This window comes from Amblyomma americanum, chromosome 8 (assembly GCF_052857255.1).
Source record: "Amblyomma americanum isolate KBUSLIRL-KWMA chromosome 8, ASM5285725v1, whole genome shotgun sequence".
Taxonomy (NCBI): Eukaryota; Metazoa; Arthropoda; class Arachnida; order Ixodida; family Ixodidae; genus Amblyomma; species Amblyomma americanum.
Genome location: NC_135504.1, coordinates 23,484,681 through 23,556,769, shown reverse-complemented (window position 1 = coordinate 23,556,769; position 72,089 = coordinate 23,484,681). Strand labels below are relative to the sequence as shown.

At 45.6% G+C, this 72,089-nt stretch overlaps 1 protein-coding gene across 4 annotated transcripts; it reads right to left on the bottom strand.

The window, feature by feature from the left end:
• Positions 1–22,688: 22,688 nt before the first annotated feature.
• On the bottom strand, positions 22,689–71,308 carry LOC144101114 (transmembrane channel-like protein 7). 4 transcript variants are annotated; one of them, XM_077634147.1, is made up of 20 exons: positions 71,117–71,308; positions 65,901–66,112; positions 64,604–64,741; positions 63,927–64,033; positions 52,692–52,761; positions 50,018–50,099; positions 48,181–48,343; positions 45,158–45,230; positions 41,934–42,080; positions 40,967–41,118; positions 38,455–38,602; positions 37,903–38,064; positions 36,013–36,179; positions 34,176–34,299; positions 31,781–31,878; positions 30,187–30,294; positions 29,985–30,060; positions 28,534–28,664; positions 25,209–25,379; positions 22,689–24,658 (listed from the first exon to the last, which is right to left on the bottom strand). In XM_077634147.1, the coding sequence occupies exons 2-20, from the start codon at positions 65,907–65,909 to the stop codon at positions 24,505–24,507; spliced, it is 2,280 nt and encodes a 759-aa protein (XP_077490273.1). In that variant the 5' UTR covers positions 65,910–66,112; positions 71,117–71,308; the 3' UTR covers positions 22,689–24,504. The 4 variants fall into 4 exon arrangements, with proteins under 4 accessions (XP_077490273.1, XP_077490272.1, XP_077490274.1 ...); XM_077634146.1 differs by lacking the exon at positions 71,117–71,308 and adding an exon at positions 68,888–69,217; XM_077634148.1 differs by lacking the exon at positions 71,117–71,308 and adding an exon at positions 67,269–67,501.
• Positions 71,309–72,089: the final 781 nt, after the last annotated feature.

Below are 72,089 nucleotides of genomic sequence, written 5' to 3'. Positions count from 1 at the left end.
GCCGCAGACACTGCTTAACGGCAATCCCTTTGCGCTCGCACCGAACGAAAGAATAACTGGAAAAGACAGTGGGAGTCCTAACCTCAAAAGAGGGACCTCCAAATACTGTTTTCTATGAACTGCGAGCCGCCGGCAAGAGAGGAGAAAATGATCTATTGTTTGAACTTGCCCACATGATACACAAAGGTTTGTCGCAGCGAACCCACATCTGCATAAGTACAAATTTAAGTGAGGGATTCTGCATCGCAGAAGCGTCATTGACACCTCACAAAGCCTTGATTTACACCACCGGATATTCTATGGGAACCTTCAGTGGCTAAAATCCACGGTATTGAGCAGTGGAAATCAAGGCACTCGCTTTACTTCTTCATCGTAAACAGGAGCTTTGCGAGGTCTTCTTGCATTGCACTGCTGTCTCATGCACTCATATTCTAAAAGCATTTAAGAGGGTAGGAGTTCAGGTCCCTCTATTTGAAAGGCAACAAAGTCTGAGCATCCAGATAACGATTACTCCATAGTATGTATGACAAGCGTACTTTTTGCAGTTTTGTAACTAGTTTTCTTCTCATGTAATATGAAAAAGTGATATGCCGTTTTTGTAAAAAAGTAACAAAAAACACAATTTCTTTTTGGAAAACCAGTTCACGTCAGAGGGACCCGTGCACCTGCAAATCCATGGCTTCGCCTTGACAAGCACATCTCATATGCGCGAAACGCCAAGTGGCCAGTGGTCTTCCCTGAGACCTTATGCAGTTATGTTAGGATTTATGCTTGTTTTGGAGCAATACAACTAATGATTCGGACGTAGCTTAGTGTACTTTAAAACTTCCTCATTGCATTAACTTCCTCAATAGTTTGGCTTCCTTATCCTCACCTCTCACGGCAGCTGTGCGCACTCTCTATTACGAGACAGCAACTGGGTGGTTCAAGATGACAAGTAGCTAGATGGGCGAGTTGGTTGTTCATCGTTTTCAAAGAAACTCACTCGTAAAACGTATTTTAAAAATGCAGCCGTCGTCACAGGGACCATTCCTGCCGCCTCGTTCTCAGCAGCAGAACTCCGTGTAGCCACGCTGACTATAGTAGCGGTATAGTTAATAGTATTGGATACAAAACGGCGAAACAAACGGGGACTCGGGAGAAACTATACAGTGCCAGTGGCTAGCAGAGAGTGAGTGAGTGAGTGAGTGAAAACTTTATTGGATCTTTCAAGGGTTTTGCGGTTATGAATTCTCCGTCATCTTCTCTGGCGCTGGCGACTTGAGGACATGTTTCTTCGGAGGTGCAAGGACTTTCATTTTGCAGTGGGAGAACTTGTGATGATGATAGTGAAGAACAAGAAAGGGGAGACAACAGGAGAACACAAACGGCAGTTCTCATACGCGCATTCATTGTAATCACTCAACATTTGTTTACTGTAGCATGCAGCTTTAGTCTGGCAAAATTGGCTGCAAAGTGGGTTTCAGGAAGGAAAACAGCGTGGTATGTTAAGCTGTTGAGCAACTGGCTGGCGCGTACAAGCCTTATATTCCCGCTGTGTCACCGCGACGGGTGAAAGAGAAGAAGCTGTCGCACGTGTGATACACCTCGCGCACCTCTCGCGCTGCGAGAGAACGTTTTTTTCTCGCTCAGACCGACCCCGAATTCACCGCATCGACAAGACATCTCAGCTTTTGGGCACTTCTCTCACTCGGAGCAGTCGAGGACAACGCCGGGTCCACCAGGGACGCCCTCAACGCTTACACGAGGTGAATACAATGTGCAAAAAAAGCATTTTCGCTCCCCTATTCTGCGCTGTGCTGTCTCGCATTTCTGCTATGCCCTCACTGTGCTGTTCTGAGGCCGTGAGGCTTTCTCACGGTGCTGTTTTTTCGGCGAGCTATTATGACACGTGTTGTTTTTTTCGTGTGCTATTTCGACGTCCCGCTGTTTGGCTTTTCGCTGTTTTCGCGGCATGACGTTTTTTTTTTTCTGCTTCAACGCGTCCCGTACGTTTGCTTGTGCCTTATATCCCGCTAATGCGTGTGGCGTCGGTTTGCCATCCACGCAAACGGTAGGGTTATTCAAGCAGTCAAATCTTATTCATGGTAAATGGAGCTTGTAGAGTGAGGTCTTGGAGTTGCCGTAAGCGTCCTACGAGGTGGGGGTTCTACTAACACATCCTTGGCGTGCCACATGGCACCAGGCTTAAGTGATTCGTGTGAGGCAGCGAGAAAATGTTTGAGAAGGAGGCGATGTGTTTCAGCTGCAGTGTGAGAGCAACACGGATTTTGAGGATTGAGGACATGCATCTTGTAAAGAGAAGTGACAAATTCTAAGCACTAGAAAGGTACTAGACAATTAAAACACTTGAAACATCAGTGAACAATTATTAACCATCTGATAAAAAGACACCAAGCTCCAATAGCATACGTGCACACCGCGGAAAACTGCTAGAGGATGTACTCTCTGTGGCATGTTTTTTTTTTCCTCGATTTTACCTCCCTCCTGATGCGAATGATAATAGTTATCGCTGCTTGCCTTGAAACCTTTTCTAACCGTGGGCATTTCCTCTAACTACAATAGACTTTCGTCCCGCCCTATCAGCAGCTCTTCGTTTCAGTTAGCTTAGCCTAGTTTAGTGCCACCGGTAGTTTTGATATCGCTTTGACAGCGCCAGCATACTTAGTCTAGTTCCGCGAGTTTCGAATAAGTATCTGCTCCTGGCTCCTGAGCCCATTAACAGCACGCATTGGCTCGCTTGCGTGGAAAGTGCTCTGAGCGCGTCGCGAGCAAAACATTTAGCTACACAAACGCACGAGAAATATTTGCGAAGCCAAGATGGTTTCCTGGGCTTGTTTGCACGCGCGAAAGCACGGACAAAGGGAAGAGGGAAACACGCCACAAGCGCTATTGAAAGACAGAGCTTGTTGTGTGACCTTCCTTTTGCCAATTGTTTCGTTCGCGCTGTTTCGACTGTTTTAAAGCTAACTCCCACGCCGAGCTACCATTAGTTCACTCGCGGTGTTATGTTCGCATACAGCTCAAGTCTGCAGTGAAAGCTCTGACCGTGCACATTCAGAACTTGTAAATCGAATTCCTCCGTTCTTGTCAAATCTTTCCTTGTTCCCTAAACAAGAAGCTAATCATGAGACGAAATTATAAGCTCAGTAATTTTGATTCCGCAAGCTTGTTTGATACAGTAAAACATTGAAAACTGATTTTGTTCACTGTTGTGATTGGTCAGCTGTGTAATCAGGACGCCGCGGACCATGGCCCACTATTACCAAGTGTTTTTTTTAAGTTGTATCCTTTTATAGATGACGAGCTTCGGGGCTTTCGGCCAAAATACCTCCAATATCACTTCTTTTTCTCCTTTGTTCAAATGGTAGCATCTACACCTCGACATGGGTGAAAAGCCCCAATCCAAGAGGAAGGTGTCACCTAATGACAAGCCGAGCACCTCGAACGCCTCCTCGGAGCAGCTCAGTCCTGACACGAGCTCTAAAATATCCTCCAAGCGTTCCGGAAAGCGAGCGGGCAGAAAGGATTCCTCCTCCAGGACCGCCAAGCCCCGCAAAGATTTCTCCAAGTGGCTCAAGTATCGCTCAAAGGGCGCGAGCCGTCAAGACAAGACGACACCGGACAAGGAGGACGACTCCTCAGGCACACCTGTAAAGGGCAAACCACCGAAAAATAAAGCTCCCTTCGCAACGTGCGTCTCGATGGAAGGCCTTTCGGCGAAAGAGCTGACGCCATCGTGTCCCCCGACAAAAGACATTCACGCAGAGAACGTCCCATCGAAAGACCTTCCAGATAAAGGTATAACAGAAGACTTCCCGGTAGAGGACCTCCCGGTGCAGCATATGTCGGCGAAAGAGCTCCCGGCAGAGGACATGCCTCCAGGAGTCCACCATATCGAAAAGCTACCGGGAAAAGACCTCTCGAGCGAGGACGCCATGGCCGTGGATCTTCCTTCGCGCGACACTCCCGTGAAAGAGTTCCCGGCAAAGAATCTTCCTGCAGAGTTCCACCCGGTGGAAACGCTCCCGGAGGAGTATCTGCATACAAAGGACCTCCCAACAGCGTATCTCCGGGCGGAGGACCTGCCGGTGGAAGAACTCCCGGCAGAGGACTTCCCTCCAGATGTTCTCGTGGTGAAGGAGTTCCCGGTAAAGGATAACACCGCGGAGAACACCTTAGCAGCGAGTTTTTCGGCGGAGGATGCCGCGGCGACAGGTCTCATGGGAAAGGAGTTACCTCAAGATCAGCGGCCAGAGAAAGATTTCCCGAATGAGGTCCTTCCGGTAAAAGCCCCGTCGACGGGCACCCTTTCAAGGGACACGGAGGCAAAAGGCCATTTGATGGCAGTGCGATTCTGGGGGGAAGACCTTCCGGATGGGGCTAGTGACAAGGCGCCTGGAGACACACCTGGTGCCACCGTTAAAGGAACGGAATGTAAGACCCGTTAGAAACAGATCCGAACAATGTTTTTAGTTCTTAAACAATGTAGGTCGTTTGTCCCACGTGTCCGATTCGCCAATGTTTGAAATTTATTGTTTAAGTTTAACGTAATTCACTATAGTTTCATGTCCCTCACTACGCTCAGAACAGAACTCGTAGCGCTGACAACTGCATCATCGTTGGTTGTTGAGGCTTGCCTGTATACCACTGAAATAATGAGTTACTGCGATTTGTGCCAATATGACGAATTGTAATTTTCAAGATCATTTCCACTAAACTGCGCCCGATCGCGAACAAGGAATAACTCTGTCGTTGGTTTCTGGCCTCTGTGTTTACGTGCTACAATACTTAAAGTGGCAACTGATCATTTATTTACTTAATTTATTTATTGCGCCCACTAACAACCATAGGTTTTTTCCAGTGGTGCACTCAGAGCAATGAAAGAGAAGTAACAGCGAAAAGAATAATAAGCAAATGACGAACTGTAAATTAAGAGGATGCAGATCATGGCATGAATGTTAAAAACAGTTAACAGTCAAAAGGTGTTTGAAGAATCTGAATTTTGCGCAGTCATAATTCTCGTATGTAAAGAGGTTTGTGCAGCTTGAGTAGGACAATTAATGGACTGCAATATCGATGTTTGTTTTGTTGCGTAAGTCAATTGCAGTCGGTATATTTTACGCTTTTTTGTTACGTTTTGCATGAAAGTTATACATGACGCAGCATCCCGTGAGTGCGATTCTGTCGTAGACGTTTCACGTGGAATTTGCCGAACGTGGAGCGCCCGAGTTTTTTCTCCCAAAAATGTGTTTAGCGTCAGCTCAAAGGCGCTGCTATTATTTCTGGTCCCATTCTCTTGCGCAATTACTATGCTCTGTTATGCTATGCTGACGTAGTGTTCCTCAAAGTGAAATCCTGACCCACCGGAGGCGAGAGCTGGCTTTGTATTGCCTATAGTCTGCTTTTTATAGCATTTTCTGTGCTACGCGCGTTTCTCTATATCCATAAATTATACACTTTCTACACGAATACGCCTATATGTGAGTAATGAAGGGACTAAGTTGTCCTCTAGAGCACTCCCATTTATAAAAGGGTGTACACTAAGGTGCACCTTACTCCCTCGTTACTCCTTTCTGTTTTGAGTGTAGCTCTGTAGCGATCAAATGCAATTCGTTCCCCAAGCCCAAAGCTTGACACAAAACCAGCCATGCAATTTCACACCGCAACAGCGCGCAACGCACTGCCAGTGTCTGATGTCTCAAGTGACTTTGTACTTAGTGCTACAGTTATGAGCCAACTCTGCCTTTGTCATGTGTGTCGAAACTGTTAAAACTTATATCATGTGCAGGTAATTGTTAATGTACTGTAAAGCGCATTTACCTTTAACAAGATTCTCAACAAGTACGAATAAAAGCTTGTACGTGACAAATTATTGACATCAGACTCGTCAATCTAGCTAACCTAACGAATTGACACGCATCACTAGGCCAAGGAAGAAGACAATATGTGATCGATTTTTGTTATATTCCAAGAAGTGATTAATGGTGATGACTCGTTATGTCCACCAGCAGCTAGGCAGGCTCTACAGTCACGAGGCACATGCAAGGCATGAAGGAAGACTCAGTCCTATGTCCCGTCTCAGAGTAGTTTTCTCAACATATTGCTCAAATTATCCCAGATCCAAAATGACTCTCTATACTTTGTAATAGAGAACGCATATCCATGCCATTAATCGGCCAGCCCCTGTCTCGGTTTACATGCTCATGTCCATGTACAGCTTTAGTCGAAATTCTATAGGGCACAGAGTTTGCCTTTGAGCCACACAGTCTGGCGTTTGACATCCCGGAGCCCCAAAAGCGTCTCAGATAAAGGACTAGGGTCTTCACTCACCAAATATATGGAATATCGGGTGTGCTTACTTGGTATAGGGAAATACTACTGTGTCAAATATACAAAAACTTTTTACACTACAGAAAAAATGCTACGGATCATTACAAATGCTTCATTTGACGCCCCGACTCGCCCCATAAGACAAAGATATAAAATTATTCCGGTTAATAAGCTATTTGACTACAGGTTTGCCTGCTTTTGTAAAAAAAATCACAGCACGAAATAACCCTTTTTGAGCCGCATTGTTCCTCTTGTACCATATGCCACACCCTATGCAACTAGAGACCATGGAATGTTTGCAATACCCAGATGCAGAACGAACTACGGTTGTGCGATGTTAAATTATATTCTTCCGAAATGTTTGAACACCCCTCTTTATGGCAATTTAACAAAAATGACTTCTTCTGCACTTAGGGAACTGTTCATTGACTAGGTTGTATTTTCTTACTCTGTTGAATGTTCTTACCTCTCATTTCTCTTTTTCTTCTTCTTTCTCTAACAATGTCTAACAATGTATAGCGACTCTCATGTGTAACTGTGTCTGCTAATGTTGCCAACTTCTACGGGTGACGAAGCTTGTCAAGCGGTCATTGCGAACCGCTTTTTTTTTCGTCCCCCACAGTTTTTGTAAGACAAAAGCTGAAATAAACTTGACTTGCTTTGACGGCCCACTTACATGACTCAAATGCAAACTGTGCGGCTTGAAAACTTTCAAGAGAGGCTGTACCTTTACGGCATGCTGGACAAGTCGTTCTTCACGATTTGTTCTCTCTGCCAAAAAAAAAGAAAAACGTCCGCCTAATACTCCTAACGAACACGCAGCTCCTCATCAAAAGATAATGCCCGCAAACGTGGCGTCAGCTGAACCTGCTATCAGCTCAGTGTCTCACGAATGGACGTCCTTCGGACACAGCGGCTCCGACTCTGAAGACGTCCCTCTGCACAACCAAAAGGTGAGGGTCCCACCTATATGGCTTCAGACTACCACACGGGTGACACTTCTGATTTTTTGTTTTTCGCGAATTGCGCATACAATTTCTCGGACAAAAATTTTAACGCGATAGCGTTGAGGGTCCGATTCACCGGCGAACCCAGCGTCGGCGTGTTATGAAAAATGGCTGTGGTTTAGCTCTGGTTATACCTGGAGTGACGCGATAGCTACATCTGTCCGAGTGGAACTTGCTCAGTTCAGTTGCAAAGTCAGTCTTTCGCCGCTCCGTTTCGCTGGGCGTTTCTTCATCTTGGTCCCTGAACGTGGATTCACTCTTTCCCCCTCTCCACCCCCCCCCTCCGCCCCACTCGGTTTCGCCGGCGCGCCGCGCCGCCGGCAGCTGCTCTGCACCACGTGGCCAACCACGTGACCAGCCACGGAGCTCAAGGGGTGCCACGCTGAAGGCTCGAAGTGCTAGCGTAATGTAGCTCTCGCTACAAGAGCAGCCTGCCCACCGTGGCGCTGTAGGTTAAGTAGAGTTTGTGTCTGAAGTAGAGTCTTGTTTGAGCTTGTTTGTCTCTGCATCCTGGGCGAAGGAGAACAAAAAGAAGAGGCAGCGCTTGCAGTTCCAACACCTGTGCTGTCTGCCCTAAATTTAGAGTACGCGTCCTCCTTCTATTATACAATTTTCCGCAAGTAGGCATCACCGCTTTCCTTCCTCCTAAGAGATCGTACGTAGCAGCTTCTACCGAAAGTATATTTTGTATTACACCGTCACAGAAGTCTGAAACACGCTGGTATAGCTAAGAGGCTAATATTTAATACAGAAAAGTCATTGAAGATCAACTGTCTTTAAGGTCATTTCAACCATTGGCCTCCGTTGCATGCACAGCTGCACTTTCCATGTTTTGTCGCTGTGTTTTTTAATGAACAGAAAAGTGCAGCCGGAGTTTGTCCACCCCTGTTTTATAACATTAAATTTTTGGTGCTATCTCTTGCTATAGGTTTATATTTCTGGCCGTCAAGCTATCCCCAGACGCGGTGCATAATCTGCCAAGAGCCTTTAATGGGCAGCTCCGGTGTTTTTTTAGCGTTTACCATATTCAAATGAAACATAAACTATAGGTTTTCCTTTCATTCCTGATTACTTCCATCAGATTTGGCAGCCATATGCGACATTTCGTTCCGCGCGAAATGATTTTAGTTTTCGTTCCCGTGGCCTGAGTTCCCGTGACTTCTGCGAGCAACGCTGCATTTTCAACGTCGCAAACATTCCCCGCGCGTTAACACCTGCTCTCCGCTTCGGTAGCGAAATCATGAGGATTTCATTAATTAGGTCGTCTCAGCCATTTCACGAAAGGACTCATCGTTTTCAGTCCCTACTTCAGCTATTCTACGTTCGTACGACTGTTTGTACGCACATTGTGAAAACGTGCCTTTTGTGAAAGTCTATTGTGAAAAACATTGTTAAAATCGGCCTTTTTCATCTCGTGAAAAAGGGGGATTGGATCGCAGAGCTCTGTCTCGCATCTTAGAATGCCGTCATGGTTGCTATCACTTTAGAGTGGTCCGACTGCTACCCACACCTCATGTCTTCACAGTTCATCCTGCAAATTTCTTCCACTGATTACGCTTGTGGGTTGTGTTACATTTTAAAGCACATGCTGTTTGTGTCACTTGCACCCGCATGGATCTCCGGTCCCTGCACCTGAATGAGAACAGGTCGCTATAGCTATAATTTCGTCGCGGCGCTGTTCGCCACTCGCAATGATCATTCATGGTGCACCTCATACTCAGTTGTGATGATATCCACCTGGACGTCGATGCAGGCACAGTCACTCTTCCTGAGGCTCTATACTCCGTTTCATACATCAGCTGCAACGCTGTCAGAGCTAACGTTCTTGTTTGCGCTGCCTGCATCCGCGACCAAAAATTAGTGCGTTCCTTGTGGTGAGCGAAACCTATTGAAGGCATTACCTTCAGGCTTAATACGTGACACATTTGTCATCAGCTTGATTAAATGTACTCTTACTGCTGACAAGCTGTCGCTTTCTCGTGTCTTAGACCACTCGGCGACAGAACAAGCGCGGAGTAACACGCCTCCCTTTATTTTCCCGCACGGACTACTTCCGTACCTTTCACATTGTTGCACATGATGTATGAAACGGAGTATAGGATTTAGGGATAATAATGGTCATGTAAATAAATCTGCGGTGTAAGTTAGCAAATAGCGATTGGAAGATTGGTGGCTCAAAAGCAGAGGTGGCATAAGGTTAGAGGTGTAGCAAAACGTATGTAAAGGAAATGAAGAATCTTGATAAGAATTTACAACACAGTTAAACAAAAATATAGAAAAAAGAGCACGGTGGCAACTGCCACCACCCCGTTTCAAAGGTGACGCTCCTACCTTCCATCCATCCATCCGTGCAGAGCAATCTGGCACTGAGCGTACTCAAGGCCCTCAACCTGCCGCTGGACGCGAGCCAGCTGCCACTGAGCCCCATGGTGGAGCGGGAGCAACCGCCCAAGAACCGACGCGTGTCCATCGACCTGCGGCCCACCATCGAGCACCTCATCTTGACCGCTACGCGGTCCGACTCGGACGTCACTACCCTGACGTCCGAGCCACGCCACCACCCTCACAGTGAGTGCACAAACAATGGGACCACTTGAAGACAACCCGAGAGCGGTGTTCAAATGTTTAAAAGTGCATAACGTGCACAAAGTGTAAAGGTCTAGTTCAGCGCCCACAAACTTTTTACTGCGATAACAGTACCAGTGGGGCGAAAATGCTGGCATATTGTCTGTGTTAAGCTTCGGAGAGTGAACCCTCCATCCTCCAGACACCCCACTCACCAGCCCCCTCCCCTGGTTAGAGGGCTGTACCTACAGCCATCCTGCTCACGTCATCCCCGCCCACTGCCGCCCTCCAAAAGCCCCGCTCGCCAGCCATTTCCTCACCGCACGCCCGTAGCTAGGGGGCTAACCATCTACCCACGGCCACCCTCCCTGCATCCACACATCAGCCTAGCCCACTTCCACCCAATAGAAGCGCCATCCACTACCGTTTCACCCAAACCTACCCTCCAGAGGCGCTACCCTATAAACCAATCCATCTACCTCCACAAGGCCTCCACTCCCAAAAAGCCCATGCAGCCTTGAAAGCAAAAAATTGTAATTGAATTAAATTTCTTTAAGTTTCCACCGTAGATGCAGGGCTGCATGTCTAAACCAAATCTTTTTATTTATTTTTTTATTTATAAATACTGCGGTCTTGAACAACAAGACCATCGCAGGTGGGTACATAATTTGTGTAACACCAAAGGACAAAAAAAAAGGAAATACAGCAGACAAGGCGTCACAGCAACGAAATTAGTACATCACACTGTACTGTATCGTTTCACAACCTCAGAATATATATATACTGCAGTCATAGAGCCAAGCATATAATTAAGTAAATCTCAACAAATTACTCATCAACCGAACATTCAAAATTTCGTCACTTGTTGCAGCAGCGCCTCAAAATGGGACAAATTATTCTCTTCGACTATATGACCAGCAAGGTTGTTCCATTCGGTAATAGTTCTAGGAAAATAGGAATATTTGTAGCAGTTCGTTCTTGTGGATAAAGGTTTTACGGAAAGAGAATGTCTCAGGCGTGTTGCATAACCACTAGAGTAACTAACAAGAGTAACAGCTTTAGCTGTAAAAGTAACGAAGAAATCGAATTTCAAAGACGCCGTGAGAAAGCTATAGATAGCTGCCCTGTAGAAGCACTGTCCACCAGCCACCTCCTCACTCAACCCCACTGGCTAGAGGGCTGCCCACCCAACAGCCGCCACCCTCCAACCACCTTCCCACCCCACTTCCGCCCCCTTCACTCTGCGTGTGTGAAGCCTCGCCTTAAAGTCATTCAATAGAGTAATGGCATCAAAGCAATCTTGGATGGTAAGTCCAACTGCTGCAGCAGCTTGCTCAGGTGCGGCTTCATGGTCGTCCTGTCAATTTTTTTCACCAGCCACATAAGCATTTCTTCAAGTCAATAGTAATTGATTTATTTATTTATTTATTTATTTATTTATTTATTTATTTATTTATTTATTTATTTATTTATTTGAGAGTAAGAGTGAAAAGTGCCACGATGGGGACGTCTTCACCGCAGATCGTGATGCATCGGCGACCGCCAGGTCTGCGTCGGGCGCGCCCGCCGCGAGGCGTTGGTCGTTCGATGACGAGTCGCTGGAGAAGCACGTGATGGTCTGCCCTCCAGCGCTGAAGGTGCGCCGTCCGTCGCTGGCAGACCAGCAGCGCGCCCTCATGGAGCTGCTGGCAGTCAGGAACACAGACTCCGGCTCTCCTACGCCAGACACCGGCGTCCAGCGTGAGTGCGCCCACGCCTGGCTGGGCCTTTCGCTCGGCTACGCCCACGATGCATTACTCGGCGACTACACCAGCGCCCGAAGTGCGACGTCGAGGCTGTGGTGCACCTGAACTAAACCGTCATCACCTTCCAACTGCGCTGTGACATATCACATTCTGTTGATCATTTTTCCCCTTCTTATCTAATCTCGGTATTCAGTCGATGTAGGATATCTAGTGATGACTTACATTTTGTGCATTGATGTGTATAGGCTGTGTTGCTCTCATTTAAACACAAAAACTCAGCCGACCTCTGGTCCGGGCTTATGTCCCCCCAATGGCCGCGCGAACTCTTCTTTTATTCCGCGGACCACGCCTCCGTCGGGGGCGCTTGATGTCATCGGGTGAAGGCGGAAATGAGACATTCGTCCTGCAGCAGGCTTGACATGACTGCGGCTAAAGATATGATTACCATCTGTAATTGTCTAAATATAGTTGTTGCAGTTTCACCTCTCAGTTCTTTGTCCTATACTGACGGTCGGCTCATCACCGTGTTAGTTCGATCTAATCGAAGCGGAATAATAAAATTCAACTATCTCATGTAACGAGCAATCTGTGTAATGAATGAAAAGTTTTCGCTTTAAATGTCATCGGATAAACTCTTCTAGTCACTGATTAGGTAGGCACTGGCGGTGAAAATCGGGTTTTACGGTATGTATGAAGACCCAATCTTCCTGCATCTTTCACTCGCTCCTTCATTCCTTCCCTCATGCCGCAGTTCGTGTCCACCGAGAGAGACGGTTACTGCGGCTTTCCATCATAACTATCATAACGTGATAGCTTTAAAGGCCCCGTTCACCAGAAAATCCGGAGTCGGCGTCGGCGTTGCGAGCGAAAAGTCACGAGTATGACACTGGCAGGTGGTGCCCAGAGAGCAACCTTGGAGGCGGGTGAGCCACCTAGGTCACGTGACCTTGAGGCGTACATCACGACCTGCCCCCCCCCCCCCTGATAGTGAGCAAACAGCCCACCGTGGCAGGTGGCAGTTAAATTAAGGATTGGTCTCTCGGGAAGCACAACCTCGGCCGCACAAGGCCCACCACCTGGCAACACCTGCCATCGCAGGGCACCTGCCGCGGTGGCTCAGTGGTTAGGGCGCTCGGCTACTGATCCGGAGTTCCCGGGTTCGAACCCGACTGCGGCGGCTGCGTTTTTATGGAGGAAAAACGCTAAGGCGCCCGTGTGCTGTGCGATGTCAGTGCACGTTAAAGATCCCCAGGTGGTCCAAATTATTCCGGAGCCCTCCACTACGGCACCTCCTTCTTCCTTTCTTCTTTCACTCCCTCCCTTATCCCTTCCCTTACGGCGCGGTTCAGGTGTCCAACGATATATGAGACAGATACTGCGGCACCTCCTTTCCCCCAAAACCAATTATTATTATCATCGCAGGGCTGTGGCGCATCGCTCAACCGCTGCACCACCGCTCCAGAAGGGTTATGAGGACTCCCAGGGAACTATGAATATAAAGCAGAGAATGACCTTCTGCATATATGGGAATTAACCGGTATACGCTATTGCGTCTAACTCTTATGGCGGGGCTTAAGTGTACCCTCCAATTATTTTGTAGCGATAGCTACATTACGGTAGCATTTCGAGCCGTCAGCGTGGCGGCGCCGCCACGCTGTCACGTGGTGCGGAGCTGCAGGTTCGTCACTTTGCTGGTCCCTTGACCAGCCACGCGGTGCGGAGCAGCTGCTGCTGCCGGCGGCGCGGCGCGCTGGCGAAACCGAGCTGCCACAGCTGTGCACATGCATGCGCCGTGCCAAGTGGGACGAAGATGAAGAAGGAACGCCCAGCGAAACGGAGCGGCGAAAGACTGACTTTGCAATTCAACTGAGCGAGTTCCACTCGGCCAGACGTAGCTATCGCGTCACTCCAGGTTTAACCAGAGCTAAACCATCGCCAATTTTTCTGCGCGTTGGTAGTTAATGGCTGTTTAAGCGGCCTTTCGAGGACAGCGCCACAGTGGATGTCTCCTCTGCCGCAGTTGACGCCGCCCAATGGCTTGACCAGCGCACAGCGCGCGGAAGCCGATGGAGACGTCCCTTTATTCCTTCCATCGGCCAGCGCGCGGTGGCGCTCACATCGAGAGGACGACAGGCATCGCCGGCCAGCCAGGCAGACGTAAGTCGAACATAACTTGGGCATTCCATTTCGCGAGTCGTCGAATATGAGCATGTCGCTCGAACAACGCTACGGATTGGTTTTAATCAGTCTGTCAGTACTGACATCTATATCTCGTTCTGCCATTGGTTCGTTCAGACTTTTATTCAACTAAACGATCACCCATCCACTGAACAGACTGACAGGCAGTTCTAATTCAAATCATCCCATCAACCACACAGCCCATTTTCTCGAGAGCGCCAACTTTACAGCACATCCGAGAAAGCCGTATATGCTCAACCTAATGAACCCATTGCTACCCACACGCGAAATCATACATGAATTCATGCAGCAGGGACTCCGGAACTTTTTTTTTTTAGTGTGAGGGGGGAGGGGGCAAGAATTCGAGCATATTTTGTTATTTACTTATTTAATGCTCATTTACATATAAAGTTCATATTTTTATTTTTCAGTGTTGAAAGGTTGATGAAAACTGTCACGCTGGGGTGACCACACTCCAGCAGTCAGGAAGACAACGAAAAGGCTTCCAAAAGAAACTGTTTGCGGTGCTGACTCGCGCCCAATAAGAAACTGAATGACTAGGCGGCGCCGACAGTCACAAGCATGCTCGGCGGTCATCGAACTGAATGCCTGCAGTTCTTGGCCGCGCTCAGTTTAAAGCTGGCAAGGAACCTTCGAGATAAAGAACCAAAAACAAATACAACAACCTGGAAAATTGTGGAAGCATTTGCGCGTGCCCATAATCAATGGAGATAAGTCTGGTCGCATATCGCATTACAAAACAAAATAATAAAGCCGCGTGCCGGCGATTTTTGGGTGCGAACAAACGGGGCGAATATATTCACGTCAATATAAAACGAATTGAAATGGGAAGCTTTTGCGGACGAGGAGTGATCGATTGCATTAAAAAAAAGTTTGTGCATAGTTTGTTTAAATTCTGCTAATCACGATCATGTACACGGGTCAGACAGTCGACTTCTGTTGGGACATGACTGGTTTAGGTTACTCATATACGAAATGCTTTACAACCGGCTACGAAGCCAAGTAGCTCTTCCCCATTGTGTTTCGCATTAAAAGAGTGCAAGAACTGAAGTGTTTCGATTGTCAGAAATCTGACCCAAGTGCAAGCAATCGGACACTGGGAGGGGGGGGGGGGTCCCTGTCATAATAATAATAATAATAATAATAATAATAATTGGTTTTGAGGGAAAGGAAAGGGCGCAGTATCTGTCTCATATATCGCTGGACACCTGAACCGCGCCGTAAGGGAAGGGATAAAGGAGGGAGTGAAAGAATAAAGGAAGAGAGGTGCCATAGTGGAGGGCTTCGGAATAATTTCGACCACCTGGGACACATTTTTGTTCCTATTTTGATCCTGCAGAGGCCTAGAACATATAGGAACTTATACTCCCCACATCCGAGATATACTGGTGATCCCATACGACCTGCATACGTGCAAGCTCCTTAGGAACCTATGTGCGCTTACGTATGAACCCATATGCTGCTAAGTCATATCCAGCTGACTAAACCCAAACCCCGTAGACACCCGGACCTTTATAGGATTTTATGAGCATTAGCAGCTCTTACTCGTCAGGTTGCTCGATTTCTTGGGGGTCTGCTACCACGTCCCTTCGGCATGAAGTCCGAAAAATTCAAGACTGCGGCACCCATTGTAAATCGCTATAGCAACCCAATTGGTGATTTATTGGTGGCTTCACCGATATATCCAATTGGTGATATATTGGTGACATCACTTACAAATCGGGGATGTCAAATTCGTATTTCCATTGGTGTACCTCACTTTAAAGGGACACTGAGGAGAACTCTATCAATTTTTTTTTGTTAGCAAAATCTGATAGTTCGGCATTTCATGGCTTCGTTGCCGCTTATCCGGGCGCGAAAGATGCATTTATTTCAAAGAAATTTGGATTCGAAGATGAAAAAGTTTTTCCCGCCGCTCTGATTCAAATTCAGGGAACTCTTATGACGCCACGGCAACTCTTATGACGTCTCAGAACGGAGTGACGTGACACGTGACGTAAACGCAGACTCCGTGATTTCTGACGGCTAGCGGTGCGGTGCGCAACCTTCCTTTGCCATCATCAGAGATTCGCGACGTCCATGAAGTAAGGAAAATTCCTCCAAGGTGGCGCCTCTTGTCCTAGGAAGTCATCACGCTTGTACTTGCGAGATTGGCCTGTGACGGCGATACCTGTATTTTGGTTCTTGCTATTTTCTACATTACAAGAGCTTTGCTTTCAGTAAGAGTGGCGTTTTTGTGATCAGGAGCTGCTATTCTATCGATACAGGCCAACTTCAATTTCTCCTCAGTGTCCCTTTAATCTCATTCACATAAATTCTAGTAAACCAAACAGCTAACACTCGTTACTTCGTCTTCCAGACGGTGGCGACATCTTTTTTTCGTTTATATCTAACCTCTCGCAGCTTCCTTCAGTTCCTTCTCACCTTAAATGATTACCGCTTCTCCCGATTTCCGCAGCTGCAGCATCGAGCGACCACCGGCGACCACCTGACGATGCCCGGCAGCGAGAGCGGCTACTTGTCCGTCGCTGTGGTGGTGCTCGTGGCGTCGGTGTTCGTGGTGGCCGCGCTCTGCGTGTTTGTGGCGCAGCATCTCCTCCGCACGCCGTACGTGGCCAAGCCCGAAGTGTGCGATACCCGGGACTGCGTCGACCACGCCCACCACATCCTGAGCACCCGCGACGATTCGGCGAACCCCTGCTTCAGTTTCCACGCGTACGTCTGCGGCGGAGGGGACGCGACCGCGACGAAGGCGTGGGGATCCCGTACCGGCCGTTTAGGCGGCATCAGCCCGCACCAAAGGTCAGTCAGCGTTTTTCAGTGACAGCTGTACATGGCACGTCCGTGAAATGACGCCGTCATCCGAGCTCTCCTCTACCTCTGGCGTACTTAATTCCCGTCACGCAAGACACGTGCCTTGCCAGGTAGCACCGAACATTAGAATAGTGTTTAAAAAATGTTGTGTAAGTTGCAGTAATGTTATATGTTCCATTGTAATGTTACAGTAACGTTAAAAATTAACATATAGCATTGTGTGTTATGTAGTAATAATAATAATAATAATTGGTTTTTGAGGAAAGGAAATGGCACAGTATCTCTCTCATATCTCGTTGGACACATGAACCGCGCCGTAAGGGAAGGGATAAGGGAGGGAGTGAAAGAATAAAGGAAGAAATAGGTGCCGTAGTGGAGGGCTCCGGAATAATTTGGACCACCTGGGGATCTTTAACGTGCACTGACATCGCACAGCACACGGGCGCCTTAGCGTTTTTCCTCCATAAAAACGCAGCCGCCACGGTCGGGTTCGAACCCGGGAACTCCGGATCAGTAGTCGAGCGCCCTAAACAGTGAGCCACCGCGGCGGGTTGTGTTATATAAAATAGCGTTTTTTTTGTGTTATATAGAAAACGCTATTTTAACGCTCTAAAAAAACATTGTTTTAATATAGCCTTCGAAACGTTATAATATTACAGACATAACTATAGAACAACATTACAAATATATTTGGAGCGCTGATATTCAGAACCTTTGCCACCGTTTTACGCTAAAGATGTTTTTCAACTAGCAGTAATTTGCAACGAAATCTCCTAGATAGTACTCACCATACATTATATGCACAGCCCCATTATTCTCTCAGAAAACTGTGGTTATTACCCATTTGCCACTATGATCACTCGTGGGACATCCCTTAGTAATGGGTGTATGAGCTTGACTCCATGATATCCATTCGGAGGTGAGTGAATACGCGTTGTACATGTTGTGCTGTACGTATAGTAAAACTGAACTGTCGTCCTCATTGCTGGTTCTTGCAAAGCGTTTTAAGTTGTGTGCCAGCACAACCAGAGGGCCTGCATGCATCTGTAGGGCTGCTTCAACATTTTGGAGAATGTTACATTTATGTTGTTTACATGTTTTAAAAGGTTCGGTTTAGGTTATCGTAACGTTTATATGTAACATTACAATGACGTTAGAAAAAAAGGGCATTAGACATATTGAAATAACATTTCACCATAACAAAAATGTAACATTGTCGTAATGTTTCGGTGCTGCCTGGGTTATATGGATGGGCGTCAGACCGCGTGTGAGCGCGCATGACTGACGTCCACCCAACACTACAATCCCTATCGAAAAATGTGTGTAGGTTTGAACGGGTGCACTAATAGGATTATGGCATATTTGACGACTTCATAGGATTAATGTCCCAAAGAGACTGCGGCTATGAGGAGCCTTGTTTACATGAACCCGGCAGCGGCGGGTCGAGTTGAGCGAGGTCAACCCAACTAGATGACTGTTTACACAAACTCGATACTAGCGAGTCGACTCTCGCGGCGCGACCGCACGAGCATAGTAAACCGGCGCCCGCTTCTGTTCTCCCCTACTGAAAATGCTTTCCCCAAACCTGGAAGAGGATTAAGTGTAATTTGCGGAGGGTGCTGCGAGCCAGCCCACCCTCTACTGTCGGGATGGCCCAGCCCGACTCGACGGTCGCTTAGCTCGACCCCCTAGCGTATGCATAAAGCCCGACAACCGGTTTTCAGCCCGACAGCCTACTCAACCAGACTTTTGTCGGGCTCGTGTAAACGCCCCCAGAGACGCCGTAATGGAGGTGGAGGACTCCGGATAATTTCGACAACTGAGGTTCTTTAATGTGCACCGACGCCAACCTCGTGACATGGCTACCGCACCCGGCTCCTCCAACTCCCTCACAAAAGGCATTGCACTACAGCTTATCCGCAGTGCTGATGCGAGTGAAGTGGCATAAATGAAACAGGCATCCCAAACTCCCAACCAAGATACCAAGCACTCTGGCTGGAATTCGTAATTTCCGAGGTTTCTCGTAGTAAGGCGCTCAGCAACTGGGCCCGAGCACCCGTGTTCGATCCCTGCCGCGATGACCGCGTTTTTATGGAGATGAAACGCAAGGCGTACCCGTGCGCTGTGCGATCTCGGCGCACGCTGAAGATCCCCAGTGGTCGAAATTCTTCCGAATCCCCGCAACTACCGCACCTCTTTCTATCTTTCCTCTTTCACCCCTTCTTCATCCCTCGATGGCTGTCTGTCTCGAGATGACTACAGGAATGGACGGACTGTGCACGCAAGTTTTGCCACTTCAGTAGGTGCTTTGGAACACATTCGTGGTACTCGTGGTTGCACGCAGTTAGCATGCCTTTGCAATGAGAATTAGGTGGGAGGAAAAAGTGCTACTATAAATTACATTTATTCAATGGATTCTGCATTTCTGGCCGCGCAGGCTGGCTCGCATCTACGCCCACGAGATCGTGTCGCAGAACATGTTGTCGACAAACACCACCTCGTCTGCGGCGTCGAAGGCCTTTGGAGCCCTTACACGCTGCCTGAACAGGAGCAATGAAAATTACTCTGCCACGCTCGCAACCTTCATGAGAGAGCGAGGCCTAACGTGGCCGATTTCCCGCCAGGTCAGGTTCTTTGACGTCTTGGACGTGCTCCTGGACCTCAGCGTCAACTGGAAGATGTCTCCCTGGTTCGACGTCCGGCTCCGGTACCTGCATTCACGCAGCGATATCGACCGTGTCGTAATTGTCTTCGGCGAACCGGGGCATGTGACACTGTTGCGAATGGAACAGATCGCCGCTCTCGACAAGTCGGCTTACGCTAGTGCGGTCCGGGCCATCGTGCGGCTATTGTCATCAAGCGATAACGGAAGCAAAGTCGCAGAGAAAACTTCCGAAGGTTCATCGGAGATAGAACTTCTGCGACACGATGAAACGGCGCTTCGAGAGACCATCGTGTCCGCTTTGGGCGAAGATGAAGTCGACGATTCCCTCTTGACGCTGAAGGAGTCCGGCTCCGTGCTCCAGAACGTCTCCTTCGAGGAATGGAAGGCGCTCCTCGACAAGCACCTCGGCCCGAAGGCGGGCGGATTCGCCATCTCCCCCGATACGACAGTCCTGCTGCTCTGCAAATCGCTGTTCGCCAGGCTCTCAGCAGTCATGAGCACGATCCCGGTCGGCAGGCTCCTCGACGCCCTGGGCTGGACGTTCGCCTACTCGTACGCCTGGATCGGGAACCCGCTTCTGGATGGCCTCCCTCCGACTGAAGTCAGAGGCCCCGAGGGCGACGACATCGTCGGTCCGTTCACCCGCGTCCTGTGCTTCGCGGCGGTCTTGGAATCTTTCGGCATCGCGCCGGCGGCACCGTTCTTCGTACGAAAATTCCCCGCCACAGAACGCGACAAAGTCGCTGTGGTGCTGAACGCCACGGCCCTCACCTTGGTCGCCGCCATAGAAACCTCACGCAGCATCTCGAACGTCACGAAGGCCAAAGCGCGCGCCAAGATACTCTCGCACACGCGCCAGACGCTGTGGCCTGCGCAGCCGTTCCTAAGCCTCGACGCCCTTGACTCTCTGTATGCCCGGTTTCCATCCGCGGATGCCAAGAACTTCTACAAGTCTTGGCTGGAGTCCCGCAAGGCCCAAAGAGCGGCACTGTCGGAGCGCTCCTACGGCACCCTCATGACGGCCAAGCTGCGGTGGTACGCAGAGAAAATTCTCTACGTGTACTCCCTCAATCGCATCGCCCTCGGCCTGGCCGCCGTCTTCCCGCCATCCTACCACCTGCAGGGCTCCGCAGTCATGACCTACGCGAGCCTGGGCTTCCAGTTTGCCCGCAAGCTGATTAGCACCATCGACCTGCGTGGACGGTTTCTAGACTACGACGGAAACAGCACGGGAAAGGAATGGTGGGAGCGGAAACGGAACTGCAGGCTCGACAAGGCCCGTACGCTGAAGGGGAGGAGGGCGATCACAGACCTTCTCGCCCTTGACGTGGCACTGGCGACCATGGAGAAAGTGTCGGCCAGCGACCAATCACAGCTGAGGCTCAAGCTGCTGGAGAATCAGACGCCCGAACAAACGTTCTACGTCAGCTACTGCAACCGCTTTTGTGGAAAGCACAATGCCCGGGACATGTGCGACCTTGCCATGAACGGATCGCAGTTCAAGGTCGCATTCGACTGTCCATGGCGCGTCGTAAACCGAGGCTGCCTCCTGTTTTAGCCAGGCTTCGACTGGTGTATTTGCGGTATATACGGCCACGACAACCCCGTTGTGGCCATCTTTGCATACCCCATTTTCACAAGTTTTTCCGCCGCAAAGCACATTTTCTGCCAGCACGTACATAGATACCTATACTCCTTTTGCCTTTCATGATATGTGCAACGTTATCATTTCCCCTTTGCTTTCATTTTCTTGCTTTAGCAGCACTCTTCTGTACATTATTTCCGTGAATGCGTCAACAGTTTAGTGTTAAAAGCTGCACAGGACGTATATAGACCTGCAGCAAACTACCGAATGATTGGGTATTCGAATTTTGCAGCGAACACTCGACTAATCTTCGGACAGTGTTATTTTAACGCAGGCTGTATTGCAGTGTGTCATGCTCTGCCAATTTTCGACTTAACGTCATCTTCCCACCGACTTGGAACACTGCATGCCATAAAAAAGGTGAAATTGCTGAATGTGCCTGCGTTCACGCTTTAAAACAGAAGCAGAGCCTTGGGGCTTTGTTGATGCCTATGTTTATACAGTGAGGAAGCACCAGTTAAGTGCCAATATAGTTAATTATGCGTGTTCTGTGTAACTGCGTTTTTGTAACTGAAATCACCCAAGGATGAATGCGACAGCTTCAGAGAACTTCACACTCTGGCACTGGCACAAGGATCTAAAAAAAAAATGTTAGGTAGCAGGACATTTCCTGCTAAAGTAGGTTTATCTAAAGGTACCTGAACAAAGTTTGAATTACTAAGTTCAGTACAGAATGTTTCTGAAAACATCGAATCAACACTGCAGCCAGCGTTAGCCATGATCAACTTACTATATATTGCCATGGTGAGCACTGAGAGAAGACATACTTTGCTGATGCCTTAGACTAGCATTCACAAATAAAGCTTGGTTGTGGTTTTAAAGATTGCCCCATTGTTTTATTGTTTTAGTCCATTCTGCAAATAACGAAAAGCTCCAAACAAGAGATCCTACCTTCTGTTCTCTGTTTTCAGCTGTTCAAGACCACATTTCTGCATTTTCTAGTAGCCTCTTTCAAAGGCCATGCACCCCTGTTTTTCAAGTGAAAATGTAATGTGATTCAATTCAACATGCACACAAATGGTCCAATTGCCATGAGCGCCACTCTTCCTAGCTATGCTACAGACGTTACCTGAACCATGATGGGGGAAGCCAACGGTGTCCTGGACTGAGGGCAATGACCAGACCAGGCGTCAAACCCTTGAGACTACTAGTTTTTCATCATCATCATTACCTGAACCACCCACCTGACCAGCCACTGTCTTCCACTACAACAAGTCAATAGGACAGGAAGGGGAAGATTTAAGTGGGAGTTGGAACACCAATGCCTCCTATATTTTTTCAATGCCAGCCGCATCACTCACTTTGCAATGGAAACCTTTCAGACGCCTCAGTTCATTCGGTTGCCTCAGCGCGGTGCCAGCCAGATTGAGCGTCTCTAGGATCAGTTGACTGTACCAATATTTGAACCCGCATGCAGCCTCAGTTCATCTGCGTTCCATCATAGGGCGCCACCAAGACTGTACTCTGCTTCACTGCCATGCAGCAGGCGCGAAGGCTAGCTGATTAGAGGGTAGGAAAAAGAGGACAGGAGAGCGTCTTGATGGGTGCTATCATTCGCTTCTAGCTGGCACTAAAAGAAAAAAGAAGGCCCTGGTTATACATGGGAAAACCATGCTGAACCTTTCTTTTTCAATTACCAAAATTCCAAAAAATATGCGGTCCAAATGAGGCCAATCTCCCTCAAAGAATTGGCCCATAAATGTGCTTCCAGCATATCCAGTCACCATAATTTATTTGGTACAAAGATGTATAAAAGCCTTCAAGTATAAAACAACAGTATTTACAACTGCAGATGTTTTCTTTACACTGCAAGATCAACAATTGAGAACAGCAATAAGCTAAGAACTTAGCCAGAAGCTAACACAACCTCAGTGTGTCCATTCAAAAAAACCCTGCAATAACAGCATCATATGAAAGAATACTTGTGCACAACTTTCGTTATAGATAAAAACCAGTTCCACACCATAAGCAACTACAAAAATTGCATAACAGAAGACACAAATAACTCTGATTCCAAGCACCTGCAAAGCGACCAATGAGATATTAAGAACATTAGCCTTTATATGCCAACCGAAAACAAATTCCATTCATGTGCAATATTTACATATGGGTAACTACTCTGTGCTAAAATAAAAAGGCACTTTTAAGCGCATGACATTAAGAGGCCTTGAAACAGTAAAAAAGCAATATGATATAGCAAACTGGCATTGTGCCTGACTTTTCTGAGCTTCACAAATGTAAAACTAATGTGCTCACCATTTCTTAATCCTTAGAGATAGAAAAATTTACTAAAAATTTTTTTCCTTTTTCAATAGATGCCCAAAGCCATCATTTGTCTTCTCATTCATGGCAGTACTCTATCATGGCCTCTTCAGCCAGCGACATGCATGCAGTTTTAGGATTTTTGCGGCTTGCAAAACCAAAGCGTTAACTAAAACACGCATTTTCACATACACCATATCACAGTCATCTGCCCTGCAGTTTAAATTCAGCCACATTGCTTGAAAGGAATGCAGAACCATAACACTAGAAAGCAGACAGAATGTGTTGTAAGGCTAAAAAACATTTAGGACATTCTCCATCCATCATCAAAACTAAGCACTAACAGCACTTACACAACAAATGTCAGAAGCCACTTCAGTATACTGCGATCAACTAATCTTCATCTCAAGCCTCACTTCATCACAGAGCACAGAAAATGAACACGAACAGAAGGAAGACACAACAAAGCGTCCTCTTCAACTAGCTTACTACAGCCGGTGTCTTTATTCGATTCATGTTAATTTTTTTGTGCACTGTGGTCAAGTGAAGCATGTGCAACCAATTAATTAGCCCAGCAACTAGTCTTGAGCAAATCCATCTCAAGGCATGATAAGCAACCAGTGCCTGGAGGCCAGTGGCCATGTAGCCAGGTCCCCACAAGCACACCATATTGTGTTCATTGCTGGGAACACGAACGTGTCACACTGTGACAGGTGCCATGCCATCCTCGGACTGGGATAATATGGATTCTGAAACCGATTCCACTCCATTTTTAAGTTTCCCACCCTTTGAAACTGGTGGCAAAGGATGCAGCACCCTGCGTTCACTCTCTGACATTGGTTCCAGCGCCGAGATCATGGTGCGTGGCTCTACCATGGTGCGAGATCATGGCGCGTGACCAATGAGAAAAGGTGGGAAATAGAAAAGCAGAATGAAATTGGTTAAATAATTATAACATACCATCCCCAATTTCTAACAGAATGAGCAGTGGGTAGAGAATGCGCATTCCTGAAGAGCATATTAACTGCAAAACACTGCAAAACACAGCAACCAAAGCTGAAGCAAGGTGTTCAGAATTGCGCACAGAGCTTTAAGTTCACAGAGAAAACGACTGTGCGAGTTTGTGAAAGCGATCAATACGAGTACCCCTGACACCCTGGGGGATTCCTACGTAGGGCAAAACACGGTGATATTGAACATACTTTGGCACTGAGCAGATCAAGTCAGGTGCTGTGCTCCCAGGGACCAAGATGAGCTCTTTTTCGGCTATTATGCCGTGGACGAGGGTCGTTGGCGCGCCACTTCGGTAATCCTGGCCAAGAGGAACTGCTTGTCCTTGCCCTCAAGAACAAGTTTGTCCTTCAGGACCTTTTCCATGTGAGCATGTGCAGCCGCCACAGAGTAGTAGTAGTATATGCTGATCCTGAAACATGAAGGAATTCATATCATGCAGTACACATCAGCTCACTTGCAGTCTTTAATTCTTCTCGCACATAAATTTCTTAAGAGTGCAAGTGAAGTCGGTGTTTCACGTCGTCTAGAAACCTCTGAGCAGCCAACAGAAACTCAGCGCTCCACTCTTCCTGTGTGACAAAGTCTGCATCAAGAGTGAAAACTTATGCGGCTTGGATCCCGCTTTTGACAGCATGTTGCATGAAATGGCAGTCTCACAACCTGCATCAATGTGTGCGCATCCTGAGCTGCTTACTCGCAATGATAACAGGTATTTAGAGAGACATACAAATAAAGTTAGTGTCTTTCTCTGCATAAGAAAAGCCCCAGTATAAATGCCAGGGACACAGCCAGAAAGAAGCCAAAGGTGTTTTGAAAGGAAACCACATAATTTAAGAAAGTTCTTTTAACCATTGTCAATGACCAGTGTTCACGGTGTCAAGTTACACATTCTACGGATGGACTAAAAGGATGGACTAAAAGCTTGGCCCAGTGGAAGTTTCACTCAAGCCATTACTCACGCCAGTACGACGACGACCGGCACTCCAAAGGCAACGCTGGTGAGGAAGTCTATGGCCTTGACCACATACCAGCCCCAGGCGCGGTTCCTCCACGAATGAATCAACTCGGGCACCACTTGCCACGTGAACAGGTACTGCTGGAAGGGTCCGCACGATAGCGACGGCTGAATCCTGCATGGGCAGAAAGGAGAAGTGGGCCAAAGAGTGTTTTACCATCGCATTCCAGAAGTGGCAAATGTCAGCAAATGTCCGTTTCTTAAAGAAACCATGAAATCATATTTACTACAGTTAGAAAAGCACAGAAGCAATCAGTATTCAGTCACTCATCACTGCACTGAAAGAAGTTTTAAGCGAGTTCATGAACACCAAAGATATCAGCAATTAGAAATGATGCTCCTCCTCCTCCTCTGCCCCCCTAAACTCATACCTCAACTCAACCTCATACTCAACTCGTAGGTCTGGACTGCACCCTGCCATGCCCCAGTCTGCCCACATCAATTGGGCATGGTCAAAGAAATATCCTCAGAATGCCCACTCTACTTCATCAAGGTGGACAGGCCAAGAACGTGTGGTGAGGTGTCGCCCTAACTGTTTGTGAGCAGCAATTTTTTAAAATTACTTGCCAATTATGAGGTCCAGCAGAGGTTTTAAATTTTACTCGAATATTCACCAAGACCACCTCCACAGATCTGTTGCTTCAAAATATGACCATCAAAATAATTTCAGGGGCCCTTTAAAGCACACTGAGGAAAACTCCATCCAATTTCTGTTAGAAAAACTGACTCTGTGGTTCTTTCTGGCTGTGCTGGTGTTTTTCCAGCAGCAAGAGACAAATTTCTTGTGCAGAAAATTGGATTTAAATACATTCCTGCCACTCAATTAAAATTTGCAATAACAAGACCGAAAACGACTCCATTTTTAAGTCGTTGCATAGACTAGCCCCTGAGATGCACATGCAAAACACTTGACATGGTTTATGCAAAACACGTACAGGCGCTAAAAGACGAAGACAAGCACACTCAAGACAAGACAGGCGCCACTTTTAGAAAAAAAAAAAAAATGGCGCCTGTCCTGTCTTGAGTGTGCTTGTCTTCGTCTTTTAGCGCCTGTACGCGTTTTGCGTAAACCATGTCAAGCTACAACCAACTAGCTCAAATGAAAGTCTTGCTGCAAAACACTGCCTTCACACACAGCAGCTTGCTAGCGGAGCTGGCTGGCGGTGGTGGTAACACCTGCACTTTATTTTGAATGCAGGAATTCTTGTTCCCTGTTTTAGAGCGCAGCTCTTAGACACCAGTTCCCCGGTTGAGTAGCGCACCTCGGCGCAACCGAGTGTGGAGCGCAGTAAACGATGAAAGAGAATGCACAAGGAGGAAAGTGGCAGAAGAGGGTACGGCAGTACTAGAATGAAGGTAGGCTGCACAGCGGCGACATGCCGTAAAAAAGAAGGAAAAGGTTGTTCTGGACAACACTCGAAGGCGTGGCCTCCCATCAGCACGTCTCAGCTCACTGCCCTGGTCCTCCTCTCCCCACGGTGTAGGCGAAGCAGAGCGCAGACAGACGGTTCGAGATACATGAAGCACTCTCGAGAAGTCAGGGGGAGGGAGTCGCAGCTTGACGTGAGCTGCGGCGCCTACTCCCTTTCTCAGCGCCGCCACTCGCTGTCAGCCAAAACCCAACCCAGAGCCGGCTTGTTTGTTCGGCACAGCGCGCTCCGTATGCAGTCACCTATGGTTCAAGTACGGCAGCAGCTGCGCTCAAAAATCGCATTACCAAGAATTGTAATCGTTGGTTGATTTTTTCCTAACAGTTAGTTTACAACACTGTCAATTTCAGCCAGGCCAACTACGCATGGATTTATATTATCGCCTACAATAACGATGTTGTGAAGGCAGACATTCACGACATCCATGGTAAATTGTTGTAACACCAGGCAGCAGCAGTCTTCGGAAACTTCCAGCACTTGCACACAGGCAGTACGTGCCCTTTAAACAATAGTTATGGGTTATGGGGGCTTAACGTCCCAAAGCGACTCAGACTATGAGGGACGCCGTAGTGAAGGGCTCTGGAAACTTGGACCACCTGGGGTTCTTTAACATGCACTGACATCGCACAGTACACAGCCTTTAAACAAGAATCGTGACAGCACTAGATCGCACGACATGTTTTTTTTTAAATACGTTTCATATCAAAAGATAATGGTTACAAGAATACAGAAACCATTTTTGCTTGCGTGGTTTATTCTTCCAAACGATGCATTAGACATTAGCATGTGTGAGGGCACATGTAGGAACACTTCCCTACGAATGCTAAGTAATTTATAATTGATTTTCTTCTTGACAGCGCTTCAGTTTCAGTTTGAACAACCGAACGATGGCTGTGACATGTAAGAAGTATTCAGGTCACATGAGCAATAACAAAAAATTGGAGGACGCTTAAGCTTCGCCTTTAAGAGTGGAACGCGACAGCGTGTTGCAGCGCTGCCAGGGAGTCCACGGAACGCCAACGACCGTTCGGCGCGACGCCTTGCCCGTTAGACAAATCGCTCTGCTATGTACGGTGAAACGGATGCGCAGAGTGGCAAACCACGCAGAAGCGCTGCCAGGCACCTTGCCGAAATGCGCGGGACTTAAGTTGCAGTCATAGTTCGTCGGCACATCGTTCTCGACAAACCCGGTGCCACGAACGCCAGCATAGCTTCCGCGCCGAACGAACGGGCAGCAAGCCGCAAGCTTCGTGGTGAACGTGCTTTGAATGTGCACTGCGTTGTTCGCCGCTCACCGCGTGATTCCTGCGTTCCCGCACGGCCCCACTGCGCCCGAACAAGACGAGTGGGAGGCGCTGCAGTCGCGCGCCATTTGTTGGGGCATTGGTGTACATTGCGAGGAGGAGGGAATTTTCGCACACGGCCGACGCTGACGACACTGGCTTTTCTGCGACACGGGGCCCTTAACGCTGTCGCGTTAGAATGCTATATAATCACTGATATATAATCACTGCAACACTTCAACCTGCCTGCTTCAAGATCTAGAATGAAAATTAACTACGTATCAGCCTTTATATTGCAGTTCTTTCATGCCTCACGTGACCTAAGCACTCTTTACACGTCACAGCCATCTTTCAATGGATGAAAGCAAAACAGCGTGAGAGAATAAATTTTGTATTATATTACTTAGCGATTGAAGGCGAATACCACTTGGTGATTCATGTATTCTAATGAGTTAGGCATCATAACAGACAAGGCAGCAAAAGATGCATGCACAAAAGTTGCCACAGTTTTCAGAGCACACGAAGCACAAAAAAATGCAAACAAAGGGCTACTCACTCTACCAGAGCATAGGCAAATGGTATCACAGCAAGGAACAGAGCCAACAGCAGGACGATCACAAAGAAGGTGTTCGATCGAGACGCACGATACGGTGTCTGAGATGGGGCACTGTTGTTCATCAACGTAAACTGCAACAAAGAAAAACAATTTTGGCTCACGTGACTGCAGCATTTTTATCAGCCAAGCTTAGCCCAAAGCGCAACCATGCGGTTGACTTTTGCTGATAGCACAGTGATACTTCCAAAAATCATTATAAAGGGCACACCTTCAAGCTCCAGTGACATGAACATTACTTACAACCTGAGAATTTTTTACTGTCACAATGCACACTCACACTCCAAAATTTCAATTTTTGGATTAAAACAGATGCCAGCGAGATTCTGCGGAGTCCGAAAGTTCGATTTTTTTCAACCTAACAGAGACACAAGCAAGCATCGACTGCCAGAGCCAGCCGAAGTTTCCACCACTGTGGGAAGCGACATATTGAATTCATTCACAGCGGCAAATGCCCTTCAACCTTCAAACCAATGGTGTCGACAGATTTTCACGGCATCACGTTTCATCCCCTTGCATTTCTTAGTGTGATAGCACAGGGTATGGTAGGTCCACAGATATTAACCGGATTAATCATGATAATCGGTTGGCACCACTGGCTGAAGAGCCTCCTTTGAGGAGGAGTTACTCCTGTGTTCTTGAGTTGTACCTGTTATAGAGGAACAATACAAATAAATCATTGGATTCCTTATTATGTAACAGCCCAGTTCCTCGAGCATAAAGTGCACTAACTGCAGCATCTGTTCACCCCTACATAACGTAATTGATCAACAAGAACAAAAAAGAAAATTCAGCCCTGCAGCAAAAATAATGGTTTGTGATTCATAACCAGCCCAAGTTTTCTGTCCCATAGGCAACTCAGATTAGCGGGAACAGAGCTCATTTTTCAGACTTGAGTCTGCACAACAGCCTGCCCCCATTTTAACGAAAAGTTCACCTTGTGCAAACCTTTTTCAAAAATTGAAATGAAGAAACAACACAAGATATTTGTAGAGCTAAGCTTACCGGCTCAGCACATTAAGCAGCAAACGCTGTTATATCTTTCATTTAGCTATTTATCCCTGCGTTTGGCCATGAAATCTACATCGTCAACCATAAGAGAAAGCTTAACCATGCCAATGTGACTCAGCAAAGTCTCATATGGCCATCCACCGCCGTTCTCCCATCTGCCATGGTTGGCAGGTGGTGGCCGCTGAATTAAATTAAATTTATGTATTAAGTTAAATTAAATCAACTTACTAAGTAATTAAGGACTCACAGCTGATGCTGTAGGTTCCACGGCAGAATGCAAGGCTATATCGCTAAACCAAAGCCATAACAGCTTTCGCTGTAAAATATGTCATGCAAGATACTAGAAGGCATCATACTGGAAGGAATTTCAGCTTGCTACAGACCTTCTGCACATAAAAGATGATGAAGTACTTGATCATGGTGACAGCAGGTAAGAGGGGGCAGTAGAACGTCCCGAGCCTGATAACAAAAATAAGCATTACAATCTTCAGGTTTAGTAACTGCAAGGTAAAACTAGACAATGAAAAGATGGCAGGCAGCAAGCGAGGATTGCTTAAGCAATAGTCATCGAGAACTCATACTTGCCAGCAAAGTGTCTGTGAATAAACGAGATCGAGGACTCGGTTTGGAATGTTGAACTCCTGCTGGCCGATGATCTTGGCGAGTTTGCACTGGAAACGAGTGACAATGAGCCTGCCAAAGAGAGGAACAAAATGACATCACTACACAAAAACATACAAGAATAATTTATAGTAATTAAAATAGTTAGCAACTACAACTGCTAGCAGGTACCTAGCAAATTAAATGCATCCCCCAAAAATGTACTATATATACAATGAGACAAAATCTGCCATGAAACGTGAAAAATAAAGTAAAAAATTCAAAGGGCAATTACGATTCTTCTTAATGGGAAATTTGAGCGCAGCACTGTAGGTGTCTCCGTCTCTGTAAACTCATTGTTTTGCTTTGCTGGGTCGTCGGCACATCTGGAGACAATATTAGTTCAATAGCAGTATTAGTAGAAAGTGATGACGACGGTGCAATGCACATCATGAGAGTGTGCCCCAATTGCCTAGTGCTCTTGTGTAGTGGTCAGCAAAGCAGATCTGTTTGAAGCGCCACGGATTTGAGTCCCAGCTGCAGCAATGTTTATTTTTATTTATTTACTTATTAATGGTTCGGTTCGGTTACACCAACGACGCAGCCGAGGGCACATCTATTTTGAAAAATAAGTAATCATCATCATCAGCCTGACTACACCTACTGCAGGGCAAAGACCTCTCCTGTGACTCTTCAACTAATCCTGTCCTTTGCTAACTGCGACCACCGTATCCCTAAAAAAACTTCTTAATCTCTTTTGCCCACTTTAATTTCTGCAGTCCCCTGCTACACTTGCCTTCTCTTGGAATCCACTTTGTTACCCTTAAGGACAAGTGGTTATTGTGCCTTCACATTACATGCGCTGCCCAAGCCCATTTCTTCCTCTTCATTTCAATTAGGATGTCATTAACCCACATTGGTTCCCTCACCCACTCTGCCCGTTTCCGGTCTCTTAATGTTACACATCATTTTTCTTTCCATAACTCACTGCGTTGTCTTTAACTTAAGTAGCAGCATCTTCCATATCTAAGAACAGTGACATCAAAGACAATGGCCTAAGTGTCTGACAGCAATTGCACTAACTATCAAGCTTCGTACAATATGTTCTAGACAAAGATAAGCTTCACTACCTTTCTTGCTCAAGTGCAGGAAAAGCAAGATTCATATACTGTCAACATCAAATGAAATGCCAACAAGAAAATTGAAAGTGGAACAGCAAAAGACTTTAAGCGAGGTAAACCGAACACTAGCACATTTGGTATTCATTTCCAAGGAGCAAGGAGAGCAGTGTTGATAGACTCTGACTTTATTTGACATTTTATTTGACGCTGATAGTACACGCTAAGGTGAAATATAATGCACTAAGAGCAAATGAATACCACCAAATCACACATTGTACTTATGTGCAGTACAAGAGACACCTAAAGGCCAATCCATGCTCTAAACTTGACATACGCGTGTCTAACTTAGAAATAAATGCAATTCTCCCCTGCTTCAATCCAATGTTGGTCACCCGCACAGCAGATACACCTGGGCTAATTAATACAAACAAACGTCCACGTGCGATGGATAAACTCACTTTCGTGGGCACTCCACAACAAAGACTAGGGTCACTCCGACAATGAAGTCCAATATTGTGAGCTTGTAGATCTGCTGACCAACTGCTGTTTCCCAGCACTGAAAGGGAAAAAATGCACAATACATTACCTAACCTTCCCAAGCTCTTCACAATACAAACAGCAAGAAGAAATTTCTGCTTCTGCGTCATGAGATCCTGAGGATCTCAGGGTCCCAACAGCTGCTGAGTTCCAACCACAAGCAAATTATGTGACTCTATTGCGAAGGTCGACCCTGGATAGTATATTAAACCTGGATATATCAAATTATTGTGCAATCAAACAGTCAGAACATACCATTCAAAATTCTATGCAGAAGTATAGCACTACTGTTCGTGTTTATCAAACTCGCATAAAGTGGAAACACAGAATATACCCGTCAAAATCCTATGCCAAAATTAGCACTACTGATTATGTTTATCATCATAAAGTGAAACAATCGATGTATCGAACAGCGCTCCATGCTCTGCAAGTAGCACTTCACCTAAACGTGCTCTCTGATCACTTTTAGTGTATGTTGACAGGTCAGCTGCACGGCCTAGGGCATCTGCTGACAGCACTAACAATGTGAAACCACATGACAAGGTGAACGTGGAGCATTCTTGAGGGCGGCCTTTGTTCTTAATAATAATAATTGGTTTTTGGGGAAAGGAAATGGCGCAGTATCTGTCTCAGATATCAGCAGACACCTAACTGCGCGTGCGCCCTAAGGGAAGGGATAAAGGAGGGAGTGGAAGAAGAAAGGAAGAAAGAGGTGCCATAGTGGAGGGCTCCGGAATAATTTCGACCACCTGGGAATCTTTAACGTGCACTGACATCGCACAGCACACGGGCGCCTTAGCGTTTTTCCTCCATAAAAACGCAGCCGCCGCGGTCGGGTTCGAACCCGGGTACTCCGGATCAGTAGCTGAGCGCCCTAACCACTGAGCCACCGCGGCGGATGCCGCCTTTGTTCTCTTGTACTCACTTTTTATTCCACATCACTGTCATGTGGTGAAGCCAACCTAACTAGCTAAAGCCTAGCGGCAGCCCTCGCCTGGCACCCTTCACTCACTTTGTTGTTGAAGGTGTAGAAACAAACAGTAACTCAATTTTAATCAGTGATCATTTTACTCATAGTGCACTAGTAATGGAGTTAAATATCGTAACATACGCAAGGGCAGTTCCGAAGCACCGTCTGCTGCAGCTTCAATGTAAACAAGGTAAGGTATAGAAGCACCTTGTGAACAATGCTTTGCCAGCACGCAGGTGGAACGTCGCTTCAAGAAGGATGCCACTAGGGTAGGTGCAACGTGTTCCTGCTTCTCAGCCAAAGATAAGCTTATCTACTGCCATACTTTATAGATCGAATTGTCAATATATCGAACCATTCTGTGATCATCCTCGAATTTTATATATCCGAGTTTGCCTGTATATACAAATATTTTTATGTCAGCTTAAACTATAAAACCCTTTCTGATTAGGCATAGCTCTTTAATGCTAAAAATAATACAAGTGAGAACACTGGACTCTGCAGTAGAAATCCAGAGCGACAAAGAAAATTTTGACATGTTCGACATCAATGTTTGACAAAGCGGTGTGTTTGAGCACAGTTCATATGTGATTCAATGTCTAGTACAAAATACAACGTTCAACTGGGGCCACCCTGAAGTCAGTTCCTGAATAGTAAGCAATCGCAGGAAAGCAGCAAAAACAGCAGACGAGAAAGAGACGTCGCCTGCCACAGGGCTCCCGTGTCACCTCGCTTAACATTTGCGTCATGTTTTGTGCTCTAACCTAGCACTATGATGCACCTTTATGTAGTTTCACTTTTTCTTTGCCACGTGTGTGCGGGAGTGGCATGCATTATAGCTACCACCTCTACAAAAGCTTCTTTGTAAAATGGCTCTTTTGTAGCTTCCTCTCAAGCACCTGCCCATCCCCCTTCTCAATCCGGAGAACCCTGAGGAACAAAGCTTACTATCCGGACGAAACACAACAGCCAAGCTAACACTAGCTATAATCAAATCTTCAGCCACAAAATCACCGTGGCGCAATCTAATTACTGCGTGAGCCGTTATATGGAGCAACGCCTCGAGCTGTCGCGTGGATGAAGCCCGTCCAAGGTCACCGGTCGAAGCAGCCAGGAGAGAAAGATGAGATAAGGAATGGAGGGCAACGGTGGGAGAAAAGTGGGATGGAGTAGGGGGAGAAGAAGAAGGTGACATCCAACTGAACAGCTCTGGAGAGCAAGAACACCACCCTTCTCAAACTCTAGAGGTGTGGACTGTCTCCAAACGCGCAGCACCAGCCAAGACACAATCACAACAGAAATAAAAATGGCTGCAGTTTTTCTGAAAGGCATAAGGTGGCACACACCATGGGCTTCCTGCAATCCCCTTCACCTTCCAGGCAGTTGTCCTCCCTGACTGGGGTACAGTTGATCTGCTTGTACAGAGACAGCAGCAGAACAAAGATGGATGTGAAGCGGAGGAACACAGTCCTGCGAGGCGCCACAGCAGCGTGCAAGGCCATGAGGTCACAGTGACACCTCTACAAATCATGTTTTGTAGCATGTGATTCTGCTCTGTCTACACCACAGAACCGCAGCTTCTTGTTAAAAAGCATCATCCAGCAGCACAAAAAGGAAACATCTCATGCGAACGAATAACTCCTTAGACGCAAGCCCATTCATTACTGCTACGGCATAGTGAATAAGCTCTTCGTTTTTGGACGTGGAAGACAGCATTTTAAATTCCCTTGCTGTAGTGAACCTTCTTGTTTTTTCGAGGGAGCATTGGAATGATTCCCTGCAAGAGTGGCCAATATAAGGCACGAATTTTAGTGCAAAAATGCCTGTGTGCTGCATGTTCAAAAAACAAATATGCCCTCTCAAAGCTTGCAAAGTAATGCATCCAACACCGTCACATAATCTGTTGGTGCTGCTAAAACGTTTCCAGCTTGGAAAACGTGCAACTCTTTCTCCCTTGTTCAACTGAGGTGTTTTTGCCAAGCACAATAACCAGTGCAAGCAACTTTTTTAAAGCTACATCTAAATCAGGGTGGAATATCTCACAATTACGACACGAGATGAACAGTAGTTCACAATTACAAGAAAAATAAAACTTCAGGTGGCTGCAATGCAAGCAAAAGTATCGTTTCCTGGGAGCTCGACAAAATGAATTACCGTAAAAACCGGACTATAGGTCGGACCGGAATATAGGTCGACCCCCTAACTAACCAATTCTAAAAATGAAAAAGATCTTTTTTCAATGGGAAAAGTACTGAAAGACATCCTTACTTTGAAACAAATGCGACTCGAGAGGTTGCACAATGGTGACAGTATTTAATTTCATTTAAATGCTGCTTGTATGTACACCCGGCAAATTTTTCAACAATATCGCGCACCAATCGGCCCGCGTGTTTGTTTCTGGCACAGGCAAGTATGGCGCCGTAGAGCAAAGCCCTCCTCTTCATGAATCGCCGCAACCAGGATGGCGAGCCTTTGAATTGCGCCCTCGTGAGTCTAGAGGCACGCGCGATCTCTGCCGCTTTCATGCGCATGCATTCGGCAGTCACAGGCAGCGATCTTGCTCGCAGCGCAACGTTTCCTTCCTATTCTCAATACACTACGGTCTGCCCACGAAATGATGTTTTCTTCTGGTTGCTGCAAGTTGTAATACGCAGCTTCTGCCTCCGCCAGTACTGAATGCTCTTTTCGGATACTCCAAATTCGCGCTGTGCGGCCAGGTTCCCGTGAGCTTCCTCGTACTCAATCATGTTTTTCTTGAAGGCGACGGTACATTGCCGTTAGCTTCCGCTTTGCATCTACTGAAACGCAAAATGGCGGCACTGCTGCTGATGGCGATGGTGATGGAGGCTGTTGACTTCAGCCACCCATTGTTGCAAGACTTCCGTATTTTTTCCGCCAATGACCGGTATATAAGACGGGGGTCGACTTTTCACCATGGTTTTTTGAAAAACAGTTCGACCTATATTCCGGTTTTTACGGTAGATGTTCTACACGGCAGAAAACATTGCATAGAGACAGAACAATAAAGAGATGACACACACAGCACATTCCCAAGCAAATAAGATGCAGTACAGCTACTAAAGCACAGACTTAATGATATGCGGCTGAAAAAATGCTGCAAATCTCTGCCTGCACACAGCACAATTATCAGACAAATGCTGAGGGGTACAGAGGGGAAGCTACCTCAGCAGGGTGAGCTTGACCTGGAAGGCCACTGAGTAGTTCTCGAGACGAATGAGCTTGGAGAAGAGCGCTGGCACCACAAGGTTGAGGCCCGTGATGACCAGTGAAGGCACAAACTGGATCACCAATGCCAGGGTCTCATGCGTGGTCTGGGCTTGAGATTGCCTCTGGAATGTCAGACAAACTCATTATGCAAATTGCAGCAATGAAAGCATTTAAAAAAGAGAATAAAAATGCCTCTACCACAGCGGTGGCCAAATGCTCATGCGTGGTCTGGGCTTGAGATTGCCTCTGGAATGTCAGACAAACTCATTATGCAAATTGCAGCAATGAAAGCATTTAAAAAAGAGAATAAAAATGCCTCTACCACAGCGGTGGCCAAATGGTGGAGCATCCGCCTCGCATGCGGGAGGTGTGGGGTTCGATACCCAGTGCCGCCGGGTACCCACCGGTGATACAGTGGGTACAAGCTTTCGCCTGGTCTGGTGCTCGGCTTATTTAGAGTGAAATGCTTGAGAAATGGGTCTTTGACCCCACCTTGAGAAGTAGAAAATACCTTGTGCCATGCCACTCTTTGGCCACGGATGCCCTTGTGCCATTAAAATTCATAATCATCAAAAATGCCTCTAGGCAGCATGAACTGTGATGTGCAGCACTCAGAGAAGGATCAAGCACTGACTGAACCAAGCTGTCAAAGCCAGACATAGTTTGAACCAGACCTCCTCACAGCCTGTCCTTCTCACAATGCAGGAACAAAATACAGTGCAATCTTGATGACACGAAGACAGTTGGTAAGAATTTCGGGATGATACAAACTCGTTAAATCCCCGAAAAAGGTGTATCATGTACAATATGCATAATTTCAGATGTTCCAAACACTCTCCCATGCTGTAACAGGTAATACAAGCATGTCAGCCGTGACTGCACCCTCAAATCCCCAAGTGTGGCCCCCACATCACCGACGTCATGATCGCCGTTAAACACTGTACATATCGGGAGTAGTAGTGAGCTATGCCCGCGCAGCCGCAAATAAATCCCCTCAAACAAATCTGCGTGAATGCATTTCCCATGCTTTTTCATAAGGATTTTGTTAATTTTAGATGATACAAAACTTCATGTGATACGAATATTTTTTGTGACCCTGTGAGATTCATGTCATCAAGATTCTACTGCAGTAAAGACAAAGTACAAAGATGCAACTGCAATTTTCATCGGTGCTACACCCAAGTCCGAAGCATCACATGTTTGCAAAGAGCAAGCCTAGCAGGCTAGTTCTCGCCCGAGTTTATGCCAGCACCAAAGCAGCGAAGTTCCTCTGTTAAACCTCTAACGGACACATTTCTTTTTTGAAAACGGTACTAAAACAGTCATTTACAGTCCGATACAACTCAAGAACGATGTGGCAGGTGCATCAACAAAGAGACCTTTCAGCCAATGGCATCGACTGATTTTCATGACACCATGGTTAATCCAATAAGGCCGTGGTTATTCCCTTTTCAACTGCCACTCCCTGCATCTTTGCGCTAGCAGGTTCAAAGTGTTTGGTCAAGGGGAAAGAAGGGGGGAATCGGTCAAGGAGGAGAATCGGTCGACGCCATTGGCTAGAGGGGCTCCTTTGAGGGGCATTTGCCACTTTGTTCTTGAGTTGTACCAAACTATAGTACCCGTGCTGCCATCTGCAGGCAAACCAAAAAAATTCTTTGGACAAGCCCTACTCCGCCTCACACCAGACACAAAGTGCTAAAGAACACAGGACAAGCTGGACTTGTCACGAGAGCCAGAAATGACAGCTGCCTTAGGACGAGCCTTGGCTTGTCCGAGTACACTACGGGATTAAAAATTTAATTCACCTTAGGGGCATTGCCATGAAGCCCCAGCAGAGAGGCTCACCTGGAATGAGAAGCTGGTTGCGTGGTAGACGGCGAAGAGGGAACCCCCGATAACGGCGAGCACCAACAGATTGACCAAGAGTCGCACAATAAACAGGCCAACTTTCTTGCGTCGAGACCAACTGGCAATTTCTGCTCTTCGCCTTTCTTCTGCTAGGTCACTCTGTTGGCAAAGCGATGACAGTGCAAATTCTTTAGCTAATATGTCACCTTACTATTTACGCTGCAGTACCAGTATTCTCAGCCACAAACGTGTTGATTGCCCCTCAAACACCAGTGAAGGAAACTGGACCAGGGGAGTGCATTTAGAAGTATAAAGACAACAAAGAATTAGCTTGTTTAACCAGGAGCCTCTACTCACTGGATTTACGTTATGACTATGTCATGTCCAACATCCTTGGACAAAAATTTTGAATACTGGAATACTGTAAGGTACTGTACTGCTATACTCTAAGGACCGTGATCATATCATTGAGATTCTACAGTGCCAAAACAACTGTTTTGTCCGCAAAACAGAAAATACAAAGTAGGAGAAAATGACAATAGGTGTCACCTTCAGCTCTTGTACAATGCTGACGTGCTTCAGTCGTGCCGTTCGCTCGTCAGTGATGCAAAAATCCCAGGATGCAAAGACCATGTTGCAGTACCGGTGGAGGTTCCCTTCCGACACCATTAGGGCTTCCCGAACACCAGCCGTAGTGCTGCACACAGTCAAGGCCAAAGCACCACCAGTGAGGAGACTCATAATGTGCACACATGAGAGTTATTAATGCGAAAGCATTATATTTCCGATTAGTCCACTGTCCGCCGTCTAAGGTACAAAATTTGGAGGATATCAGAACGCCCTTTGATGTAACACTAACTTGAAATTCGGTGCCGCGTCATCGTGGTTAACGCATCTAAGTATGACCACCATGCAATGCATGGACATATGGACCAAGATTTTTGCCCACCAGCGTCCGACCCATGGCAGTGCCTGCATCATCATTCTATGTCAACATGTGCAGAGTACTGTGCACACGGACTCCGGGTGGCAACACAGTGCAAACAAGCTATAAATGGGCCTCGAGCTGGCTTTGCATTGAGTGCCCATGGCAGCATAAAAAGCACGCAGAACACTAATCTGTTCATCTACCTTGTGCAGTTCTACATACAGTGCTTCCGCATTCTCACGTGCAACCAGTCCTAAGTGTCGCTGCTGAATTTTAAACTATTCCACATGACACGGGTAAGTGTTCCTTATGAGCACCGACAGTTATAATCCTGTTGACCCACAGTCATTCAAACATCACACACACACAGAACATCATCAGCTTATGTTCCGCTGCCCTTCTCTTCTTTAGTTTTCTACTTGTCTTCACTACACCTGCACTGTCACTTTTAGCTACTTAGTCATCTGCAGAGGTAAGATAGTTAAAGTCATCTTTCCAGCCACTTTTGGGCACAGCATGAGTACATTCAAAGCGAAAAACTCAAACAGAAACTCGGTTTATCCTTATCAGCCGCACCTTATGAGAGGTTCTGAGTGTTGTTCTGAAAGTCACTGATTATGTGGCCTCCCTCTGTGCACATAGTGAACTTGCTTCAAGGTGACCTCAGTTGAATGGAACTATCTGACAAGGAAGAAAACGTAACAACTGCTGTTTAGACACAATCTTGTTTAGACACACGAGCCGTTCATATAAAAGCAAACTTCACATGCAAGTGTTCCTCAGCAAAACTTGCTACTAGACTAGTTGGTTTTATATTAGTAATTCCATAGCAGCGTGGAGTGACAACACGAGTGCCCTTGTGTCGTTGTTTTACTTTGCATGGCCACCGAGCTACTGTTCGCCTGGAGTTCAGTAACAGCAAACTGTGGTGAACTTGCATGCAACATGTCCCTGGATGCAATCTGCTTGTTAAGCGCAACAACAGGCTGTTTTAGGAGCGTGAAATTTATGAAACAGTGGAATTTAGCAACAAAGGAGTTATTGTCGTAGATTAGCTTAAAACACACAATATCTCAATGGTTGACTGAAGCTGGCCTGTAGAATTTCTGAAAATGATTAGCCTGCAAAGTGGTGAATAAATATTTTCCAGTGCACTCTTCCTTAACTTCTATTGAACACTAGTGAACTGCATCATTCCTTGGATACTAAGAGAGCCCATCTTCTCACACATCCTTATATTCCATGCATTACTGTCACACTGAACTTCTGATTACTGAACTGAATCATAATTAATTACGCTAGGTCCCACTGTGTTTATCTCAAACAGAGCCTAGTGCAAAATTTTTTGTCACTACATAAGTAGTGCTTGTAATAATAAAAAATTATGGACGCCCTTTCATCTCATCTGTGCCAGGGGTGTGCAGAAGGGTGTGCAATACCGAATACACTCACGTAATGAACCTACTTTATTTCCAGAAAAGTGGACGTCAGTTTAGGGGGAGGGTTCATTACACGGCAAAAAAGAGTTTCAACAGATTCTTTTGGAAGGGTCCATATTTCATATCATACCTACGTCCGTCCTTCCGTCATCAACAAACGCACGCGGTCAGACGTGTTCGTGCCACTGGTGTGTTTAGCATCGTTCACTTTGACGCGATCCGGCAATTTTGCGGTAGCCGGCGGCGCCGGCCAATCGCGTCGAGATAGCGTGAGCGTGCTGAACACTAAGTCGCGTGCGAGGTTAAAAAAAATACACACAGGACAGGGACGAGTGCGTAATGCAAATGACTATGCCTTAGCTTACAGCACATAATGTCTTGGCGCTCTGCCAAGTTCGCAGAGGCGCCGCGCACTCCACCCCCCTCCCCTCACTCCTCTGGCAGGAGCTCTCCTCAAAAGATAAACAAACAAGTGGTGACATTATCGGTGACCGGAAGCATCTTGGCGCGCTACCAAGGTCTGTGTTGCGAACGGTGTGAAAACTGAGGAACCAGCTACAAAAAGCTAAAGGCTGAAAGAAAAAAAAGTAAATTCTGGCCGACAAAAGTGGGGGGCGGGTTCATTATGTGAACGGGTTAATTATGTGAGTATATACGGTAATCGGCCCTTCCAGTTGACGCAAGTGTGACTCACTATCTGATCATCAGCAGCAGGCAGAGCACAAAGCAGGCAACATTGGTCAGCACGTAGGCCAGGGGAAAGTTGTAACCCAGTCTGGTCCCAGCTATGTGGTCAACCGAGTTGAGGTAGCGGCCCGAGAACAGCGCCGTCAGTTCCATCCAGCCCTGTTCACGGGGCAAAAGGTATCAGTCACAAAGCAAGCAGCGCAGTCACACCAGCTTGTGTGTCTCTTGGATGGTACATCGACTAACTCTGTTTAGTCGATGTACTGTTTAGTTTGCAGTCAGCCCTTTAAATTAACGCCTACTCCATCCAATACTTTCTTCTGAATAAAATTTAATTCTATGGCTCCTGCGGCCCGGTGGGCACTGAAACTCCACTGGACGTCCCAAGGACGTCCAAGGGACGTCCAAGAGACTTCCAGTGCCCAATGGGCTATAGGTATGCTTACATTTGTCCAGAAGCAAAAGACACACTTTTTGTTGCTGAGAAAAACCATATTTAAAAATGTTTTTTTCCACACTGGATTCAAACTCATGACATAAAGGACTCCATGATCCCCATAGAAGAGGGCTCCGGATAATTGCGATCATCTGGGGTTCTTTAACGTGCACTCACATCGCATAGTACAGGGGCCTCTAGCATTTTGCCTCCATTGAAATTCGACCGCCGCGCCCGGGATTGAGCCCGCGTCTTTCGGGTCAGCAGCAGAGCACCATAATCACTGAGTTACCACGGCGGCTCGTTTTATCTAGCTTACGATACCTCAATTTTCAGTGAAAAATGGCATCTGTGCAATTAGAATGCAGGAGTCCATTGATACAGGCCAACTTCACCTTGCTGTAAGAGTCCCTTTAATTAAAAGATGTTTAAATAGGCCCCTTCAAGACAGCACCAGCAGCAATCGGCCTGATTCGGTCAGGAGCGGAAGTCGGCAACAAAGCGACCAGGCAAGAACTGAAGGGCAAAAGGGCCTCACCGTTCCCTGCAGAAAATCCTGCAGCAGCGAGATGCCGCCTTTTGTCTGGCTGGCCACTCGTTCGAAATACTCCTGGTAGCAGTGTTGCATCGTCGACAGCGTGCGGTTTTCAGCAGCCCACACATCATCCGCCAAACTGTCAGATGTCTTGGAAAGAGGAGACAACCAAGCATTACGAATCCATATTATGACCCACATTTGTATTCCGTAACTTCAGAAATTGAAAAATATTGAAATATATTCGATATGAAATGTTTATTTCACTTGTGTGAATTCGAACCACCTTTTCATTGGTGGAAATATTTTTCTGGATACCGAAATTTGAGCATTCCTGCAATGTAGGATACTAGGCAAATTCGCTACCTGTTACATGTGGTAAAGCTTCAAACAGTTGACATCAGCTTTATAATCATATTTCTCATCAGACGTGTTGGTTTCCTCATGGCAATGTGCAAAAATCATTTGTTTTTCTTGAAGAATCGCACTGCAGTTGACGGGGTCAAATCTGAAAAATGGCGTCCAGAGAAGACTGGCAGATATTTCTGAACACATGCAATGCACAAAGTTAAACACGAACAACACAGCCTCTGCACAGGAAAAGTTTAGAGCCTCTTGAAACTACACTAGTTGGCGCGAAACTTTTACAAAATAAACATTTAGAATTACTGCACAAAAAAATAAACGTCCTACATGTACGACCCTACGCATAAATAGGTTAAGGGGGGAATCAGGTCTTATAGTATTCATTTAGTATCATCGTCACAACAATTAAATTTTCTGGGAGCATGAGTTTTATTGTGCCAAATCCAAGTATACCAATTTGTTTTCATGTTCTTGTTCTTGTGCATTTATTTAATACGTTATGTAACTTTTTGACAGGAACTTTAAAGCAATTTTGCAGCAAGAAACTTCCTAAAATGCACAACGTTGTTTTCTGTGGCATCAAGGAATGCAATAACGGTAAAATTATCATCCTGCCTATCATAGAAGTTTAGTTATGGAGTTTTGAAGTTGCCACTCCATAAACAGGAACACATTTTGTATCACATTTCTAAAGTTCTAACTTCAGAACTATATAACTCAGTTTCATTGATAGGCAGGATGATAACTTTACCCTTACTAATTCCTTGATGTTAAAATACAAACCAATGGCCTGCATTTCAGCGCGTTGCTTTCCGCAAAATTTCTTAAAAGCTTACGGCAAAAAACTATACAACACAATACATAAGTACACAAGCGCTAGTTTTACAAGAAATTAAATGGTATATTAGGAATTGGCACACAAAAAAACTATGCAAAAGCACTGAAGTTTGGGCCAGTTGGTAATGATCCATCTTGAGAAAACGAAGCAGCACGAAAAAACGGGGACGAAAAAAACACACATACAACAGGACGAATGCTTCGTCCTGTCGTATGTGTGTCTTTTTCGTCCTCGTTTTTTCGTGCTGCTTCGTTTTCTCAAGACACAAAAAAAGCTTTCAGAATTGTGACTTCATTAATAAAATTTTTTTTCTAAGACCAGTCTTGCCACTTAAGGCGGCAATCTTTGTTCTTAGTAAAAATCGATTGTTTTTATTAATGACTATTTATGTCGCTTTTTATTTGCAATGAAAGACACATTTATTCCTGAGAAAATGTAATTTAAAAAATGAAACATTTTTTTTTTCCTTTTTTCGCCGCTCGGAAAAAACTCTTGATGTCAATTATGAGGATCACTCTGTGATCACTGCTTGCAAATGAATGACAGTGTGGCTTAGCATGAGAGATCTAGGTGAAAAAGCAACAGAACTGACGTCCCCAAAGTTTTCCTGTGAAAACAGCTGGTGGTAGTGATACCTATATTTATATTTCTGGCCCTTTTTGTATCTTATAAAATCTCCATTTCCAGTGAAAGTAGCTTCTTTTTAATTGGAACGTAGCAACCTATTGATTCCCTTTAATGATAAACTTGAAGTGACTTATCAGCACAAGAGATGAACTGGACACATGAGGAAGCGTAAAGACAAAGTTTGTTGATATGGCACTGATATGGTCACTTCCATATGATCCTAATGTGGCGACTTCTGCTGATAAGGCTCTCTGAACATGCACAAAAAATGGCCCACACACGAAACCAATTTCAGCTCAAAAGAAAGTCAGAGCTACTTCCTGCCTTCGTGTTTCTTCACTGGTTCCGTGCATTTTTGCACTGTCAAGTTTCGTTAATCATGAACTATCAGAACAAATGAAGGCTTTGATAACAATTCAGTTAGCACAACCTGTTCAACTAGCACACATAAGCACAATTTATGACTGGTTGCTAAAACTAACAAGAATACAATGAATTAACTGGCTGCTAAAACTAACAACAGTACTGTGAATTAAGTTTGACCTTCCAGAGAAGCCCTTATTTCTAGGGGGTATGCGAATATTCGAAAATTTCGAATAGTAAATTAAATATCCTCCTATACGATTATTCGAAGGAATGAAATAATACATGTTCAACGTTATTAGAAAAGAATCAAATATGTCTTCAAGTTTTCAAATAATTAGTGCAAAGTTCCAGTAAGGCCGGCTGTATTTTTCTTCCACAACTATTCCAAACACAGGGACCATACATGCTGCATTTCATGCTTTCATGATCGTTATAGGCACGATGAAGGGTTCAGCGCCGTGGTGCGGCTCATTCATGTGGCGGTATTCATAATCCTCATACATGGCCTCAAATATTGGATGACGTGGCCGGGCCCAGGCAGGTTCAGCAAACCCAGCCTTTATGCCTGCCCTCAGAGTCCACGCTCAAACTTAGCTCTCACCTATCTCGTGCACTGAGATAAGGTGCTTATTATCTTTCGTTATCAACAGCAAAAGGTACTTTTCCTATGAGCATAACATAACAGTGATAAAGTTAATACACTAACTTCATGTTGCGACCCCCAAAACAGAGACTAGTGTTGAGTCTTTTAACAGATACAGCTATAACTGCAAAAGCAGCACTTCGCTTTCACACAAGTAGCAAATATTCGTAAAATATTCTATTCGTATTTGATTCGATTCTCTCGATATTCAATTCATATCTGATTCGGTTTTTAGCTAAACTTTTGTATTCGATTCAGTAGCAAAGCTACAGCATTCGTATTCGATTCTGTTGGGAAAAAGGAATATTCGCACACCCCTACTTATTTCATATTCACGTAAGGTGACCAGAGTAAGAATACAACACTGCAGACAAACGTCTCACTCACCGAGGGCAGGCTGGGTGCAGACAGACCCACTGCTGAGAACACCAACGCTGAGGTCTTGGCGAGGGCACTGGGACTGCGACAAGGTCATGGTTAGGAAGGCACAACAGCTGACCAGCTGGTTTAACTGATCAGCATTAAATAAGGGGCTACAGACACCAAAATTTAGTTGTATGTTTTCTTCTTTCAAATGACACATTAGACATTGTTATTCACCTACGACTGCTAAATAACTTATAACTAAATTCCTTCGAGCCACACGCAGCCATGCCAGCTGGAGTTGAGCCGGGTTCTCTCATGCTGTTCCGGTTTCAGTTTCATCGACCAAACGATGGCTGAGACATCTAGTTGGCCTGTAGGTCATATGAGGCATAAAAGAAACTTCAATATAAACACTGATATGTAGTTTTAATTCACTACAACACTTAAACCAGACTGCTTCAAGAGCTGGAATGACAACAAACAAAGTATCAGCAGTTATGTGGCTTTAAGACCAACTACACATCACAGCCATCGTTCAGTGTATGAAACCGAAACCGAAACAGCGTCAAGAAGAAATTCAATTATATATTATTTAGCGGCGGTAGGCAAATATCACAGGTTGATCCACGTACATTAATGTCTAATGCATCATTTTAAAAAGAAAACACACACCAGCAAGTAAAAAGAAACTGAAGCAACAAACAGACATCATCATCATCAGCAGCAGTAACAGCAACAGCAGCAGCCTGACTACACCCACTGCACGGCAAAGGCCTCTCCCATATATCTCTCCAATTAACCCTGTTTTGTGTCAGTTGTGGCCACCCTGTCCTTACCTCTAAAATGTAAATTTCGCTCTCATACCAACGAAGGAACTGCAAATTAGTGTTAGTTACCACTGCAATAATAAAAAACGATGACTGTTATGAAAAAATCACTCATATAATTTCCCTCATTATTAACCATTCAAACTCCGGTTACGACATATATTTCAGAGAAATCTTCTAGATGTAGAACATTTCTAACGATAAATTAATTAGATCTGACATTTAACTGACCATCACCACACATGGCCTGTCGAAAAATTTGTTACTTTCATTTTCTTTCTGAATAGATATCTGCAGTGAAAGCAATTTGCACAACTCATCCAGGGCTTCTAACCCAGGACTGCCGCTCGGGGGAGGATTTGTGTTGAACACTCAGAAGTGGGGGAGGTCAGTCCCACATACACAAAGCAACTGAAAAGCAACAGTCCCACATACTGAACAAAAAAAGAAAGATTGTCAGCATGGACTCATAATGTAAACATAGCCACATGAAAGAGTATAGTAAAATTTATTGAACGAAGTTGGCAAAATACTCCGTTTACTTTGTAACATTGAAATTTCACTATATCGCAATTCGTCTCCTAGCACGCTAAGAAACTGCAAAAAACCACCATGGATCCCTCAGGGGGAAAGGCGGTTATTTGCAATGAAAGGGATCCTTTACTTCTGCCCTTTCTTCACCATCAACAACAGCCTTATGCACGCATTTCTCAAGTTACAAGCTCACAAGCTATGTAAGCACGTCAATCATACCAAGCACCTTGTGTGGGTGACAGGGGTGACATACCCGTATCGAGCAGGCCTGTGCAAACATCCAATAATTTCGGATATTCGGTCGAATATTAAAGTATTTGATATTCATTCAAAAAGCAAAGTATTTGATTCAAACCGAATATTTGGTATTTGAAATCTTGAAGTATGCGTCCCGAGCGAATACTAAGGTTTCTGGAACTCTTGCTCTGTACTCTGGGATCGCAACGCGGCACGTGTGCAACCAAAGCCCCGACTCCGCGCCATGTGCCTACGCTCCCACGTGTATGCCGCAGCCAATGTGTGCTTGCTCGCAGCAACAGAAGTGAGCAGGCGGAAGTGCCATGCCCAGATCTCTACCTGCCAGGTGTCTGCGGCCGCGGTTCAATTTTTTTCTCAGGTTCGTTGCCAGCCAGCAATGAAATACATGGTGTTCTATGAACGCAAAGTTATAAAAACTGGAATGCATCGTTACTTCGAGGACTTCTTTACATTGAAGTTAATTGCTTCGAGGCTTAACCGTAATTGGGGAGCCATTAATGTAACCATTTGTTACGCCATAAAGCAATGGATACAACAGTGTAGTACCCTCTTTCAACTTTGTGTCTTCCCTCATGCCAGTCATTTTACTGCGTTGATTACTGGAAAGTGAACCGTGGGATGCTCGACAGTCGTGTGTGATCATGCTCGAAATCTATACGCCACTCGCTAGGCATTTGTTACTCAATGCATCACACACTCTGCCTGTGAAGATTCCATCTTTATTTTTTGTCCTTTTATCAAGTCTTGCCTTCTACATTTCTATCTGTGCACCACCCTCGCAGAGAAACACTAGGAACCAACAGCACAAACAAAAAAATTAAGACAGAGGCACAAGTGGGGAACACAGGCCAAGCATAGACACACATCTGAGAAATACATTGCAGAGGCAGACACCTATACACAGGAACAACGTGGCGTTCAAGGCAAAAACGAAAATAAAGCGGAGAACGCACAGAGCTGGGCAGTGGAAAGTGCACGGTGCATAGAAAAATCAAAAACACAAACTCACGGAAGCTGACATGTAAGCCACCTTTTCGTTATTGTCTAAGAATTCATCTATCAATGCTTTAGCAAGACATCTCTAGCATTGATGGATAAGTCACCTTCCCAGAAGAAGCTGCAAGATGTCTTATATATCGGCTTTTGAGTGTCTGTGCTTTTATTTATAATTTTTTATATTTTTCCTGCATGACATGCATTGTACACTGGCAAGCCTAGCATGCATCTGTGTCTTTTAAGAAATTATCTCAGTGGTATGTAAAAGCTAGTCCCATGTTTCTCCCATCCACGCCTCCATCGTTCTTTAACGCTGCCGGTTCACCATGAGTTATTACAAGCTAGCCCGATTGTCCAATATACTCTCAAAGATGAATACCGTTTTGCAGCAACAGCACCAGTGTCCAGTAAGGTACTTCTACTACTCACCTGTCAAGAGCGGAGGAGAGGGTCTCATTTGGTTCGAACACGGTGGGCAGGATGGAGTGCGGGGTGATGATGAACAGCACCGGCATGAGAAACATGAGCAGGTTGAGCAGGAGCAGCCAGCGCAGGAACAGGAAGTACGACACCACCCCTGTGCCAAAGTGACCTGCGCACAGACATCATCGTCCCTGCCACCTCAGTCTCCAAGCAGAACACAAACACTGTAAATGAAGCCATGGGCAGGCGAAGAGCCTACCTAAGACCCAGGCGCCACATGCCACGGCATAAGTCGTCCGTCTACCCGTGGAGAAAACTTGTATCTAGAAGAGACGCTTCACAGCTTCTTGTCCAATACTGACCGCAGCGGTGGCCAAGTGGTTGAGCGTCCGCCTCGCATGCAGAAGGTGCGGGGTTCGATCCCCAGTACCGCCGAGTACACACCGGTGATACAATGGGTACAAGCTTTCCCCTGGTCAGGTGCTCGGCTTATTTGGGGTGAAATGCTTGGGAAATGGGTCTTTGACCCCACCTTGAGAAGTCTAAAATACCGTGTGCCCTGGCGCTCTTTGGTCTCAGATGCCCTTGCGCCATAAAAATCCATGATCATCACCATTCTCGTCCAATATCTTCATAACAAGGAACTGGGGAACAAATGGCGATTACAGCAGCCTGGAAAGCCCCTATTTCCTAATCTTGCATGACACATCAAGAGCACGGAGCTGTGTCATGAATGAAGACAGTTTTTTTTTGTTATTATTATTTAAAATGGTGCTACGGCATAGCATCTACCAGTTGTAATTGCAAAACACGATCTCGCCAGGGAACAGTTGAGAATAAGAGTTAATGAAGAATACATAAGCAATCTGCGATTCGATGATGACATTGCCTTACTAAGTCACTCAGGAGATGAACTGCAAAATGCGATCGATTACTTAGACAGGCAGAGTGGTACTGTGGGTTTAAAAGTTAATATGCAAAATACCAAAGTAATGTTCAAGAGTCTCGGAAGGGACCAGAAGTTAACAAGTGGTAGCAAGGTTCTAGAAGTGGTAAGGGAATACGTCTTCTTAGGGCAGGTAGTGACCACAGATCCGAATCACGACAGCGAAATAATTAGAACAAGATTGGGGTGGAGCGCATTTAGCAGGATCTCTCAGACCATGAATGGCAGTTTTTTAATATCCCTCAAGAGATGTATATAACTGCTGTATCTTACCGGTACTCACCTATGAGGTGGAAACATCGTGTTTAACGAAAAGCGAGCTAAGAAAATAAAAATGATAGCTGTAATGTTAAGAAATGGGAGGAGGGAAGAGTGGGTGACGGAACAAACGCCTGTTAATGACGTCCTAGTCGAAATCAAGAGGAAGAAATGGGCTTGGGCAGGTCATGTAAAGCGAAGGCTAGATAACCGCTGGTCTTTGAGGGTGACGGAGTGGATTCCAAGAGAAGGCAAGCGTAGCAGGGGGCAGCAGAAGGTTAGGTGGGCGGATGAGATTAAGAAGTTTGCTGGGATACGATGGCCGCAGCTGGCAAAGGACAGGGTTAATTGGAGAGACACGGGAGAGGCCTTTGCCTTTCAGTGGGTGTAGTCAGGCTAATGGTGATGACGAACACGCTGCTGTACTGCACTGTTGGTGGATTTGCATGAATTAATGCAGCAAATTCCAAGCAATGTAATCTAAGAAAACGCTGCTAAATAATGCAAACCCTTGATAGCACATTCAGTGGAATAAACCCCGTACACCGTTTTCTACAGAACCTGCGTTGACGAAAGATGAGCGAACAGACAAAGGCTCGCTTAGACAAAACAAAAATCTAAAACGCTACGAACACCTACCTTCAATGGTTTTGAGGGCACTTGACCACATTGTAAGCCATGTTGTAATATCTCGTCCAAGTTCTGAAGCTTTCTTCATGGCCTGCACAGCAAAATATTTGGCAGATTTCATTGGCAGCAGCAATATAAAAAAGGCACACTTCAGTTTAGTTTAACCAGGACAGTATAATCTATTTTTATTACTCCAATAAACCTGTTAAATTGCGCTCAAAAGACTGTTTCTTCGCAGCCAGCATCTCAGCAATGAAAAAAAAAAAAAAACCCGGAAAGTTAAAATAGGCCTTCGTAAGAAAATTAACAGGCAGCTGAGAATGCAAGAGAGAGAGGCGTTCAGGTAGAGAACACCTGCAATTCACTCTTCCTTCCCTGTTAAATACATACGCATATAAAAATTTTGACCTCTTTAGTTCGTCAAAAAAACCTTTGCGTGCTATGTACGTTGACATGTAGAATATGTTTATTCTCTTTCTTTGCTATCGATCTGTGTTTATCGAGTGCGAATGTTGATTCAATATTGTATAATGCTGTTTCACTTTATTTTGTAGTTTCATTATTGTATACCTGTTCACACGTTGACTAGTTGCCTTTGTTTTATAAGCCTTGCTGTCAAGTCGCTGCCAAGCAAAATGGGCTGCGGCTTTGTCAAGCTGTATCTTACAGCTTTTTCTGCGCCTCCACTGTCTCTACCTTTTCAGGGCAGAAATAAATTTGATTTGATTTTATTTGATTTAATTTGAAAATTAACACTGACATGCCCCTGCTATTCTTCAGAAGTGTCTCCACTAACTGGCATGGCATTCTTCTACTTGCACAGCATGCCCATGGTGAGCATAAATCAAGCATAAATATCATTATACAGCGTGTTCCATATTTGGCTGTCCAGGTTGTAAAAAATTCTGCTGGTCTATTTGGGCTCAAACACTGACCAGAGGGTAACTAACGATGATCCACATTTCTTATGATGAGTAATTCAACAACACAATTTCCCTGTATTTCCCGAAATCAGCAAAAAACTCCGGTCAGCTACAGCAGCTGCTCCATCCAGCGAACAATGAGGCAGCCAACGTCCCAGCTCAGGGCAGGGGTGAGCCTCGTAGTTCGCCAGATGGTGCAGCCTGTCAAATCAGCCGCTCCACTCGCCTCAACTGCAGTGCTCGGCAGATTATGTAAAATGCAAGCAAGTTCTGACGTTAAATAACTTATCAATAAAATTCTAAGGACAATTGCAATTCTCCCTAATGAGAAATCTCTGTCGGTGTCCCAGGGGGTGTCTCAAGGTCTGTAGACTCATTGTTTTGCTTTGCTGGGCCGTTGGCACGCCCGGCGACGACATTAGTTCGATAGTAGTATTAGTTGGTGACGACTACGATGTGCAATGCACAGCACGCGAGAATGTGTGTATTAGTATGATAGCAGTATTAGCTGCAGAAGACAACGATGTGCAATGCACAGTGCAAGAGTGCGTTGCAGTTTAACACGATGCATGATCGGCTGCGGCGATAGCATAGTGCTCTCGCGTAGTGGCCAGCAGAGCTGATCTATTCACAGCACCATGGGCTCGGATCCCAGTCGCGGCAATGTTTATTTTTATCTGTTTACGGCTTGGCTCGGTTACACAGACGATAGCGACAAGGCTCAACCCACAAACAGGTGCTTAAGAGCTGCACTCTGAAACTTTTAAACTTGGACTATCATCAGCTACCTAGTGGTCAGTGTTTGAGCCCAAATAGGCCAGTAGTTTGCGCAGGATAATTTTTTACAACCCGGACAGCTAAATATGGAACATGCAGTACAATGTATTGTCTGCACATACATTATGTAAATTTCAGCCTGAGCCCACACGACAAGTGCATAAAACAGCTGTGCCAAAAACTATGGACATTCTAAGTGAAACAAATCATAGAATAACTTGAAACCACAGCTACTATTCGACACCGACAGAGCACGTTCCACGCAAAATGCCACTGATAAAAATACCAGAACTTTCCCTCCAATTATACTGCTCATGGCATCATTACGCTAATTACATGTGGGTACATGTAAAAGAAAAAGAAGGTATGACCTGGCTCTACGTACTAGTTATTAATTTAAACAATAACAGCAATGACAGGTTGTCCCCATGAAAATACATTAGCGAATTTTTTTAAAATTCAGCCTTTATTTAGAACTATTCACATTCACAGCTTCTGCAGACAGCCATGTTAAATGCATTCTTTTCATGCATGCAGATCAAGTCACCTTGCAGTGCTGCGAGTGATATCATCTAAGCACTTTCCCATGTCACCTCACAGAGCGACAGGCAGACACTGCTGCGTTTTCTATAATGCATCTGACATTGCAATGCGATGAGAGAATAAACATCACGCAAGAAGAAAACTGCAGAGAGGCACAAACATTTAATGCAGAGATAAGTGATGCTGGACAAACAGAGGCAACAAGACTGGAAGACCTCAAACACGTTATGCAGATAACGATGACATTTGTTCAGATATCTTTACATGCCATTCCTCCTCCCCCCACATTCAATTTCTTTCTACTGCTGCTTGTTCAGAACGGGATTCAGATCAACAGTGAATGTTCCGCATTGTTCAGCTGAACAAAAATATGCAAGGGATGCCAGAGAACACACAAAATTCAACAGGATATTAGAAGATAAAGTAGTGGATCATCACACCTTGAAACTTTTCAGGTCCCAGGCATCAAACTTGTCTCCTTCATGAGCTGGTGATCTCTGCAGCTGGTTCCTATAAGCGAGTACAGTAGGCATCAAAACATAATGTTTGAGTTTGAACAACATAGCAAATTTGTCTGATATTACTAATTACCAATGGCATAATTAAGTATGCACACCAGATCTAAACTTTGCTACCCAGTGATGCTACCTGAATATGCTGCAACACCACTTAATTAAAGAAAATTAGAAAGTTCAAGGAGTGTTCACATGATGCAACAAGAGTTCCAGTGTCAGCTGTACGTACAAAAAAGGACCTGAAAAAAATCATGTGATAAGGAATATTTTCAAGGTTTCAGTTACAGGTTTAATTAACTGCAATAAAGGCAGTTCAACAGTTAGTCATGTGATCCATTTAAACTGGTCACGTAACCTCCCCATGTGATGACACCATTTCAAGAGGATGATGAACACGAGATCTCTGTGGGGGGTCTGACTATAACAGCTGATACTATAAAAAGAGCCACCAAATCATTTCACAGCAAGTAGCTCAACTCAACAAATGCCTAAAAAGTTCACGACACTGAGCATGCAGCAAGGAAATAACTACCATAAGTATGAGTGTTAACACAGAGGACTCTCACAGATCTGCACACTTTTCTGAAAGGGACGGGGAGGTTAATTCTGTCCGAAGCTCCGAGGTTTTCCATTATTGCACAAAACGATTCAAACTGAGGGCACTAAATATACATAATGAATAACCACAGTAAAGTGTTGACTAGGGATGGCTGGTATGTGACAGAGATGGTGAAACAGTGCAAAGTCAGGACAGAGAAAGAAGTGATATATCAAAAAAAGAAATGAACATCAAAGGGGGTAATAAGTGCATCAGTCATCCATCTATCCAGCTCTTGGATATATAAGTGGCATATCTTTCATAGTGGCTTGTTATGTTTTGGTATGGCGGGACTTAGTTTAGCTACCATGGAATGATACAGGTTAGAAAAAGCAAGAGTGATTGGTATTCTATTACTTGTCACCACACGGCTTCATTAACACTGAAGATATCGGCAATTAAAAATGATACTGCTCCTCTCCACCCTGAACACATGCATGCCGATACGGCAGAAAAAAATTAAGAAAACATGTCAGGATTGCAGCCCACAGCACCCCATCCCACCCACGTCACTCGGGCATGCCCAATGAGAAGGCTCGCCCAGATTGCCCACTTTACATCAGCAGGATAGGGGTGGCTAAGAATGTGCGGTGGGTAGTCACCGTAATCAGTTGCAAGCTGCTAAAAGCAGCAATTTTTAAAATTATTTGTAAATTACAGGCTCCACTCAAAAGCTTATAAATTTGACTCAAATACTCACAGATTTGTTGCTTTTAGAATATGACCATCAAAATCACTTCATGGTCTGTTTAAAAAGAATTAAAAATAAAGCGTCCCGACCCCTACCGCTTAAGTACGAAAGGCCTTCAAAGTGGCTTATGTCAGAACATGTGTTCCTAAATATTCATTTACTGTACAATCCTTTTCCATAGCTTTGCCGAAAGGCAATAAACATGGTTGACAGTTGGCGTCTGTGGGGGCCACTTCTTTCACTGGCCCTGTCTTCACACCGTCTCACTCTTACCATACATGATGAAGTCCTATGCATTTGATACTGCGGCAAACATCACAGTACAATACTCCAAAAGATGTGGCAGCAGGGTCAGTCCCGCACATACCTCCGGGCCCATCTAGTGCGCTTCACTCGTCCCTCATATTCCTCAAGAAATTCCTCCGTTTGTTCAACCTCTGCCCTCGCATCTGCCGTGGCTTCCTCCATCCCCATCTCTTCCGCTATCCTTCTTGCGTTCTTCATCGTCGCAAACTTCTGAGTTCCTTGAGTCATCAAGGATTCCGCTCGCTTCCGTGACCCTACACCCTGCTGCGAGTCACTTTCTGCACATCGCGGAATGTCGAGTAGGTCCCCGCTGGCTTCGCCACTTGGGGCAAATGTTGTCAGTGACAGTGGTGTTCGCCGTGGGGTGGTTGTTGAACTTTCCCGCATAATCGGTGGCCTCGTGGGCGTAAGCTTCGGCAGGTTCTTTCCGGCATGTTGTCGAGCAGAGCTCTGCACCGACTCGGAGGTGCCATTAAAGCAGTGCAACTCTCCCCCGTGATCTCCAGAAGTGTGCTCTCTTTCATATCCCCGGTTTGCATACCTTTCCAAGCAATGACGTGGCAGGCTGTTAACAGCATCTCTCTGTTCATCAACGGACATGTGATCCTCCGCTCTGCTGCTGCGTTCCTGCCGTGCACGTTGTTCATGAGACACACCTCCGTTCCAGCACCTTTGTGAGCTCTCCTGCCCATCAGAGTAGCGCTCTTGACAGTAACTGTCATCGTTTTCATAGGCAGCATTTCTGTACACATACTGCTCGTTTTCACAGCTGTCCACACACCTCCGCTGCTTTTCAGGAGAGGGCGACCTACGGCGTAGAGCCCTTTCATCAGGTGGCCTTCGTCTGATGTTTGAAGGTTCGTGGTCCCGCCTCATTTCTGGCCGACCGTCTCCTCGATAGTAATCTTCATAGTCTTCCTTTTCTCTGCCACTATGATTGTAGTTGTTGAACTTACGATAACGTAATTCGTGGTCCCGCCTCATCTCTGACAGACCGTCTCCTCGGTAGTAATCTTCATAGACTTCCTTTTCTCGGCCACTATGATTGTAGTCGCTGAACTTACGATAATGTAATGCATCGTAGTCCTCAATTGCATCGACACTGGGACGACCATTCTGATAGCACCCGAAGTTGTTTTCATCCTGTGTGTGCCTCTCATCCATTCTCTCCTTTCCACCCGAACTGCCTTCATAGGTGTCAAAGGCTTCAGCACACCTTCCACGCTCACTGCTTTTCGAGGTATAGCACCTATCATCTCTGGTGTAACCTGCACCAGAGTCTGCCCTTGTCAGCTGTCTCCTTCCATCGGCTGTGTAGCCTCTATCAGGACCATAATCGACGTCCTCACTTCTCAGATAGCCCTGACTGCGACCATGGTGATCAGGAAAATCAATGGGTTCATTGTAAAGGTCCCTGGGCTCACCTGCTATCAGGCCACGGTGGTTACTTCCACCTCCTCGCCACTCGTCATCGTGCAGCTTGCTATTGTAAGACTTACGCCCTATCACTGCACTCTGCCTCCAGTCCTCGTAGAAGTCACTGTCGTGGCTCTGCCTGAAGTCACTGTGACCAGTGTCCCAGGCACCATGGCGGTGATCTTCATAATCACCTCCGTGACCGCACTTTCTTTCATGAGGACGCTCCGCGTATCCACTGTTCCGTTGGTAGTCACTCTCTTGCGCATCCTTCTCATATGCACGACCATACACCTCACCCTTTGGCGCATACCCTTCTGTTTCCCTTGAGCTCTGCCATCCACTTCCGTGTTTGGGCCTCCGTGTTTCGTCGCGACATTCACGTTGCCTTCGCAAATCAGCATCGGCGTCTAAAGATGAATGGCTTCTATAATCCTGAGGATCTTCATGTCGGTGATCTTCATCATAATCCGGGTACTCGCTTCGTTGCGCATCGGGTCCATAGGGCCAAAGCCTTTCTCGGTTTCTCCTATCCATGACCAGCTGCCTGACAACCTCCTTCACCTAGTGCGATCGAGTTGTGACGGCAACTAAGAGTGCGTGCCATACGGCCTGCTCGAAATAACGCACACAGCTTATCAGCCAGTCGCTGATAACAGCACCTTCGTGAGCTCAAGCCTATGACCTGCTCTCCTCAACCGCGGAGCTGATAAGCATTCAGGGATAGCTTTGCACAAAGGGTATTTCACGCACTAAGTAAATGTTGGCTGGCACATCTCCCAGATCAAGAAAACACTAAAATCAGGGCAGGCCCAAAATCTATCAGCATGACGAGGCACCTATTTCAGTGAAGACTGGCACGCACTGCATTAAAATCTGAGAACAATGCTGAGCGAAATAGTTCACTTTTAATCCTTTTTAACAATGTTTTAAAACCAGTGACCAAAAAGAATAGAAGTTTGTGCGATAAGAACACAGCAGTATCATTGAAAACAATGCACTAATACACCTACATCATAATTACTATGAAAAACAGTGAAAACAAGATAAGACACACGCAAGGAAAAGAGGACAACACAAATACTGATCCGTATCTGTAGGTTTAAAGAAAAGGCGAAGGAATAAATACAAGCAACCATCGGAAACTGCATGCATCACGACCGCGTGGAGACAAGGTGAAACTGTAGAAAGTTACTAGTCAGGGGCAAAGGGTAGCCAGTTATCTAAGTAGCGGAATTCTTTGTCTAACAGGGCCACTGAAGGCTGACTGACAGATCAGTTAGCGTTTTTCCTAACGAAAAAGGCTTCCATCACCTCACGAATCACCTGGTCCTAATAACGAAACAAGATAGTGGTGCTCGCAAAGTGTGGCATGCATTTGCATTTTCGGCAGTGTACTGGAAGACGGTCAAGAGAGCCACTGCCTAGTAAATCTGCGTGCGCAAAAAGCCGCACGCTCACGCACCGGCCAGTCTGCCCGATGTACACGTTACCGCATGACAATGGTACCCTGTAAACTGTAAATGATTATCCACCAACTTGCCCAAAACTTCTTCTTTGCTACATCACAATTCTTTCCTTCTTTTCTTTAGTAAGACAGCATCAACTGTTAAGTTCAGATGATAAAGACGGCTAACATTTCAGTGATAAATATTACTGCAGTCTGTCACATTCCACTCCCCGACACCATCCTGAGAATGCACACAACCCCAGCTGTGCAAACATGCCCCGAGAGACCTTTCAAACCGTCCACACAATCTGGCAGCATGCAGAGTGCACAAGATAGCCTGCGGATTTCTGCAAACAGAAGGAACGGGAGATAAGGCACACACACTTCCTCTTTATCTGCTTTCCCAGCCTCAGCAGCAAAGTTCAATGCTAGTTCCTGATCCGTGCCCTTGAGATTACAGCCTTGGAGCCCAGGACCTTCCCCTGTGTATTAACATGCTAACAAACAAGATCTGTGGTTTCGGAGATGTGCGAACATGGCTCGACAGCCAGCTGAGCCTTGTCAGACTAAACAGATGACCCCTCCGGACTCGCAATAACACAATATGTATATTCCCAGCCTAAACCAGCCCTGTTATGGAAGCTGCCTGACTTCTGCATGATGACCTTTATTGCACAAAGCATGGCACATACACACATATATGAAAAAAGTTACAAATCAGGATGCGCAAATGTTCACTATTTGAAATGCAACTAGTGTGTCCCTTGTTAATGATATTCAAACATTCGATTGCTGATATTTTCGTATGTGGCAGTATCTAATGCCATATTTACCCGAATGCAACATGACCACAATTGTAACGCAAAGGGTGACTTAATGGGTGCGAAACAGGGAAAGAAAAAGCACACGAATGTTGGTGAGGGTCGCTTTTGCGGACATAAATATGAACAAACAGATTGTGAACACACAGTTTCATCATCAGTGCGTTGACAACCAACTGCCAAAGAATGACAAGTGTCTTCTCTATGGTGCTTCACTGGACATGCGTGTCACTTGTGTGTCACCTGTTGTGGATGTGCCCAGTGATGGCTTCTGCACGCAAACATTTCCTCAAGGAGGCGGGCTAGGAGTGGAACCACGAATTAAGGCGACTATGAAAAGCGGACAGTAGACAATCGGTGCGCTGACACACCTTGCGAGCTTTCCGAGCAGAACTGGTCTCCACTCCTTCCAAAATTTCTCCTTATTTCCCCGATCTCCCTTTCTAAACCTGTGCCTTGCAGCACACTTGGGAATCAAAAAAAAGCTTCCTGAAAAAATGGCTTTCTTGAGCCTTGTAAGGCCGCGCTTCATCAACGCGTACATTTCTTTATTCCCTTAGCTTGCGGTCACTGCGGGCCTCCGGTCTATGTGGAGAGCTCTCAGTGAAGCACCGAGCTCCCTCCCCCCTCCCCAAACGGTGGCAAAGGCGCAGGAGGCACTGGCTGCTTGACAGCACAGCTGTGACGGCCGAAGACACCTGGCCTTGTTAAGCGCACCAGGAAAGCATGCGAAGCGCACACAACGAGCACGCGGTGCCGCTTGGTCTTAGGCAGCATTCCCACTGCGGCAGAATGCGGACCACCTCGCATTCCGCGATGGGCCCCTTTTTTTCTTTCTTTCTTTTTTTGGTATTCTCGATGGCAATAAAGCGTCGCGGTTCTCCGCCGTCTGAAATTCCTGCGGCGAGCCAGTGGATCAGTGGTCTCGCCAATTAGCTGAAAAACAACTTTCCATCCTTCGAGAGGCCACGCGCGGGTGCGGCAGGGAAAGGGAAAGCATCAAGCACTAAGGCCGAGAACTCCCCTCGGGGAGAGGGTTTTCAAAATGTTTTCTGTATGTGTTTCTTTTTCTTTATAGCCAAGCCCTGGGCTCGAAGTTGGGTCCAACCTTCAGGGGCTGTGGCTACCTCCATTGGTTATCGAAGCTTAGGGCGGGCCTCGATATATGACCGCCCTAATTTCTTTGTTTGCAAAAGCTTTAAAATTGCATGTAAAATCATTGGAGAGCAGTCTTGTCTAGTTGAGCTAGAGGCTCCGTGCAGTGGCACATAAGTGTACAGACCTAGACTCTAACCTCGGGTCGATGAGTAAGGTCTTGTCTAGTTTCTCTGTGTAAGATCTTTTCTTTTAAGTTACAGTTTGACTGTCTGTGTGACTCAACTTGTAACGCGGTTTGCCCTTGTACATCCTGTAAATATATTTTCTCTTTGTCTCCATCATCTGGCATCAATCATCGCCTGCTCCTTCAACACCGTCGAATTCACGTTTGGAGAGGTCCTGTGCCCCTCCGAAGAAATGCAAAGAACCATCTTGAATTTACTAGCCTCGTCCACACATGAAGGCGAGGCTGCCTTCGAGCCTTAACAAATGGCAGCTGCTACCCCAATACTGTGCAAAGGTTTCACGCACTCCATCTTTCTCAAGAGAGCCACACAAAAGATTCTCAGATAAGACCAATACAAAGATAAGCTCAGCCCCATGCCATGCTGTCACCGCGTGAACCGTACGCTGAGGCCTCATCGTAAAAACGAAACTTCTCCTAGTCGCTCAATCGCACGGTGAGCCACGCATCTAGAACATCGGTGATCACTTTCAGCAGCATTTAAATGAGTCTCATCGTTGTTTTGCGTGCAGATCCATGGGAACATTTCACAGCAGCACGACTTTGGTGTTGCCAAAATGTGCAGTGGGTACCAACAGTGGGCAAAGCAGCAAGAGCCCCGTGAAACAGAAACACCTAACTTTCCGTGCAACACTGGCAGCGCTGTGGGCATTGAGGGTGTCTTCCGAATTTCGTCAAACGAAATTAAAGCCTTCATGTCTTCCTTTGTGCTTTCCTCGAGACGAAGCATAGAATTCACGCTCAGTGAACAAGTGCACCAGCTCCAGTGATGGACTTCTTCACTGCTCCACCACTGCTCCAATATGCAATGCATTGCTATGCCACCCAACTGAGTTTAAAATTTGATGCTCGGAGCTTCTAGTGGTCGATCTTTATGACTTTACAGCTCTTCATGCTTTTTTTTCTGTATCTCAAAGTTAGGGGGCCGAACTATACAACACTTCAACCATTATGCAAATACATACAATACAGTGTGCCATTGTCTCAGCACAATATTCGGTTATGATGCAAGGGATGACTTGCAAGAGATATGTGAGGGATGTAATGTGAGGAGACTCGCACTTTTGCATTGGCAGTCTTTTTTTTTTTTTTTTGCCCAAAGGTATCTCACTGTTCTGGTGCTAAAATGCATTTACCCCGTTTCCGTCTGCTTGAATCAGTGGCTCTTCCAGTGAGCCGAAACTGCGCGTTCATTATGTGCTGTTCACGGCCTATGCAGTGAAGCCTTCTTAGATGTCACATACTTTGCGTACTTGCGTGCTTTAATCACTCTCTACTATGCGCTCATTCATAATTATTGCATTATTGCATTATTATTGCATGAATTATTACATTACTATTATTACATTACTAAATTATAGCATTACTTCTTGGGGGCCAATATACTGTTCCCATTTATCGTCTCTTCAACTTGTTCAGAACCAAGCTGTCAGAATTCTAACATGGAATAAGCAGTATTTTCCTACATGCCCTTTGTATAATGAGCTTAACATACTCTATATTAATAATCTCATTAAATTCAATGTCGGTGTATTTGGTATTCGAGTAGTTAATGATCATTATCTTCTGCAATTCATACTCTTAAAGGGCATCACAAATTCAAATGCTACACGCTTCTCACATCGGCATAATTTTTTGCTTCCGAAAGCTCGCACTAACTTCTCAATTCATACAGTTGGATTTTCATTCATAAAATTTTGGAACTCAATGATACTAAAACAGCTCCATCTTTGTCATTTAAATGCCAACTTAATTTGTTTCTTTCCAACTGCTAGGCTCATTAATTTTTTGTTTTTTAACTGTTTTGTGTTTCCTCTACCGGTGATCTCTCTGGTGTCGTGTTTCAATATGTACTTTTATCTAATATGTCATAGTGTTTGGCTGATATGCTTTAACTTATTACTGTTTGCAGTTGCTACTGCTAAAAATTGTCATTAGTTCGTCCATTTTATTATAAGAGGTCCCATTACAGCATACTGCTCTGGTACCTCTTTCTGTATGATCAATCAGTGTATGTACGCATTTCTCGTGTATTTTAAGAAATAAAATAAACTAAACTAAACCACTCGGGATGTCTCTTCATTGCTACCACATCGCATCATGAAAGGGGCTGCGAAGGCCTTTACGATTTTGAGGCAGTTTCGCTTTTACATTCCCAACAGTGTGCTTGCAGTACAGCATTTAGCACTCTCCTGCCCATGCTTATTCCCATCCATAGCCCGCCATCGATGGTTTCAACTTTCCCACTTTCTAAGTGCTCCTGGACAGCTGGCGTCATCCAGTGGGTAGAAGAGGAACTATTCTTCCAGTTTCGCTTTTCTGTTTCATTTTTCTACCACCGGTGATATTTAAAGCACCTCTGGCATCACCTCCAGGGTCAGGTGATAAGCGCTCGTAGTTTCTATGATGGCGTCCATGGAAACAGCGCCTTTCTACCAATTCCTGACGCATCTACACGAAATTTTTTGAATGATGGCAACAGCAGTGACACAGAATACAACTTCAGACCCCACGGATCCTGTGGACCCCACGGTTCCCCATTGTTCCCCCTGGAGATGCACGTCAGGGTGTCCAGCACAAGCACCAGAGAATGGAGAAATACAGAAACTATAAAATGTGCTGTGAGGAAAGAGAAGTCAAGCAGAAAAAATTTTTTGCTGCTAGAAGAGTGTGGCTAATCTCCGTTTCACACCATCAAGGAAATGTTTTGCACGGTGGCACGATATTCACTAGGGTGAAGGTTTTCTTATGCATCTCCAGAATTTCTGTACATATAAAGATTTTGTTGAGCAGGAAATGTTGCACAGATGCCTCATGTATAAAATGTATTTTCTGAAATTTTTAAAGATTTGTTTTGTTTCAGGGAACAAAGATATTTTTATAGGTCTATTTTCCGTCCTGATAACAAATTTTTAATGCAAACTTTTTTTTCATATTCTCTTCAAAAGCATGTTGATTGAAACTAATACCATTGGAAAGAGAATTTCCTCCTCTAAAATTTGATACTGCACAATTTGGAATCAATCATGCTCTCTTGAAGGCAAAAAAATATTTACTACATTACCCAAAAACTACTAGTTTTCCCGCAGGCAGAGAAGTGTTAACAGAACTGCGAAAAACTGTCATTTGTCATTGCAATATAATATGTATTTCTAAAACATAAGACCATTGCGAAATTTTTACCAAATTCAGTTACCAAGATCTGAATGGTTTTTTTTGAAAATTTGGGGGAGGGGCCATTCAAATAACTTAGACATTTTTTCAAATCACTCAAAGTCCGAATCAACAAGGTTTTACCGTATAAAGACAAGAGATCTTAAAACAGCAAAACTACCACTGAAAAACGCTCACCACAAGGAGGGTTCTGTCATACTCAAGATACAGTCTACTAAGCATACAGTGAGCATCAAACGTAGGTTTCACGTATGCCTGCTGCGATATCACATAATTACAATGAAACGTAAGTTGCGGCTAGGTGGTGCATGCTATCCTTATGGTTGTTGTGCACTGTTGCAAGGAGATTAAAGCAGTTGTTTGTGTAGTGCTTGTCCCTGTCTCTTCTCTGTGGGCTGTCTTGTGCTTGCACTCATCTTTCACCTTAAGAACACATAAATGCAGCCCAGCTGTGGGCATGTTTCAATTGCAAAAAACATGGTGCCAAACAAAAGGCATATATCTGATCAAATGTCTCCACAGCCAAAAAAATCATGCAAAGTAATATTAAATATATTTTTGTCTTTATTTTTAAAGATGAAGGCATGCAAGCACGGAGATGCCAGATGAAGAACACAAAGAGTTTTTTAAAAAGCACAAGCACTGAAATGAAATAAAAGGCAATGATAGAGCACATGGTGACGGGCTATTGTGATCAGGCGCAATTACTGCAGAATTCAAAATGCCAAAGGCATGCCATCAGTCATTTGAATCAGTTATACTCCTAAAGATACATGTGGTATGAAAATAAAACTTTGTTCTTGTATGCAAGATAGTGCCAAGAACACAACAATGGAGGTCACAACAAAACAAAATATGAGACACAAGTGAAAAACTGGACCAGTTATTAAGCCAGCCTAGGCTACACCTACAGACTGGCATTCCCCCTCGAATCAGAAACCCGGCATGCTACTGGATATTTTCAAGCACACCCCACCTGGTAGCATCAATTTATACTCACAATCCTAGTGTACATAAGTAGACTGCTATGCCTCCCACGAGGTGTACTGTAATTTCATAGAAATTTCCTACTTTTGGTGTGTTCTTACCACAGCTATTCCGATGGGCCATGATAGTCACCTATTCCTTCTACATTTAAGCTCCGTTGCACCTCTTGCCAATGTAGGCAGTTCTTATTCCCCAAAAAAAATAGTTAAGCTTACCTAACATCATGAGGATTTGATATTCTTCAGCGAGCAGGAACGAAAACTATCCCCGTTTGTACAATCTGTGTTGTATGTGATATGCAGGGCATTATGGGGTAAAGTAAAATATAAACAAAACTGCTTCCTTGTTCACCAAGCAGTTAACTCCTGTACTCACCGGAAAAGCCGTCGCATGGCTAGTGGCACGGGGAGGCTCCGAATGGCAGCACGCATCTCTGCCTGCTCCTGATCGCTGAGTGGCTCGTCCTCCAGTCCAGAGTCAAACTGCAAGGAGACGACAGTTCTGTCCTCACTGCAATCACACGAGTCAGTGCATCATAGCACTCGCTTGGTAATCTTAGTGGGGTCTGCGCTGTCGTAATCAACTGTGCCTCTGGCAACAACGAAGCTATATGCATACTGTCAAAATAAATTTCTTCTAAGTTCAAGAACGTTCTCCAAGCAAGCGCAAGTGCTAACTGCAGTTTCAATTGTTCAGTTTAATCAACAGCAGACTGGACACTTTTTAATTAAAACATCTATTGTGCTCTTCTTTACAGAGAAATTTGATGAGATGGCACTAGAAAATGTCAAGCAAAGACATCCTGTATTGCAAGAACACAATAAAATAACAAAACAGTTGCATGTCACAGGATGATCCACTGCCAGTGAAGCACGTAAGATGCCTGACAATAAGAATTTTTCTTCAAGAAACAGCCGTTCTATTGATAAAATGCTTAAATAAGCAATCAGCCCTAGAACTCTGCATGAGACTTTGCAATGACCGCTTGCTCATAGGTTGGTAAAAAATTTGGTGAACTCAAAATTTCTCACGGGCGCTCTTCTACCACCTACCACTGAATCACATGTGCTGTAGCCTGGTGAACTCATGCTGAGTGCACGGTTCAGACAGAAGGAGCCAGGACGCCGACGATGGGAAGCGGATGACAACTGCCGGCGCACGACAAGAGCCTCTGGGTCCTCGATAGATGCCTGCACGGTACAAAATTATTTAAGGCTAAAAGTCACACATATGTTCAATTCTCACTGTAAGGTGTCTCCCACAAAAAAACTTTGGCATGCACGCACTTGAAGCCCGCAGCTGCAATACTGCACAACAAACACAATGCGTACACAGCATGCAGGTTCTACCAAAGCAGATTAATGCCCTAACTGCACAGACATGCAACAGTGGTAGAAGGCAGCACAATAAAACCTGTGTGCAAATTTGCCAGTGAAACAGCGCTACATGAATACTGAACGTAGAGGCTCCCAAGGTCGCAGGCCAATATATCCCCCCATAAGGCCCAGATTTCCATTACCTTAGGTAACACCTGTTCTAAACACAAGCAGAGAAACCAGCTCAGCAAGTTTTTTTATTTCCAGGCCTGAACGTTTATCACAAGAAAAGTGATGCTGCAGCATATGAGTGACGATGATGAAGTTTAATGGCACAATGGCAGCTTTGGTCAAACGGAGCCATGGAGCAAGGCATTTCAGTTACACATGGTGGGGTCAAAGACCCATTTCCAATCACTTCAACCAGCAGAAGCTGAACACCAAGCCAGGGGAAAACTTGTACCCATTACATCACCGGTGGGTACCCAGCGGCACTGGGAATCAAATACCCGTTCCTCTCGCATGCGAGGTGGATGCCGCGGTAAGTGGCACATGATGCATGTCGACAGGAAATAAACAACAGCATGACCAGGAAGGTCAACCCTGCCAGTATGTTTGTATCACCCTTGAAAGCTTAGATCATCGTACCCTGTTGCTTTTCATCTCCAACCATGCTACCAGTTTACCCCTGTCTTGAAAGTTTTTCCGCACTCTGTGATATCGCTTCACACATGTTTCACAGCACTTGAAAACACTACAGGCACTGACCTTACCCTGGCAGCATTGATAGCACCCAGGAATCCCACCAGTGATCATACTAGAAATAACGTCTCTGATTGCAGTAGTGATTGCACCAATGCCAGCATCAGGCCATGTGTGTTGTTGTTTTTTTTAGTTTCTTGGTCCTTGTCTTTCTTGTGCTGAGAAACATGCAAGAATGCATCGCAAATGACAGGACCGAAGAGCCATTCAGCCAAACCAAGCACTATACATCATACACCAAACAGAAACGCCCCAAAGTTCCAGCACTCACCCTCGACATGGCTGGCAAGGTAGCGGCAGCAATTCGTTCGGAGTACGCAGTGCTTCGGCGCCGTGATGGCAGCAGGGTGCAGACCGCGCGTGCCCAGTCACGGTGACCGCTCCAGTGCGAGAGTGTGTTGCAGAGCTCGCCGAGGTCAGTGTTGCTGCACCGCCGGCCAAGGGTGTACTGCCAGAGTCGCACCCGCTCCTCGCGCTCTGTGTCTGCACAGGACGAGAAAGGGGGTGGGGGGGGTGGGTACTTAGCTGCCGCTAATCAGGACCTTTAAAGACAGCTCTGGACATTCTTCACTTGCTTCCAAAATCTGGAGTTCAAATTACATGAAGTGCACTCACAATGTTTCAAACACTCAGACATACATTCCCTCTAATAAGGCTCTCAGTACTTCCTGTACATCTGCTCTGAGCTGTTGTTTTGAGATGAATGGCCAGTTGCCCTGCACTTGAACTCTTTTAGACGGAGACCTTCACTAACCCTTACTATGGAAAAAGACATCGTATATGGTTCCAAAATGTTATACATTCTGTTAAGGCTTCGTCAGGGAATGAAGGATTGAACTTTCCTTCCATTCAAGGCTTTAAGCTTTCATCAAACCTCTCGCTATGCACCGAAGATTTTATTACACAAAACTAGCAAGTGACCAATAGGCTACCTGTCAGTGCAATCTGAAAGAATCTGTCCAACATTCTCGAGCCCACAAGACCGAAATGACATGCTTATATCATTGCATCACATGCAATGGTTCGTGCATGCATTGAGCAAGTTACCATTCTGTAGAGTAATGAAGTTTCTTAAAATTATTACTGCACAATATCAATACATGTGCTTTAGTAATGTGTCTAACTCTCGGTTGCACAACATGCAACACTACAGCACCACATCTTGTGAGAGACCTGTCGATCACAGAAGAAAAATGCCATAATTTCACAAAAAGGTCAAGCAGTTTTACCGTTTTACCTGCGAAATGGCGCTGCCATCAGAAATTACATACAACTGCAAGATGTACAAACTAAACTGTTAACAGAGCTAGATCTACAAGTACACTGATGAGTAAAAACATGAAGGCACCTTCCAGCACTGGCCATGACCATGATTTCTTGCAGAAAGTGACTTGGTCATGTAACAAGGTACTAAAGAATGGTCAAAACATCATCACACTCTTACCAGCTGTTCTGATAACTCTCTCCTCAGCTTGCCATAACAAGCAGATATTTTATCTTAAAAAATTCCCTTTTCATGACAAAAGCTTTCTTCTGCTGTTAAAAGGAATCTACATAACCTTTTCTTTTCGGTTTTAAAGATATTGTACAAAGCAAACCTACTAATACACCAGAAACGTGTACTTAGCGGCAGACTGACCTGTGCAACAGCAGTAAGCCTTGTGTAAAGCCCCGCCGAAAACATCTGGCCGGGCTTCAAAAGAGCAATAGCTCTTCGAACAGTCCAACAGAGGGTTTTAGGCCAAAGTGAGCGACAACACAATGCAGGTTGGAAAAGAAACGCAATGAGAGCACATGCGGGCAAGCAATTCGGGGAGAAAAAAGCGTGTCGCTTCTGCTTCCAAGCAGGAACCCGCGTTTCTCTCGAACAACATGGAAAAGAATTTGTTTTACCTCGGCTCGCCTGACATGACAAAGGCTCGTGCATCACTCTCGAAAACTCAATGGCAGCCGGGAAAGAACGTATGGCGCTTGTGCTGAGCCAGGTGTGCACTCAGCAATCGGCTTAAAAGCATGGTGAAAATGAATTACCACTATTTAGAAAGTCACAACCCATACTAAGTGAGCAATTAATGAATTCCACATTGTGTACCTATAAATTAAGTTGACAAAAAAGAGAACATTTGAAAAAAAATAAATAGTGCACAAATGCTACATTTGAGTTTCCAAGCAAGAAAGTTAGGTCTGTGTCAACAGCCTGCCACAATTTCAAAAATGCCATTGAAAAAATCCACACCGGTTGGTTTAAATGTCATCATCCTTCACATGGGCTCCTACAATGCAGCTTGTGCATTAAACAGTGAGTTTGTTTGGACATTTTGCAGAAACAACATATTTCTCACAGAAAATACTTGGTTACACACCATGATGCTGCCTTTATCAATTAATAGTGTAGCAGTTGTAGTATTGGTAGTAACAGTAGTAGTGGTAGTAGTAGTAGTAGAAAATATTTATCGAAGCCACAAAGAAACAACGATAGTCTTTTCGTAACTTCTTGGCAGGGCTGGGAAAATCACGAAGCACAACTTGTGGGGCAAACTGGCTCATCATTATATAAATATGTCTTACTACTACTACTATTTAATAACAAACGATGAATTACAATGTCTAACCCAGTATATTCCGCGAGAAAAATGTTTTATTGCTTTAATTACAACGTCAAAAAGCGACAAATACAGTTCAAAGTGGCGATCTGTGCTGTCAGAGCTCTTATGAAGGCAGCTGATACCTAAATTTACCTCTCTACATTTTGATGTCAAGTGCTTTGGAATTTCGACCCGCTGTTAATTCTCGAAGTGTCCTTTCTCTTGAAAGATGCACTGCAACTTTTGCTCAACATTGTAAGTTTGCCGATTTATTTTATGGTTCGATCCTTGTACTAGAGTTTGTCAAATGCCTTAAACTAAAGATAAAATCGGTACGATTGTTGGGGCAGATCAGACAACCTGCCGACGCTAAAGCTGGCACTTCCAAGATATTTATTCCCGCATTACACTTTGCGAAGAATAAATCCAAACTTAGAACAGTTTCAGTTTTGACAGAAATATGTGAATTAATGTGGAAGGTGCACACTTGTCAGAAATTCCCCGCGCACAGAAACGTGCCACAATTTGCTAGCGTCAAATACTTGTCACGTTGCTCGTTTTTAAAGTTGGGACCATGCAACAGGTGCTAAGGCGTGAAGTACCGTGCAGTATATTAAAACTAAATTCTAAGTTCACCTGCGTGATAAATCGTAAACTGGGAGTGTTTCCTCACCTGAACTGTCGGAATCATCGCTGTCATCGCGTCCATGACGCTCTTCAAGATTGTTCGACATTTTTATGCCAAGGTTACCAAAGGTCCCGTAGCGCGAAAGTCCCTCATGTCCAAGTTAGGTCACCGACTTCTTACAGCCACATCGATGTCATCTCAGCGCATTATGTTCGTGGTTAACTTAAAACGTCAGGCAGTGCATGTCTGCCACCAAGAAAGCAGCACAAAACGATTTCCGATGGCTTCGTCGAACTTTCAGCGGATGGATGCGACGGCCGAAGCAGGCCGAAGTTTCACAACAAAAGTCACAGAGTTCTGAAGATGGCGGCCAATGACCCGGAAGCTCTCTTAAGCTAGAGCAACGACAACTTCCGATTGCCACGTTTCGAAACCATGATAAAAAAAAAATAAGACTGATAAGACAAGCGAAACGAGTGCTTATCTGGCATTATTTTGGAAAACATCCAATGTGTGCATTTGAGAGTGCGTGTGAATTTGTTTCGAACAAAGGAAAAATGCAACATCAGTCGCACCACGAGTCACACACACTGTGTACCCTGTGTACACTCACCTCGCCAGGGTAACCACATGCGCAACACACTGATATACTTTAATTTTCACCAAAACGCGGGAATAGACATATTATCTGTCCAGAACTTCTCGCTTCTGCTCTCCATCTCCTTCCTCACTGCCCGGCGGATCCTCCGCCGCGGGGCCTAAAACATCTCAACTGGGAGGACTGGGAGACCCCACTGAAGTCTGAGGACCCGGTCGTGCAGACCATATCCCACAGGGCTGCCGGTGGTATGGACCGCAAGAACATAAACTGCCGTGTTATGTAATTGCTTCTCGGTAGAAAATTCATTTTTTTGGGAGCGAAAGACACAGGAACTGTCTCAGTAATTTTAGTTTTGGTTTTGAACAAAGAAAAGGGTTTAGGTGCTAGCACTTCAACCGTGCTGTGAGTAGATAGAGGAGGGAATGAAAAAAAGAAGAGAGAAAGAGGTGCCCTAGTGGAGGGCCCCTGGATAATTTCAACCAAGGTGAAAATGCTGCCAGGTCAACTGGTTTAAGGAGCAATTCCCAGTTGATTGGTTCCCAATTGACTCCAACTGGAACTGAGCTGGGAATTGTTCTTTAAACCAGTTGAACCAGTTAGGATTTTCACCTGGCTGCGGGTCTTTGACGGGCATGTCTTATTTCGCCTCCATCGAAGCGCGGCTGCCGCGGCCGAGACTGATGAACGTCCGTTCTCGGGATCAGCAGCCGAGCGCCCGAACCATCGAGCCCGTGCGGGGAGCGAGTCGGCGGGCAGGGGGCGTACTCAAAGTGCGCGCAAATATCAGGCGTTCCTATACCTCTCTGATCTCAATCATTCAGATACGTGGATACACATCTGCATCGCAGTTCGCTGTTGTTTTCGTAGAAGATTCGGCCGGGGTACCTAATTAAAGCGGATTCCAAAAACCGCCACCGTTAGGATATCCGACGTTTATTCATTTCAGAAAGTGTTTATATTTCGCGGAAGAAATTCACTTGCTTTATGCACTTTTTTAAACGCCACCATACTCTTTCACAGAGATTTCATGCAGTATATACTGACTACACTGCTCACCGCGTGGCTACCGAAAACTCCCACAATTTTTTGTTCTCCTCAAGGGCAGATGAGGGAGAGAAAGCTGTATCGCACCCCGTACCTCACAGGCGCCTGTTTAATCAATCAGCAGCAATGACGCCGTTACCGTTGCTGTAGGCTTAGATATGACACGTGACTTCCGGCACACTTTTCGCGATGCATCTGGGATGCATGGAGCCTCTCCTCATATTTCCTTCATTCACGCATCAAAGGCTTAAAACAGCGAAATAATCGAAAGAGACTTCTATAATTCCGCATTTCTTCACCCCAGCCCCTTCGTCTTCAATTTTCTTTTAATCCTCTGAGATGTTGTCTCGTGTATATAAGATCATGATGTAAGTACATGGCTGCAAAAGTTTACGCAGATTGTGAGTGCAGGGGGAAAAAAAGTTATTTCAGCGCAGTTATGCATCAGTATTGTGAAAGCTTTACAAGCATGAGGGGGCGTGTGCGAGGGAACCAGTGAATTTGTTCCTGAGTAGATGCGTCCCTTAAGATTTTGCTGTATGCGTACTCTCACATCCGGCGCGCACAAATAAAATGTATGAGACTAACAGCGGATATTCGAAACCCATCGACTGCAGTGAGTGCCTCACCTCATGTGCACCCGAGGTGCACCAAGCCTGCGGTCCGATCGCGGTCGGCTCGTAAATCCCAGGGAAAGTCCCGCAGTGCCGACGACGAGCAGACGGACCAGCGCAGTCGGCACCGTCTGCGACCTGTGTCTCGTGCGCGGGGCCAGGCCTGACCGACCGCGTTCTAGCTCCACGCCGCCCGAATTGGCACGCGACGTCACGCTGACGGGTCGGGGAAAGGAACCGTGACAGACAGAGAAAAAAAGAAAAGGAAAGAAAAAAACTGAGCCAGTCTTGTCAAGGCTGCAGCGTGCGGAGTCTTGGCCCGCGTCCCGGAATTCGTGCGGGGATGGCACATTAATTATAGAGGTGGCAGCGGTTGACCCCGCGACAGACGCATGCGTTTGGCAGTGGCGATCAGCTAACTATCTGCCGCTTCTGCATCCAAGGGAAGGCGGAAATTGATAGTTTTTCTCCTGATCAAAGGGGTTGAAGAAGCGCTCACATGAAGCGACACAAATTTCAACGCTGTGTGGAACAGGGGCTCTGACGAAGTTACACCGCAGAGGGTGTCAAAAACACCATTTTACCGACCCTTTTATCGATTTCTGCCCTTCTCCGGTGTTCGAACCCGACCGCGGCGACTGCGTTTTTATGGAGGAAAAACGCTATGGCGCCCGTGTGCTGTGCGATGTCAGTGCACGTTAAAGATCCCCAGGTGGTCGAAATTATTCCGGAGCCCTCCACTACGGCACCTCTCTCTTCCTTTCTTCTTTCACTCCCTCCTTTACCCTTCCCTTACGGCGCGGTTCAGGTGTCCAACGATATATGAGACAGATACTGCGCCATTTCCTTTCCCGCCCAAAAACCAATTATTATTATGGGCCCAGAATCCTCTGCCTTGGCGAGGGAACTATCAGGCCAGCTTCCTTCACTCTCATTGCTGTTCCTTAAGCAGCCGTCACTCCCTTCTCGGCAAGTAGCTTTTTAATTT

Excerpts from the sequence above, each read along its gene's own strand:
- LOC144101114 (XM_077634145.1), bottom strand. The coding sequence starts at position 56,314 with ATGGATAGGAGAAACCGAGAAAGGCTTTGGCCCTATGGACCCGATGCG. Across the intron at positions 48,344-50,017 it reads TGCCCTCAAAACCATTGAAG|GTCACTTTGGCACAGGGGTG; the intron begins GTAGGTGTTCGT and ends GTCTGTGCGCAG. Across the intron at positions 30,295-31,780 it reads GTTGTGGAGTGCCCACGAAA|GCTCATTGTCACTCGTTTCC; the intron begins GTGAGTTTATCC and ends TCTCTTTGGCAG.